The 72089-nt window shown below is 39.6% G+C and overlaps 1 protein-coding gene and 1 long non-coding RNA gene across 3 annotated transcripts; one reads left to right on the forward strand and one right to left on the reverse strand.

The window, feature by feature from the left end:
- Positions 1-10025: 10025 nt before the first annotated feature.
- Positions 10026-37095, reverse strand: HDAC2 (histone deacetylase 2). Its single transcript, XM_059401236.1, has 14 exons — positions 36771-37095; positions 26998-27110; positions 25765-25882; positions 23619-23693; positions 22870-23008; positions 20685-20826; positions 17456-17548; positions 17265-17373; positions 16048-16188; positions 15719-15827; positions 14976-15106; positions 13757-13912; positions 11042-11099; positions 10026-10399 (listed from the first exon to the last, which is right to left on the reverse strand). The coding sequence occupies exons 1-14, from the start codon at positions 36820-36822 to the stop codon at positions 10369-10371; spliced, it is 1467 nt and encodes a 488-aa protein (XP_059257219.1). The 5' UTR covers positions 36823-37095; the 3' UTR covers positions 10026-10368.
- A 57-nt stretch (positions 37096-37152) lies between these two features.
- On the forward strand, positions 37153-51748 carry LOC132018377 (uncharacterized). 2 transcript variants are annotated; one of them, XR_009404518.1, is made up of 4 exons: positions 37153-37561; positions 41219-41286; positions 50509-51227; positions 51338-51748. It is a non-coding gene; the product is annotated as an uncharacterized LOC132018377 (long non-coding RNA). The 2 variants fall into 2 exon arrangements; XR_009404517.1 differs by having other exon boundaries at positions 50509-51748.
- Positions 51749-72089: the final 20341 nt, after the last annotated feature.

A 72089-nucleotide genomic window follows, 5' to 3' on the forward strand; every position in this document is an offset into this window, starting at 1 on the left:
TGTAACCTGCTTCCCCCTCACTAATTAATATCTCTAAACATATTTCCATGTCAAGAATACAGGTTTAGATCATCATTTTGATGAGATAATAAGTATTCCAGTGAATTAATAAACTATATTTCCTTACAGAAATTTACAAGAATGACTATTTAGGTTGTATTATAAACCACTCCAATGAACATCTTGGAAGTAATTTTATCATGTTTGCCAACAGTTTTTTTAAATCAGGCTTAAAACCACATAAAAATTTACAGTTTCACACGTTCTTCATATTTACAAGCACCATCCTCTCTCGGAGAGCACAACGCAAGAAGATTCGTTAGTCTTCGTGCTTCTGATCAAAGAAGGAAAAGGGACGAGGCTTTTCCTTCTCCTCAGCTGTGTTTTCCCTGGATATTTAAGGCACCCGGGAGCCAGTATCTCTGGGGACCATGATACAGAACAGTCAAAATGTTGTCATCAAAACCTTGCAACTTGCTTTCAAAGTCCCTTCATATCTGGGGCACCTCGGTGGCTCAGGTCACCATCTCAGGGTCCTGGGATCGAGCCCCATATTGGGCTTTCCGCTCAGCAGGGAGTCTGCTTCCCCCCCTCTCTCTGCCTACTTGTGATCTCTCTCTCTGTCAAATAAATAAATAAAATCTTTAAAAAAAAAAAAAAGACCTTCATATCTTCATTCACTAACTCTTGTCTTCAAATCCCACGTATAGTTTTGTTATTTATTTTTGTACCTGGCAAGTGTTTGGAGACAAGGTTATTTTAGCCTATGACAAGATGTGCAAGTTTCCAAATCATGATATATTTAATTTTTAAAAGTATATTCTAGCAACAATGAATCTCTACATTGGTATACTATTGAAAAACTAAGTGAATCCAGAAATCACAGATTAACCTTAATTGCCAAATTTTGTTCTGATCTATAGGATAGAATTTAAGTATTAATAATAAGTAACGTGAAAATGGGGCACGTGGGCCCCTCAGTCAATTAAGCATCTACCTTCAGCTCAGGCCATGATCTAGGGTCCTGGGATTGAGCCTTGAGCTGGGGAGTTGGCTACTTCTTCTCCCTCTGCTCTTCCTACCCCCCACGCCCAGCCTGCTCCTGCTCTAGGTCTCTCTCTCTCCAATATATAAATAAAATCTTAAAAAAAAAGAAGAAGAATTGACCTGTTCTGAATATTTTATATAAATGCAGTCCTAAAACAGGTGACTTTTTGTCTCTGGCTTCTTTAACATAGTGTAATGTTTTCAAGGTTTGTCTGTGCTGTAGTATGTATCAGTATTTCATTCTTTTTATGTCTGAGTAAGGTGTCATATTTACATACGAGAAGCTGGTCTATAGCTTTTTCCTTGGGGCATCTTCATCTGGCTTTGGAATCAGGAAAAGATTGGCCTCATCAAATGAGTTAGGAAATGTTCTTTCCTCACCTACAATTTTGGAAGAGTTTGAGGATTGGCGTTAACCCTTTAAATAATGGATAGAATTCACCAGGGACGCCATCTGGTCCTGGACTTTTCTTTGTTGGAAGGTTTTATTAAAGAACTTCAATTGTTCTAGGTCTATTGAGACTTTTCTGTTTCTTTTTGAGTCATTTGGTAATTTGTGTATTTCTAAGAATTTCTCCATTTCATTTGCTTCTCTAATTGCTGGCCCACAATTCTTCATGTCGTCTCTTATATCGCTTTATTTCTGTAAGGTTGGTAGTAATATCTCCACTTCCACTGCTGATGTTAGTTATTTGCATGTCCTCTCTTTTTCTTAGCCTAGGTAAAAGTCTGTCCGTTTTATTAATCTCTCCAAATAATTCCCAAATTTGATGAATATATGAATCTACAAACCCGTGAAGCTCAGTGAACTCCAGAATTATGACTTCATGGGGCACCTGGCTGGCTCAGTCAGTGAAGTACGGGACACCTGATCTCAGGGTTGTGGGTTCAAGACCCACACTGAGTGTAGAGATTACTTAAAAATATAATTTTAAAAAAATAATTATGAGTCCTCAAAGAGATTTGTACTCAGTAGGGTCTCAGTTTGGTATGAAGGCTTTCATTTTCTCAATATGTCACCTCACCTCCTGTGTTTCTGAGCCCAGAACCAATTTGGTTCAATTTCTGTGGAGGGCAAACCTCTGCTAATTGGGGTGGGGGAGGGGTGCCTGCCAGGCTTCTCAGGGCAGAGAAAGGTAATCTAGGGATCTAATCACTTCTCTTAAAGACATCAACCAATCTTCCCATTTTCACCTCTAATCCGCACTGCGGCGTTCATGATGCCTCCCATTCTAAGCCTTTTGGAAGTTCTGGCAGGGAACTGACTGCTTCCTGGCTTTCACCCTTGCAAGAGAAGGTTTCAGTTACTACTCTTCTGTAAGTTTCCAAAAATGATCATTTCTCTTCTCGGCTATAGTATCCTCTTACATTCCCCTTCTGGATTTATTTTTGTTCCTTTTTGATATACTAGGAAAGCTTTGGGAAGGACCACAGATAGAGTCATATCTCGTTTAATCTTTATACCCATCTGAAATTGATATTATACCCATTTTATAGAGGAGGAAACTAAGGCTCAGAGAGTTTAGAAAACTTGTCCAAAGTCACAAAGATAGTAAACGATGGATCCCAGTTTCAGTGGGAACCTTTATACTACCTTATCTAGTTTCATCAAGCTTAAGTGGGAATCTTTATACTACCTTGTCTAGTTTCATCAAACTTAAGTAGACACAATCTGCTCCAATGTCATCTGATTCCAGCAAGTGTCTAAAACAAGTGTTATTCTAGAGTTCCCCATGTTCTCTAAGTAAAGTTCAACAAGTTTATCCTCCTAGTGCTCATAACCCCAAGACTAGACAGATTCATTATTTTAACCTTTACTCATACTCAATACTGCTAGACACAGGAATCCTATTAGGCAATTGCCAGCAACAGTTCAAAGGCAGTAAAGAGGAAACCAAGTGGGAGTGAGAGTGGCTGAAAGATGCTTGGTAGTCGTGCAGGGAAAGAATCAAAAAAAAAAAAAAAAAAAAAAAAAAAAACAAAAAAAGAAATGGATTTACTTCTAAGGAATGGAGGACAAGGCCAAAGTGACTCGTTGGGCAACCTGAGTCCACAGATAACGGTTGATGATTTCCTACTCCACGGCACACAACAGCTAACACCAAAGAGTCCTCTGGAAAGAGGAACAGGCAGTTATCAGTGTATTTGCCTCTCAGCTCCAAACATACGGACGCACCGCAGTGTGAGAATTCAATCTTTTTAGATATTTCTCTTCTGCCACTTGGCGCAATACTAAGCTCTGTCAGTAGAGGGCGCTAGAGGGTGCCGTGGCTTTTCTGGTTCTGATGCGCTCTTAGCGGGTCTTTGCAGGTGCAGGGCTTCTCCAGCACCTCACGGCCAGAGCCTGGGCAACTCTTCTAGCTCTTGGCTCCTGAATCACCAGTCAGCTCTCTAGCACTGGGCCCTTGTAGTGTATGATCAGCAGCACCCAGCAGCTAGTCGTTTCACCTGTACCTAGCCAGGCAGCTCAGCAGTTTTATGGCTGAGTGCCCTCCACAAGACAACTTTCTATGAGTAGTTCTCGCTCCCACCTACAGGGAGGATTTCTGGCAAGCGTCGGAGGGCGGATTTCCGGGAAGCCCCACTACACAGTACCCCAGTGACTTCTCTGCCATCCGGTGAGCCATCAATGCGCCCTCTTCAGTCTTGAGTAGGGGAGGTGGCTCTTCTATGGGTTCTCTCAGTGGTAGGGGTAGTGGCTGCTCCTTACATCTGCTAGTCCTGTATTTTTTTTTTAAACGTTCTCTTCTTTTTTTTACTAGGCCATCCCTCCTTACTTTAATCATGTTATAATTAATGAGAGAAGGATGGTAGAATGGGCATTCAGAAAGCCCAATGCCGGGGTGCCTGGGTGGCTCAGTAGGTTAAAGCCTCTGCCTTCGGCTCAGGTCATGATCTCAGGGTCCTGGGATCGAGTCCCGCATCGGGCTCTCTGCTCAGGAGGGAGCCTGCTTCCCTCTCTCTCTCTGCCTGCCTCTCTGTCTACTTGTGATTTCTGTCAAATAAATAAATAAAAATCTTAAAAAAAAAAAAAAAGAAAGCCCAATGCCTTACCATTTACTTAAAGATTTATGTTAATTTGATTTTCAAACAGATCTTAAAAGGGTATTCATCACTGAAGTGAATAGCACAAAAATCACACCTAAGTCTATTGCATGTCAATATTAAACTATACAAATAAATGTGCCTGGACATATTACCTTCTTTTACTTCACCAAAAAGAAGTTTTATTTGCATTTGATGGATAGGGAGGAGAAGAGCTAATAATGGTTTGGACTATGGATTGTAGAGAAAGTCTTTTCCAGGAAAAATACTGTATTTCCACTTGAGGCAAGTCCTATGGTGATCTGAGGAGTTAGCAGTTAGAGGTTAGAAGAGGCTGACTCCGGAAATACTCGGGAGAACGCTCCCATTCTTGCATCTAGAGGGCTGCTGGCCACCACTGGAGCACACAACAGTACCTGTGAGCGTCTCAATCTCTCTTGCAAACTAGTCAAAGGCAAGAAAGTTTGAACTTTCCTACTATCCTGCAGAATGGGATTTTTGAAGTCTTTCCTACCTAAAACACAGCATAAGTACAGTTTAAAAAGGCAAAGGGATAAATTCTTGTCTCTTTAAATCATTCAGTTTATTGTTTACCAGGCCATCGTGACATTTCGCTGGTATCTGTTAAGCCCAAGGAATTCTGACGTTTCCTCTTTTAACTTGAGAATGCCTATCTATACTTGCCTATACATCAGCCAATAATAAGTATAGACCACCTGATTGGAGGTCATCCTTGAAATGTTGATTTCCACCAGAATTTATTAATGATCCTAATCATAACTCTGTAAAGTACCCAAGATCAAAGAGGTTAGGTACACAGTTTAGAGCAGAAGTTGTAGAACAAGAATCCAAGGCCCCGTCCCCCGCGTATTTCCTTCACTATACTAAGCTACATTTCCTACAAATAAATTTCAATTCTCCTTTTCTATTGTGTATATTAAATGATTAAACCCCCATGAAAAATAGAAAATTATTCTTCTTCTAATATTCATTTCTGTCCTCGTTTTTACGAGAGAAGTCATGATTTACTACCAAATACATTCTTTTGTGTGTTATGGACAGAAAGCTCAGGAATTAGTGTTATAATTGTTTTACTTAAAGAAAAGTCCAAATGACTACACCAAATTGTAGCTTAATTCAAATAATATTGAATCCAATACTGCATACAAAAGAGTCTGTTAATATGTGTTACTCTGCTTGTTAAATGGACCAAGTGATTACAGGAGAAAACGCACGAAGAGAAGAGCGTTTAAACAATGGAAATGTGCCATCTTGTGGTGAGGTGAGGAAATGCAGCAATTGTCCCGCAGTTTTAAATACTGTGACTCTCCAGAGCATCATCTCTTCACATTAACATTGCTACTCATGTGAAGAGCCAATAACAACGTAAGTCCTATTTTTTTCTATAACCCATTCAAAGCAATTGTGCCTGACAGATTATCCTTAAGTAAATTGCAGGGGCATTAAGATCTTCCTAATTTTGCCAAATCTTACTGTCTTTCTTGCTAAAATCAGTTCTTAAAAGATTCTCTATTTACCATGACCTAAGAGGTTTAAAAAGCATCAGACTGCACCAAAAGGCTCAAAGGCAACCCATGTGATGTTTAAAGAATACCTGAAGGGCAGCTAGGTGGCTCAGTTGGTTGGATGTCTGCCTTTTGGCTCAGTCCTGGGATGGAGTCCTGCATCTGGCTCCCTGCTCAGCTGGGAAACTGCTTCTCCTTCTCTCTCTCTGCCCACCCCCCACCCCCCAATCTCTCTGAAATAAATAAAATCTTTTTAAAATAAATGAATAAATAAATAAATACCTGAAGATCTAAGACTCTCCTGAATCTTTTCAGCCCCGTCTATCACTCTTTACCTGACATGGTAACAATAGCAGCTAACCTTTATTGATTCCTGTATTTCTTTAATCTTTACATCCAACATGGGGCTCAAACTCATGACCTGAAACCAAATCACATGCTCTATGGACTGAGCTAGCCAGGCTTTCTTAACAGCAGCAGACAACACTTGTTGAACATTAAGTATGTATCAACTCAATCCTTGCAATAACCCTATGACATAAGAATGACTATCATCCTCCTCATTTAAATTAAATAGGAATGGAGGCACAGAGAGGTTAGTAAACTCAATATTATGGTGAAGAAAAAGAGATCGTACACTTTGAAATGCACTACTCGTGATAGCACACAAATCAAAGTTTTTATCTGAAACCTTGAAAACCTATGTCATTTATATCACCATATAAGTTAAGAAATGTTATGAATCCCAGAGAACAGAGAAGCTTCAGGAAGATTTTTACTGAAGGCACTGGAACCAGAAGTTGCGGATAAATTACTTCAATGCAAGAACTTCAAAAACTCTCCTCTATTGACAGAATGCTAGTGGCTTTAGTAGAAGGACAAAGATTAATTATATTATAGTACTTATTGGTACTTAAACAGTACCAATGCTGACTTGGAACAAGCTCTCACCTATGTCATGAGGAAATGTGAAAAATTAAGAACAAAGCAACATCTTCATTAAATTAAAGGACCGTTTTTGTTTTGTTTTTCCCTGAGTTGAAGTCTTGGTTTTCAAAGTGCATATTTTAAAAAAGAAATGCTAGTGATAGTTGATAGCTACTCCACCCTGATCAGGAACATGATTCTCCTAGATGGTTTATATAACCTCATCTTGGGCTCAATGCCTTAGGCTCGATGGCTTTTTTTTTTTTTTATTAATTTTTAATTTCTTGTGTCGAGGGCTGACTTCCAATAGATCGCAGCGAGGGAGCTGCTCTGCTACGTACGAAACCCTGACCGATGATGGCTTTTAGCCACATGGCACACCTTCCTTCTTCAAAGAAATTAAACTAAGATGGTCCTTACTGTCCCCGCAACTGAACTGTATGAATCTGCAAGTCATTACAAAAGATGATTTGAGGCAGGAAAAGGAAGCTGTAAGGTTGTGCAAAAATTTCTATCCTTTTGCCTAGAAATTACCTGCTTGTGTTTTTTAATCATTTTTTGTGTAATGTTCACTTGGTGCAACGTTCAAATCGTCATGGAAGCAGCCAATGCTCCGGGGCTCCATTTCATGATCATCTTTGCTAGATATTACCATCAATTTTATCTTTTTTACACTCAAAAAAGATAGTATGGCACGTATTCCACCTCCTCCTTCTTTCTTCTAATGGTCGATTTTGAGATCTTTCCATAGTAGTGTGTACTTCTCATACTTGCTATGGCTGTATTCTTTCGTAACTTATCCCTCAACTCCTCCTCTACATTTAAGTCCTTTAAATCTTTTTATTTCAAACAATGTTGCATAATGACTTCTGAAAGTCAGTTGCACAAGTGTATTTCTCGAAATGGAATTTTGAATCAGATTTTTAATTTTTAAAAAAGATGTATGCATGAGCAAGAGCAGGGGGAAAGGCAGAGCACAGGGCTCCGTCTCACAACCCTGAGATCATGACCTGAGCCAAAACCTAGAGTCAGTCACTTAACTGACTGTGCCACCCAGGGCACTCCAGATTTACTTGTAATTTTGATAAAGGATGTTAAATTACGTCATTCTAGCTTATAGTGACTCTCTCTCTACTACAGTGTATGAGAATTTCCTCATCCTCTCGCCAACATTTTTCAAATTTACAATAGGTTCAAAAAAAAAAAAGGTCAAAAAATTACCTTCATAGATCTTAATTTGCATTTCCTAAGTGGTTTAAGATCTTTCTGTATTTAAAGATTTTATTTATTTGACAGACAGAGATCACAAGTAGGCAGAGAGGCAGGCAGAGAGGAGGAAGCAGGCTCCCTGCTGGGCAGAGAGCCAGACATGTGGGTCAATCCCAGGATCCTGGGATCATGACCTGAGCTGAAAGCAGAGGCTTAACGCACTGCGCCACCCAGGTGCCCCGAGATCTTTCTGTATATAATAACTTTTTATTTTTTCTTTCCCAGTATTCACATCCTTCATGCACTTTTTCCGTCTTTCTCTACTAGTTTCAGATATTAGCCTTTTCAACTATGGCCAAGTTGTAATTCTGCACACTGCCACCTGCCATGTCATTTCGCTCAACGAGTTATTTTGTTAGCCTCAAATTTTTGTCAAATGTATCGCTTCTCCCGTAGTTTGGAGTCAGATTTTCTCTACTCCAATTCCTCTTTTAAGTCTCTTAAACAGTTTCTAGTACTTAGGGTCTCATTTTCTTTCCAATTTCTATTTTTCTAGTGGAAGGTAGGAAACTTTTCCCATTGGACTAACCACCATCCCAACACTCCTTTAGGAATAACCCCCTTTTCTTCTCTCCCCAATCTGAAGTATTTATCCATTAATTTCCAAATGTACAGATATTTACCTAGTTATTCTGATTTTTCTCATTAAACACCAGAACTTCTCCACTTTCATTTCTAGAAATTGTTACTGCTATTGTAAACAGAGCCTTTGGTCTTTCCACAGTTGTTTGGAGGTTGTACCAAGTCACTTGGGCTGAATGTGCATGTTTCACAATTCTCTTAAAGCTTCAGTTATATATAATGCTATTTGTAAATAGGAAAACAAAAAGGTAAACATGCCCAAGGAGGTTCATTACAGTACTGAAACAGATGTTTGATGTGTCTTTACAATAGAACAGTAATACACAGCAGCTAAAATGAACTACCATTTGCTCAGTGGTGTAGATCACAATATAAGAACCAAGTTACAGAAGTCTATGTATGTGATACTTTGTGTTTCAGGAACACTGAACACATTACCTTAGTCCCTTAATAAAGGACTGAGTTAATACCTAATGTCATCAAGGCTCAGATGCTGGATTTGCAGCAAGAGTAAAAGCATGGATAAAATATCCACGAACTTCAGAAAGTTACTTCTGCAAATTGGGAAAGGGGAGTTAAATGGCAAAGTGTATCAAGATGTTTCATACTGGTATATATTTAAAGGAAAAAAAAAAAAAAAACACTTGAAGGAAATATGGCAAAAGTGAAGAAAAGTGTTAAATCTGAATTGGTCCATGGCTGTCCATTACCTAAATCGGGTGCTTCTGTGAATGTCTAAAGTATTTCTCAACACAGGGGCTTACAGAGAAACATATTCCACATCATCTTCTAGAATTTTATGATTTTTATTTCAAAACAATCACTTTAGGTCTGGCAAAAAGGTAATTTCATTCATTTTGACAAGTTCCTAAAACGTTATTTTTTCTGTTGCATATCCTAGAGTAAGTATAAAGTACCCACTTGTCTGCTCCCTACCCCAAGGATGCAGGCTGTGGCTGCAGGCGTTCTTCCATTACCTTCAGTTGGATATCCAAGGCATTAAAATGAACAAATACTCAATGAACGGAAAAATAAACTGCTTATTTCCTTGGTTTGGAAACTTGTGTGCAATAGTGGAACCTGAATGCTATGCAAAATGCAGTAAAAGGACCAGGTTTTGTCTAAATAGGTTTTATTTTAGACAGAGTTAATATGAATACAGGAAAATTCTGGTCAAACACAACCATACAATTCCTTTTCTACTTCGTACATAGTGAGGATGGCAACGAAGTCACATATTGCTCAGTATGGAAGACAGTTTCCCTCTCCGATTAGGATTTCTTCTTTCAATTCAGAATTTTCATTTCCAGTTTTTGGGAATCTTTGGTTCAGCTCAAATATAATTCCTGATTTCAATCGCATTGCTAATATTATTAATTTAGAGATAAATTACTATAAAGAGGTGCCAATCTTCACTGGTGACTGGCCAAACTATAAAAACCAAGACAGCAGAACTGCTATTGCATTAAGAAATAAGTACTGTAAAATACTCTTTCCTGAACAGTAAATGGATAACCTTGAAGTTGTAATCAGTTATCTTTCACTCCTAATGTATTCTAATTGTACAGAAAGTCATGGTATTAGCCCCCCAAAAAGGATTTCATGTTGTAATAAACAGACAAAAGACAATCCAAGTACAATTTTTTAATAAAGATAATTACAAAAGATGGAAAAAATCAGCTCAGAAAGGCCAATTACTTCTTTAATAGATCAGTTTTTGACATAATAACTCACATCAATTTTAAATACTATCACATAAAGCATGGTGGAGAAAAGAAATTTTGCTTCATAATTAGAAAACTCACAATAAAACTTGCCAAGAAAAACAAAAACAAAAAAAAAGCCATTTTGAAAATAAATACAGTCCATGCCAAAGTAGTATAAAATGAAGCCAGAAGTCTTCAAAAAGAAAAAATTTTTCTTCCCAATACTTTCTCTTTTATGGTTTCTGAAATTGGTGAGACACTCAAATTCAAGGGTTGCTGAGCTGTTCTGATTTGGCTCTGTTAAAAGAGGCAACATAGAATATTAGAATTCTATAGGGTCATGCCCAGAAACACATGATAATGCCTTGTTTTGCGGGTACTGATTCCCTTAATCTTTCCAGTGATTTTTAGAATCGATTCCAAGTTATCCCATAAAGGCTGGCACAAAATTATACGTGGTCAAGTATTTCTATGCTTTATGATTATAAAAAACTGAATTATGATTTTGCTAAACATAACTGCATTATGAATTGTGTTATGCTAGCCCCATGTTTAAATTTATCTACCTCCCAACACTAAAAAAATTCATATATGGAAATTAAAAGAACCATGAAAAGATCACATGAAGTTACTAGCAAAAGGTCTCAAATACATTACGTACAGGAGTACAAACTAATTTATGTTGAGTTATACAGTATTATTATAGTCTTTATCATTTTTTAAGGCAAACTACGTAAGTAACAGATGAACAAATAAACTGGATGGTTAAGATGGCATATATTACCTTACCCACAAATATGGACGAAAATTTAGAGCGCCACATACAACTTACTGATGCTCTCAAGCAAGTTCAGTCCAGCACTTCCCAAAATATACACCCAAAGTAAATGTATTATTTTTATAGTATATAAAAATCACTAGATAAGGAATATAATTTACCCTTTGGTATCTGTTTTTTCACCACTACTGTCCTTAGATTTATCTTCTTCCTTAACATCTAAAAACAAAAATTGGGAAGAGTTTAAAGCCTATTTTAAAATACAAAATATATACATTTTAAAAATATACTTTCCTTACAATATAAAAAGCTGTCATATATAAACAGTATTCAGGAATTCAGTAACTACAGAAGCTTTGCTAGATTCAAAGGTCAATGTAACAACCGAGGTCCTGCCCTTTTGAAGTTCTGTTTCACTCAGGCTGCAGTATTACGGCTGGGCTTGTGTTGTGGGGAAGTTCAGCCTACAGACATAGGCACAGCACTGAGGGAGGCTGGGAAAGGCTATTACAGAGAGAGACCTCTGAGAGGTGTCCTAAAAATGAATAGCTTTTGGGTGGGAAAAGGGATTAAGCATCCTGAACAGAAAAGGAAAAACTTAAAAGGACTTTGAGGCAAGACTGAATTTTTTTTAAAGATTTTATTTACTTATTCATGAGAGAGAAAGAGAGAGGGAGAGAGGCAGGGGAGATCCTGGAATCATGACCTAAGCCAAAGGCAGACGCTCAACAGAGACTGGACCAGCCAGGCACCCTAAGACAGAACTAACAGATTAGGAGGAAGAACTGAAAGCCACTGGGAATGCCGTACCGTGAGGAGACAGGAGAAGTAGGGAAGATAAGCTCAGAGGCACAGTAGAGCCTAAATCCCACTGCTTCCACCATTCACCTCTAACCCTGAAGCTTTTAATTCTAATAAAAATCAATAAAATAGTCATATGAACACTACAAACTCAAGACTATTAAAACAAATTAGCCCACGTGTGCTGAATTTCTTAAAAGCAGCATATGAACCAAAGTTCTAAAGCAATGACCTGACAAGAAAGATCCTTGATTATAAAACACTGTTATTACACATGCTACACAGACATTTCAGGGGACTGCTCTGACAATACAAACGTGTGTGACAATAAGGATACTATGACTTTTTCTGGACTACTGCCTTAACTTGGGATATGTAAACTTAGTAATTCAAAGTACCAAAATGGAACTGAGAAATGGAGGAAGAAAAAAGAAACAGCCCCAATAGGTTTTGATTTACAGATTTTAAAAGTTTTCTGTAGTAATATTTCTTTATGTAAGACAAGGCAATTTAAAACAAATGGAAGACCTTATAGAAGCACCCCATCATAAAACAAATTTTTAAAAATTATCATTATCAGCAGTAAAAGTTACTAAGAGATCAATCCACTACAAGGTCATTAAGCCAAATCAAAAGAAGCGCTAGAAGCGCAATGAAGACAAGAAGCACCCTAGTGAAGGTGCTTTCCCATTTGAGGGGAAAAAAGCACAAAAAAGCTAAAAAAATTTTAAAATGAGAAGAAACTTCACAAATGACAATAGTATGTACTGATGGTGAAAGATTGAAAAATACTAGAAAAGCAATAGAGCTAAAGCTAAGCCCTCCTTACCTCAAACGTAAGTGGAATTTCTGGATGTCAGTCGGTACGTTAAGAGCAGACTGGAGCCATCATTGTGATACATTCAAAGTTAGAGTTTTAAAAGTTAGAGAATGGTAGGTAGCCTACAGAGGAGTGAATCATGAGTAAAAGAATCGAACTGCAAGTGTCAGTGTCAGATGTGCTGGGGAATCTAACCTCTCTAGTAAAAAAAAAAAAAAAAAAAAAAAAAAAAAAAAACAAAAACAACCTTACTAATAAAACTGGGGAATAAAAACCCCAAAAAAAAAAAAAAAAAAAAAAAAAAAAAAAGAACACGACAGCCAGCTTACTCATGAAACTTCAGTGTTGACAGATATAAGGAAAAGGATGCTGGCCTATCAGTTTTCCACATGCAATAGGGTCAAAATTAACAGTCAACCAAAACTCAAGTTTATCACCATTACTTGTATACAGGTATCAGGTATCAGGTATCCATTCCGTCAAGGAACGCACCAATATTAAGAACATACTTAAGTTACTGTGTTCCCTAACCACGAGCCGCTCAACCTAGCACGGAAGTACATAAAATCCTATTTTGAGGCATTGTAATATATGTTAAATAAAATGACCAAAGTATGTATAAGTACTCTGGGAACTGAGATAAGAGATTCTGGTAGTAAATTTACTGCCTAAGGCATCATTTCGTCAAAAGATAAGCTACCAACATTTTAAAGTTATGGCATCAAAGTATTATACCCCCCCCAACCCAGCTTCCACCCCCCTGTCTTTCCTCAGAGTTTTTATGTTTTCATCAAAACTTCTGAGCAAAGCCTACTCTCTCTCAGCTTTTTCACCATGTTGAAACTGGTCTAAGGATAACTCTTTTCTTGTGTCTTATTCCTATCAAATAAACGTTAGGTAGTTACAAACTACCTTAGAATTTGAGCTCTGGATGTGTGTTACAAACTATCTTAGAATTTGAGCTCTGGATGTGTAACCACTGTGTCTTTACCCAGTCTGTACCACAGTGTGACGTCTGCTGTTCTATGGCTGTGTCAGCAAGAGACAGTAAGGTTTTCTATACTGTAAGAGCAAATGTGACTAGTAACATTAACAGAGCAGGTAAGGTAAGCCCCTTTACCACATGGAAAAAAGTCATAATCACCCTTTAATACTTGCACAATTGACTTCAGGATTTCATTAAAAAATTGCAGTGAAGCTCATTTTTAAAACTTTTACAGAAATTAAAATACTTTTACAGAAAAATAAATCTGACCTGCTTTTTTGTCCTCTGTTTCTTTCTTGTCTTCTTCAATTCTAGCTTTCTTTGCTCCTTTCTTGTGATCAGCCACATTTCTACGTCCTCCTTCTCCTTCATCCTCAGAGTCTGAGAACTCTTCATCACAAGCTATTCGTTTGTCGGATGCTCTAACTGATTATATAAAAATGTTAATGAAAGTTGACAAGGCAGTCAGTCACAGGTTCTATAATTGCTGTAACACATTCATAAACAAATGTACCAACCAATTTCCACATCTAAAAGTAACAGATGCTTAATAATCCTAAGATTAGAACTGAATGCATGGTTTGTTCAATAAATGAAAATTTAGATTTGATCTAGGAAGAAGTAATTCAAAGAAACAGGAAAAGCACTTGGGGAGCTCACCAAAAAAAATTTGGAGGGACAAAAACTATGTTTTACTAATAGGAGGGGGGGATACTATCTTTATATAAAGAGTGACCATTTATTTCAGAGCTAAAAGGAGATGTAGACAGTAACATTAAAAATATCATTAATACCAAGTATGTTAGAAGGTCTACACCACAACATATACCATATTATGCTACAACTCTAGCAACCAATATTAAGTGGAATGAGAGACAAGAGAATCAATCAGAAGGTGCTTAATGTTACTGAACTCATTCTCACTGGATAAATGGCATAATTTTCCAATTCATTCCCAAATACCAGTGCAGGGTCTAATGCGGGGCTCGATCTCATGACCCTGTAATCATGACCTGAGCCATTATCAAGAGTCAGACGCTTAACCAACTGAGGAACCTAGGTGCTCCTTGATTGTATATATAGTCACATGAACTAAAAACACTGACACTCAAATGAGGCTTTCAGATACAAGAGGGGTGCCTGGGTGGCTCAGTGGGTTGTGGGTTAAGTGTCCGTCTCTGGATCAGGTCATGATACCAGGGTCCTGGGACTGAACCCTGCATTAGGCTCCCTGCTCTGTGAGGAGTCTGCTTCTCCCTCTCCCTCTGCCTACAGCTCCCCCTGCTTGTGCTCTCTCTCTTAACAAAAAAACAAAACAAAACAAAGTCAAATTATGTAAGATTAAAAATGGGGAAAAAGGACAACAATAATAGTGTCCTCATGGAACATGACCCATAGTGAAGTTCTTGGACCAACAAAACCTTAATTTGTAAGGCTATTTTTAACAAATCAGAAGAATGTAACAGTACACATCAAGGCATTATCTTACTAGAAATTCTCTTGTCTGGATCCTCTCCATCTTCATCTCCACTGTCTTCATGAACAGCATCTTCTGGAATAGCTTGCATCTGGACGCCAGGTGCATGAGGTAACATGCGTAAATTTTCAAATAAACGCTGTCTAAATTACATATGCAAATTTGTTAGACAAAATTCATTTTTCAAGTTTCTCTTAAACGTAAGAGGAAACATTAAGCAAAAATTTCATCGTTTATCTGACTTAACCGTGAGTTAAAATAATAACATAAAAGCAAGATACTTCACAGACTATCATTAACTCACCTAATACTCAAAATTTTCAACATAGGTACTATTTCATCCCTCATTTCAATGATAAGAAAATATAAGCCTAAAGGCAAATTAACCTGCAAATATCACACACCTAGTTGTGTCACAGAGAGAGGACACAAACTTGGTGTGTACAACAGCCCTCTAAACACTTTGCTCTTGGAGATAAAGTTTACCAAATGTTTTGAAAAGAAAAATTTCACTTTCACTTTACTCAAGTAAGGCAAGAAAGTATACAATTTACAGTGCCCTTTGAAATTTAAAAATCCATTTTAAAAGAAAATGGAAGTATTTTTGAGCTATGAAGCACATACATTTTCATTATCTCAGAAAAAAATAACCAGTGATCTTACGGTTTCAAATGCTTTTGAAAAAGACAAAGGAAATATCTGATATGTAAAAATAAAAATAAAAAGTTTATCAAATCAATTCAGTGATCTCTTACTTTATCTTTTCCATATATTCTGGAGTGTTCTGGTTTGTCATGTTTGAAGGACTAATATGCAGTTTGAAGTCCGGGCCAAAATACTCAAAGTAATCATTATATGGCAATTCTATTAAAAACAATGAAATAAAGCAACATATTAAAAGCTCAATTTCACACAAACCCATGCACAAAATCCAGATTCAAGCTGTGAAACAGTCCCTAAGAAAACTTTCAAGAGTGACCGCTCTCCTACTTACATAGTTTGGAATCTACTCTAATCATTCATCTGTCCATTTGTATACACTGACAGTTTCGTACCATACAGACAGCACAATAGGACTACTTACCATTCGGAATCTCACAATCAAGGGCAACTGCAGTCTCGTAAGTCCAACACCGAGCAACATTACGAATTGTGTATCCACCTCCCCCAAGCATCAGTAATGGTAAATTAAAAGTTTTCACAACTTCTACACATTTAGCATGACCTGAGTCAAAAAAAAAGGATTTGGGTAACAACAAATCTAAATATTCTGACAGTTTGACAAGTTTTAAAAAGATAATGGATGCAAACAACAAGTTTTACTCAACTTGTACTGGTGATTTAATAATGAGTAAAGAGAAAACTAGAAGTGAGACAAGAAAAACAACTTATACAATAAAAGATCTGATAAGCTGAAAAGTGCTTTAATGTTGATGACACTGTAAACACTGAATGCCACACCAAAATTCTAGTATAATTACCAGATTTAAGCTATAAAAATGAAGATACTTGAAGGGTGTATGCAAGTACTGGGGACAAAGTGGTGAAAAAGAGCTAAATCCCTCTTCTTCCATGATAGGAACTGAATATACAATGCGAAAACTGAAAGTAACAAAGTCTGGGACACCTGGTTGGCTCAGTTGAAGAAGCATGCAACTTTTTTTTTTTTTTTTGAAGATTTTATTTATTTATTTGAGAGAGAACATGAACTGGGGGAGGGGAGAGAATCTCAAGCAGACTCCGTGCTGAGTATAGAGCCCAGCGCAGGGCTCTACCTCAGGACTGAGCAGGGCTCTATCCCAGGGCTGAGATCATGATCTGAGCTGAAATCGAGAGTCGCATGCTCAGCCTCCTGAGCCAGACAGATGCCCTGAGAAACATGCAACTCTTGATCTTAGGGTTTTGAGTTTGAGCCCTATATGATGTTGGGAGCAGAGATTAAAAATAAAATAAAAACAAAAACAAAAATAAAGTTAGTTTGCAAGTTATTTGGAGAAAGATAAACACCAAAACGAGCAACAAAAAACAATGAAAATGGCTGCCTTGGCTGGGATTGCAAGAAGCTTTATAAAACTATTCACGTATGAATTCAACAACAAAATAAAAAACCTAATTAACTGAAACAGCATTCCAAATGCATATATATACATCCGACAAAAACCAATAAAAAATACAGAATGTGTGATTCTGTGTTAATATAGTAGAGGTAAAAAATTATAATTAACTGTAATGGGAAGTTCTCAGAGAGGAAAAAAAAAAAGAAAACATATTCCTGGGACTATCACCCATTAAACCACTTACCTTTCACTGTCAGATTGAAGCAACCAAGCCTATCACCAGAGAGTGAGTCTGCACCACACTGTAGCACCACAGCACTAGGCTGATACATCTCCATCACCTTTGAGATAATCTATGTACAAGACAACAAATGTTAATACCTGTAAAATTATTTCACAAAACTCCATTTTGATTTTAAAAATAAAAATACTTACAGGCTTAAATATCTGCCCATAGGACTCATCATCTATACCATCTCTCATTGGAAAATTGACAGCATAGTATTTGCCTTTTCCTGCACCAATATCCTAAAATATACAATTAAACAGCTCTTAGAGACTATTTCATAGTAAAAATGCCTGACATGCTTATTAAGGAATTTTTTACAAGATTAAAAAACTAGGTAACAATATCCAATTCTGAATTCTTCTTTTAATTTAAATATAGGAGCAAGTGTAAATTCCATTATTAATGGATTGTTTTATTAAGCTGAGCAGAACCAATTCCAATTAATCTGTAACAGCTATTTTGGGGAGAAAGAAATTTAACAATTAAAGGCAGTATTACACATGAGACCAAGAAATAAATCATGAACAGAATATGTAAGACAACGTTATGAGTAAAACTGCAGAAAATAAATACTCTGAGCAAAAGAATCATGCAGGGTAATTGTCTCTATAATGCAGAATCCTTCTTGTGGCTCATGCTCTGGTGTAAGTTTATTTATGATGAAAGAAAAGCTCCAACTTCCCTCAAGTTTTGACAACTGCAGTCTAAAGCACCAAAATCTGCTCTTTAATTGGGCTTGAAATAAATTTTGTTTCTACTTGTTGAATTAAAACCACTCTAGGCATTAACACTTCCCAAAGCAACAAAAGAAACTGAGAGCTGGGTTCAGCAAGATATACACTTAAAAAATATATATACACCCACACACTATATATACTATTTGTATTGTATGCATGTGCAGATGGATGTGTGTAAATGTACCTGAGTGTACACACACATAATTCCTAGAAGAAATGGTATAGCACAAAAATTGAGACAAAATAGTTCTTTAACTATAACACCAAAGAACTGGTGGTAACTGATTCTTAATGTGTTTTAAATTATGTCTCAGTAAACATGGAATCTTTAGGACTACTACTGCTTTTATGTCTCCCCTTAACTCTCATATAACGATCTGAGTTTGATTCATTTTAAAAAAGCAATTTATCCTTCAATATTAGAGTTTCCATGATCCAACTTCCAATGAAGAAAAAGTGGAGTTAGCTTATCTCCCCCAACAATTTTTCCTGAAGTAATCTAAATGCTTATATATACCTAAATAAAAAAACATTCAGATGTGGGTAAACTAAAGCATGGTGAATCCCTAAAATCCTGCTCTAAAAACTAAATGTGGAATATACTTTGACATTAAGATTTCAGAATACGGAAAGCTGATCAGCACCTCCAACTCCAGCCGAAAGCTGGCCCCTCAGCTGTTGCCCTTGTTGCACTCAGATTTATCCCCTCTAGTTCTTACTCTTAACTGCTACTTTTATCATACCCTTTTTTCCCTTAGGACTCTTGCTCTAATAAAGCCAAGCAGTTTTAACAATGACCTAAACTCGAAGTAGCTTTCTTTTCTAATTTCGAATGAACTGGCAGGCAGAAAAGGGAATGTTTAGGGGCACCTGGGTGGCTCAGTGGGTTAAGCCTCTGCCTTCAGCTCAGGTCATGATCCCAGAGTCCTGGGATCAAGCCCCGCATCAGGCTCTCTGCTCTGAGGGGAGCCTGCTTCCTCCCCTCTCTCTCTGCCTGCCTCACTGCCTACTTGTGATCTCTGTCAAATAAATAAGTAAAATCTTAAAAAAAAAAAAAAAAAAAAAAAAAGGATGTTTATTAAATTAACATCAAAGATACACAAAAGTTTTATGAAATTCCAAATATAACTCCATGCATAATGACTGACGTTGATTTCCTTACAAAATTTTGGGGACACCTTTATAATAACCAAAGGGAAATTACTATGATGACATTTCACACAAGAAGTGTAAAATCTTTAGTGAGTAAAAGAGAAATTCAACATCATTCTGAAATCTTTAAAAAACACCTATTCTCCAATACTTTCTAACAACTTCAATCAATCCTAAGAATATTGTCAGAAATGAAAACAGAGGCCACGTTTTACTAATTCTGACATTAATTAGGATTATACTGAAAAGAGACCTTCTATAAGCTTAAAACTAGGAAGAGCCTTCAATGAATTTCCACCGAGTACAATGGCTGTAGACCAAGGAATTCTACCGGTTTAGAGTAGTGGTTCTCAAACGTTAGTGTGCAGAATCAGTTTCAGAGGCCTGACAGGATATTCCCAGTGTAACTGCTAGTTTGAAAGTCATACACTAAGAATCACTGTATGTAAAGTTAAGACCAAGAGGCAAAGGCACTAAAGGAGCTAAAAGGCATGGAACCGAAAATATATATTTGCAATTTTAAAAGCCACATAATTTAAACTCAAATAAAACAACCAACCTTCCATCCATTTATAAGTAAAAAAAAGATTTCACCATCACAACTCTTACTGAAAGAGCACCATCTTGTGGTCAAATAAAAAAACTCACATATAATAAGGCCACTTTTCATTTGGTTGTCCTATAGCTCGAACTACATACCACAGATACGAAAAAGAACCTTAATAAAATAACTTAGAATACTGAATGTCATGATAGGAGAAATTCCAGGCTGAATTTAAGACGACTATTTAAATTTATGATTAAATTTCAACATGTAAGTAGTTTGGTTTAAGAAAAACCAGCAAAGCGAAAAGCTTCAGAACTTTGTACAAACAAGATTTGACCAGTGGTTTTCACATTCATAAGATTAAAAAAAGCACTAAACTGAAGAAGATAACAGAAGTATAAAAGAAATAAATGCACTTAATGTAACAGGCAGGCAGGATAAGTTACGGTATTCTTTCTCTCTCCAAATGATATAGACTACAAATTTCAGAAGCCTAAGGAAAAAGAGATTAAAATTACGCCTATTAAATGAAGACTCATCACAGAAGGAGGGCAAGAACCCAAATAAAGAGTTATTTTCTTCCCCCAATTTTTACCATCAACAGCAATGCTGGCTACTATCAAGTAGGTCTTAAAGATGCAAATAAACATCAAAAAAACTTCTTCGTGCTTCAGGGATGTTCAAAAATAATTACTCAACCAAAGAAATTATTTATGGCTGAGCAAGAGAAAGCTCTCTCAGTTCTCACTAAATTTTTGCTTATAGTCAGCAAACGTGAATTCTAACAAATGTTACATAGCATATAAAATGACTCAATTCTGCATACAAGTTTCAAATGAATGACTGAAGAACAGTATTAGTTTAGATATGATTATTAGCTTCCTCCATTCTCCTAATTTTTATATCACAATACTTATTCAGACAGAAATTCAGTCTTACCCTTAAGTCTCCTGTTCCGGGAAAGTATTCCCCATATTTATGGAATGATACCGTCATTACACGATCTGTTGTATAAAAAGCTTCTTCAACACCATCACCATGATGGATATCAATGTCAATATATAAGACTCTCTGATGATACCTGAAAACAATGCCATCAGTTAAGTTTCTAAAAGTTTTTAAAAGATGAAAGAACCACCATGGGTTCAGAAAACCCATTTTTGAGCTCTTGCATTTCAAAACGTTTATCCCCTTTCTTTATTTCCAGCCTAAGAGATCAGTCAAATACCTAAAGTTCGAAGTTTGGCCCTTAGCTCTTCAAGTCCTTCCTTCAGCCCCACTCTAGGTAAGAAAATGTATTTACTCTCCCTCTGAAATCTGTCCAATTCTCCAAGTTTTAAAAACATACTACATGTTTCTATATATTAACAACTAAAGATTATACTGTACTTAGAGAATTATTACTTTAAAACATGTCTCTAGTAAATTTTCAGTGTTATAAAACAATGGTTGGTGATCTATTTTACAGCCCAAATCTGACCAACAAAGTCTTTTTGTAAAGCCTTAAGCTAAGAATAGTTTTTACGCTTTTAAACCACTGAAAAGTAAAATTAAAACAAGAATATTTCATATGTGACAAGGGAATGCAAATTCCAGTGTCCATAAAGTGTTACTGAAACATGGCCATGTTTATTTGTTTACAAATTATCCATGGCTTCTTTTGTGCTCTCAACTGCAAAGTAGAGTAGTTGTGACAGAAACCACATCTGGTACTCTCATCATTTCCTAGTGCTGCCTGGAGCACTACAAATTGTTGTGATACCGTTATAGCTCAAATGTGTTTTAGGAATCCTGTATATCACTAGACTGTGACATTTTTTTTTACCAGTACATACCCATGTCCAAACAGAGAAAATGAAATGAACTCTGAATGTCATACTTTCATGGCATGGTGAACTGAGGATTATTTTGTTACTAAATTAAATGGCAGAGCTTTGTGTGTTTTTTATATAATGATACCACCACTACGTTAAAAGAAAATAATATAATCTGACATTATCAAACTAAGCACTCATTAGAATATTCTCAACTCACAGGAAAGCAACATTCAGCAAAGTTATGGGGAAAAAAGACTGTCTCATTATAGTAGATTTTCTTCTCAAAATAATTTAAAAAGCTCAAAAATAATTTAAAAAGCTGTTAGTCAACCAAGTGGTTTGTTTTTAAGTGGCTTATCAACAGTCAATTAAATTATGACTGTTCATACCAGTTAAAGAAATTTGTCTATACAAATTAAATTAAAACCTGTTTAAAGCTATAAGCATGTGAGCAAAACCACTGCCCATAGATGAAGACACAAGAACCAAAATCAACAGGGAATTAAAAACCATTTCAAGTGGTTTCCTTGGCTCTGAATGAGTTAACTGAAACATTTTAGTTCTTTATCTGAGGACTGAATTCCAAATTTTAAATGACTGAAAAAGCAGCCTCTATAAACAGTGTTCATGGAATTACTACAGGCAAGAACATTTTGATACTGAGAAAAAACTAATTCACTATAATCTGAAGTGGCATCTGCTAAGACATGTTACAACTGATCATGGTTAAAAAACAAACAAACAAAAACAAACAAAAAAACCCTGTAAATTTCCGAATTTTTAAGTCCCTCTATGGAGATCTCTCCAACTGCAGTCAAGGATAACTTTAGCTCTAATTCCTTTAGTTATTTAGAGACAATTACATCTGTTAGTAGAGAACAAAGCCTCATTCCATGTGGAAACTAGGCAATTAGCTAGACTCATTCCCTGAACAAATTTCCTTTAACACAAGGTTTCAAATTTTTGCCTTCAAAAGTTAACTTATAAAATGTTAGGACATAAACTTTCAGGGTCCTGTCATCTTTCATTAGTTGAAACTGTAACTCAAAATCTAAATCTCCAAACTATTTTTGGTCTTTTTTAAAAGGATATTAATGGGGGTTTTAAACATGTATATGCATTTCTCTTTATTAATCCAAGGAATGGGAAAATGTCCTGTATTTCTACAATGGTTTGTAATGAAGAAGGCTCATCTCAGAACTATTTTTAACCTACAATGTTGCCTTGATATTTTTTAGAAGTTACAGATTTCTATGGTTTTAATTAAAACTTTTTCATAAGAAAAATATCAACATAAATTAACTTACTTTAGTAATTCAAGGATGGCAAGTACAATATCATTAACGTAACAGAATCCGGATGCTTCTGACTTCTTCGCATGATGTAACCCTCCAGCCCAGTTAACAGCCATATCAGTTTGTTGTCGATTTAACTTCACAGCCCCAGCTAAAAGGCAAGACAGGGCAGACTCGGAAGTTTAAAATAAAAAGTCAATACAACTAGACAAAAGCCCTATAGGAAAGAGAATGCCATGTACGAGTAAAAGAGTTTAAAATTACAAAAAGATAAGGCTCATCATCTGGACACCGACAACAGTTTTTTCTTAAATGTATTCCTATAGCTGTGTTCTGATTTTAGTAAGAGAGTATATATAGAAACTGGTAGCTAGAAGAGATATAGAGAGAAATCTCTATGTGAAAATACAACAGAAATAAGAAACAAAAAGTTCAAGTCATTATGATCATAAAGCATGGGGTTTATTTATTTTTAAAGAAAGAAGGTAACTACTTTTATTTATTTATTTTTTTTAAAGTGTGCTCCACGCCCAGCGTGAGACTTGACCTCACAACTCCCAGATCAAGTCACGTTCTCTACCAGCTGAGCCTGTGACGTGCCCCAAACGTGGATTTTTAAAGACAACTGTACTACTATAAACACACAGGCTACTTTTTGTTTCCAAAATCCACTACCACTAGAAAGCTCTGCTTTAAACAAATAACCCAAAAGTTATATACCAAATTTAAATCAACTTTTAGAACTGAATCAGGACACTTACCAACTGAACCACCAGTTGAGAGCTGACAAAACTCAAAGAGTCCATCAAATACTGGACAATCCTCTCCAACATTAACTGTGAAAGACGGATTTCAGTTAGAATCCACTCTATGAATTACAGGTTTCCTTCCAAAAACTACTTCTTACAAACACTTTTTACATTTGATACAACCACTGAACACACATCATAGAAGAAATCTAAATTTTGATATTTAAAAATAATTTGTCATTTTACCCAAGGTAATTAAAGTGTTACGTATGAAACACCACCACCAAATCTTACCAGGATTATTTGTAAAACATCTTTGCTCTATTACTAAAAAAATTAATAGCCATCAAAATATAAAAGGCATTTATTTAATTAAAACATACACTTACATTTTAGGCATTTCTCCTTAAATATACAATAAATTAATCAGGATTCTAAAAAATTTAAGCAAGTTTAATCCCTTTATGATTTACTTTCTCAAAAATCTTTAAGTGCACAGAACATCCATTAACTTTGAAATGTATTTTAATGAGTACTAAAAAAAATAAAGCAGCTGATTGCCTACCCAATCTTAAAGGACGGTAAGAATTAACTAGGTTCGTTAACAGCCAAGACATAGAAGGAAGGGGTATATAAAGCACAATGAAACAATACATACAGATCCCTGACACATGGCAATATATTTAGTTCCTTAGTACTGACCGGATAAAATGGACTTATTATATACATGACCCATTCTCAGCCTCTTCCCACCCCCAATTATAACCTTTTAAAAAATAAGGGTAATTATATTACATAGCATTTTAAACTCATAATTTATTAGCATATAACAAATGCATTTGAGTTTCTTACTGCTCAGATATAATCATAATCTTAATATAGTTATGTAGTAAATCAATCCTGTTAATTCATTTGCCCAATCTACCTATAACTTTTAATTTAAGCCTGATTCTCCATCAAAAAACCAGGGACAAATAATATGCTCTATTTACATTATAGCATTTTACTGAGTAAATGAAATAATCTATAGTAGAAATGCATACAAAGTTCTATAAATGTTAACAATGTCTAGCAACTACACTTTAGTATTATTAAAATTGTTCTTTTTAAAAAAATCATCACTGAGGACTATAGAAGTTTACTATACAGAACAGAAACATGATGAGAATGAACTTTAGTATCCAGCTTTCAAAAACTCTGTTCCAAACATTTTAGGATGACACTTTGCATTCCACTTTCAAGCCAACCACTGCTAATAATAAAATACTTTTTATCTATATAAAAGAGAATACTATATAGAAGAAAATCAAAAGCTTCACTCACAAAGGGAAGGAACAGATTATATATTACAATCCACATTAACTAAAGCACACAAACAAATAGAAGATGAGAAATATATACACAGGCTAAGGCCAATCGAAGTATAATTACTTTTTTTTTTTTTTTTTTAAAGGCAGGGGAGTAAGGTCTCCCCACCAATATCCATTACCCCAAAGTTAAAAAGGGACAAAAACAAAAGAATAGAGGAACATCCAAATAGCGTTGTGGCAGTTTGGCAGACCAATAGGCTTCAGGTAGATTTTGTTTTTTAAAGATTTTATTTCTTTATTTATTTGAGGGAAAGAAAAAAAATCTCAAGTTGACTCTGTGCTGAGTGCAGAGCCTGATGCAGGGCTCTATCTGAAGACCCTGAGGATCATGACCTGAGGTGAAATCAAGAGTCAGACGCTTAACCAATTGAGCAGCACAAGCACCCCCCTTTTTCTGTTATTTAAAATAGCTCTGAGGGGCACACCTAGGTATAGGTAGCTCAGTTGGTTAAGTGTCTGCCTTCAGCTCAGGACATGATCTCAGGGTCCTGGGATCGAACCTGCATCAAGGCTTCCTGCTCAGCAGGAACTGCCTGCTGCTCCCTTTGCTTGTACTCTCTCTTATATGTCAAATAAATAAATAAAATCTTTAAAAAAAATTTTTTTAAAGATAAAGTAGCTTTAATATTTTTACACTGACTTTTCAAACCAACAACTAATTTAAAAAAGTATTTTAGATCAGGCAGAATACCTAGATACCTAGATTTGGATAACTCTAATTATATGCTTCTAAAAATACTCATTTATACTTATAAATACTAATATATACTTTTAACACAGAAACGTACATCTCTGCATCTGCTTACTATACTCAGACATGTTATCTGGTCTTATTGAACGTAGAAATTTGATGTACTCATCACTGTGGTATTTTGTCATTTCTTCAGCAGTGGCTTTATGGGGCCTCTGTGAAGAAAAACATATGTCAGAATTGTGGAACTATAACTGGTTATATCAGAGTTACCAACACAAAGTACACGATTTCCCCTAACAGTCCTCTCAAAAGAACTAGGTCTGCCAGAACAAAATAAATTCCAAAGCTAATCCAAATTTATACAAGTGTTTTAGAAAACAGTAATCAATTCCAAAGCTAATTCCTACTCCTTTAAACGCATTACACAGGTCTGACTCCAACTATCTATTACTCCTACTATTTTAGTAGAAATTGGTCAACACTTACAAAGTTGAATCTGTGTTCAGAAACTACTTTCACTTTTCCCATCATAAACCTGTTCTATGTCCAGTGAGAATGAAATTCATTCTCAATTATAAGTCTTTGTCCACAGTCACTCTTCCTTTCCTTTGTCTATCCTAATTATTCTTGCTCCCAAGAGTTCAATTTCATTTATGACATACTTCTCCCAGATTTGCAGGAAGATTTATCCAACTCCTCTTCTGTAAATGTTTATATTTGAAAGAAAGTAACGCATTGACACCCAGTATTGCTAACTGCTTCAAGTCCTTTCTCTTGTGTTTTAAAAAACAAACAAAAAAACAAAACAGGGAAGGTTAAGGTCTCTCCACCAATATCCATTATCCACCCCAAAGTTAATATATAATTCCATCAGTGCAAAAACATTTAAGGCGGTTGTATCCTAAATGTTAGCTGTACAGTGCATGATCACTAACACACTGTTCCATATGCCCATAAGTATTTGTAGAATTTTCTACATAGTTCTTTCTCGTAATCACTACCCAGGTCAACTCTTCAGCAGCACGGCCAGATCAACCACTACTTTAACAAAGATATTTTAGTATGCTAAACTGAGCTGGTTCTCTAGAATGTGAAAAGATGGGGTATGAGAAACTTTTCAAAAAATGGTTGAGGAAGAGGGACAGACAGATCATAGCTCCCACCCTCTGTTTCCTCTGAAGAGTAAAACAAAAAGAGGATTTTCTGTTTTCTTCTAGAAAACATCCTGTGCTACATGCCCTTCAAAAGGAATAACAAACAAGTTTCAAAGCAGATTAAGGGAAAAAAAAAAAAACACTGCTATGTATTTATCAAAAGGTATACTCACATATATTTCCATTTTTCTATATAAGCCATAATTTAGCAGCAAGTTATGGGTCATGCGGATTCTATGAGGTTTCATGGGATGACCCTGTCCATAATAATAATTTCCAATATCACCTAAAATAGAAAAAATACAAACTGAACAATACAGTTAAGAAATCTTAACAATCTAAATTTATGTATACCCATCATTAGAAGGCACTTACCATCTAAATAAGATTTAAAACCTTAAATGATTTTAGATTTTTCAACCTTCAAACTGTATTAGAAAACCAAAAATACTATGTACACATTTACATGTAATAACTCCATTAATGTATGTTTATTTATAAATTAAAGCAAGCAAGCTTTTCTGATTTTCAGTTTACCAAAATTTTATATTAACCCTAATAAAATACTCTATAGACACTTACAAAAGTAGTTTTAGATACTTTAAGTTGATAAATTTTTCCATATTTATGAGCAAATTCAGATGCCTAAAGTAAATTCTGAGTTTCACTGTTGCTATTTAAAAAGTTTAGAGCAAATATTGTTTCTTTCTTTTTTTTTTTTTTAAAGATTTTATTTATTTATTTGACAGAGGGAGATCACAAGTAGGCAGAGAGGCAGGCAGAGAGAGAGAGGAGGAAGCAGGCTCCCCACTGAGCAGAGAGCCCGATGCGGGACTCGATCCCAGGACCCTGAGATCATGACCTGAGCCGAAGGCAGCGGCTTAACCCACTGAGCCACCCAGGCACCCGCAAATATTGTTTCTTGAACATTTACTGGCATCCCAGAAATTCTTTATAGTTGGAATTATGGGGGTTAAAATGTTCTACACATCCATCACGGTCTATAAGAGGAAATTTTTGGCAAATGAAACTCAGATCCTAAATAAAGTTTTGCTCTGGTAAGACACACTCATGACATTTAAGATAGTAAGGATAATTTGTCTCATTCTTCATGATTAAAAGTTGTAACTGCCAGCCTATCTTTCTGTGACATCTTATATACTAGTGTTTTAAACCAAATTTTCATCTATCGAATTTCAAGAAATCAATACTTTTAGGTAATGACCCTGTGTTTTTATAAAATAATATTAAGGAAACCCTTAAAAATATACTGTTTTTTAAACGTAACAAGCACTTTTTGCAACAACCTGTATTAAATTAGAAATCACCATTGTTATTAGTTCTAGTCTTTAAGTAATTCCACGATTTTATTAGGTCAACCCGATTTTAATGGCTTGATATTAATCATTCCAACATAAGTTGATATAAAAGCGAGGTATAAAGAATGTCATCTCCCGGGGTCCAGGGCGCATGGGTGGTTCAGTGCGTTAAAGCCTCTGCCTTCGGCTCAGGTCATGATCTCAGGATCCTGGGATCAAGCCCCACATCAGGCACTTGCTGGGCAGGGAACCTGCCTCCCCGCCCCCAGCCTGCCTCTCTGCCTACTTGTGATCTCTCTCTCTGTCTCTGTCAAATAAGTAAATAAATTAAAAAAAAAAAAAAAAAAAAGAATGTCATCTCCCCACCATCAGGATAAGAAAAAAATCTTTCAAAATCCTGCCTAAATACACCCCTTTTTTTGTTTAATAGAAACTGAGAACTCAAAAACTGTTTCTCTCTCTTCCATATATTTGATAATAATCCAGGATAAACATTCCTATTGCATAACCTACCTATTTTTACCATCACTGCTTGAGTTTGTTGGTTTACCACTAATTTACTTAATTCTTCATTTCCAACACAAATTCTCCTCTGAAAACAATACATACAGCCATTTTAAGGGAAAGCCACCTTTCTCAAAACAAGAGACAATGACAAGACTAGGACAAGTAGCTAAGCAGGGCTAAGGGGAGGTGCAACATTCCTCCGCATTTAGGACAGTCCAGAGGCTATGGGTGAAACAAGCGAACTGTAAGAGCATCGGCTGCAAAGCTCCTCTCTACATGGCTGCACTACACATAGTTCCTTGAAAGAGGCTAGGTTTCAAATTCTTAAGGTATGGAAAGCCCACTAGAATTACAAGGCATCATGTACCCAACTTAATGCCAGGGAGATATTTCTAAGTTACCATCACTACCAGAAGAAATCCCAAGAGTTGGAATAAAGAAACTGTCTTCACAGAACTTCCAAATACCTCTGTGTAAGATAGGGAATGTCTCTATCTATTACATTTTAAGACCAAATTTCTAGTTATAGACATACTGAGAATCCAGTGGGAAGCCACAAATAATAAAATATGAAAGATGATAACCTACAGAAGGGAGACTACAGTTGGAATTTCTCTGCAAGACTGTTAAAAAAAAAAAAAAAGAACGACAACTGCAGTAGTTAAATTTACTGAGTGTTCACTAGAAGATTCTATTCCAAGCACTTTACATGTATTATCTATTTATCTTCTCAGTTAACCCTATGATGTAGGTATTATTACTATTGTTCCCGTAGTGAAGAAAGGTGAGGTATAGCTGAGTCAGGGAACACTGCCGAAGTAACCTAACTCGCAAGCCAGAAGAGCTAGATTCAAACACACGCAGCGCAATGAAGATAATCGCAAGCAGTAGATACTAGGAAAGCAATGGCATTTTCAGTCACTAAAAAGAAAGGAAAAGCCTGGCAAGAAAAGGATGCAATATGTAATACAAATATTTTAATCAAGGTTTAGGATCTTTGTTATTTTAGAGAAAATGAATATAAGAAAACTACCTATTCAATTCATGAAAGTAACTCACTTTTTTTTAAAACCAACTGAGTCTTCAAATTTTGTATGAAAATATATAGTTTTCAACAAGTTTCTCTGCTATAATTAAGGGTCCCAGGCCCATCAAAACTATGTGCATTTCCTAAATGACACGCGTCCAAGCCAAAGATAAGTGCTATTTCATTTATCAAGAATTCCCTCAAAATGTAAGGGGGTTATAAAAGAAACCTCTCCCAACATTTTCATATCTCAAAATTCTCTACAAGTTGCTTTGTAGCTATCCACTTCTTATTAAATATAAAATTTCTTTTCTTAGTTTAAGAACTTACACATTCCATTCATGATTTAAATGGTTAGTAACATAAGTTGGGCATTTTAAATGTTATCTTGATTTTTATCAAAATACACAAGAATGCATTACCAAGGAAGCAAATACATCCGGAAAAATTTGTGCAAAGTGGTTCCTTGAATATAACAAACTTTAACTCTCAATGTGAAGAAGTTACCATAGAGAATTAGGTACCTGCAAAATTTTAGAAATTGCTCACTCTTCAAAAGAAGCTATCAGAATGAAATGGCTACTAAGGTCTATACTCTCTTATCCAAAGTACTTGGGACTAGATGTAGTTTATTTAGGTTTTTTCCCCCAGGTTTTATAAATGTAGTATGTTACATCTGCTGTATATTATGTGGTATCCTGGGGTCTGCACAGGGTTCTATAATCAAACATTAATGTTTTTGCAGCAAAAGTGTGTGAATATTCACAGCAGAATAAAGACTATAAATATTAATTCAGATTAAGCTTTTGATTCCAAATGAGTTAGATTTTTCTTCCCATTTTCAGATAATTCTGAATTTTAAGATTGTAAAATGTGACTTTCCCCTGAAAAGATAAGCAGGCTACAAAAATTATCCAGGGGGAAAAAAAACAAAACAAACAACAACAACAACAAAAAAACAAAGGAAGCAAGAAAAAGCTATAGTATTATTTTTACCTTCCACAAACTACTTACTTAGTCCACTACTAGCTTAAACACTAGAAGTCCACTGGCTTCCTTAACGCCACTGTCCTGGACTGTATTCCTACTGCATAGCCACTCTGCACCAACCTTTAAATATCAGAAGTTTCTCACGTTCATTCATTCATTTAACAAATTAAGAGACTGTTGTGCGCCACACACTATTAGGTGCTGGATTAGTCAGTGAACAAGCGTGATGCCCTAAAAATCCTCTTCTCTGCAATAAGCCACCTAACTCTTCAATCCATAAACTTAGAAGAGTTGTTCACCCTTTATACTGTACCACCATCAACCACCTCCAGCTCCATTTCTAATCCATCAGCAAGTTCTATCTGTTGTACTCCCAAAACCTCGCCTCAGTGTGCCAATTTCTGTTAGCCACAACACCACTGTATTCTATGCGGACCAACATGCGTTCAGTTCTTGCTTTCGGCCTTCCATTCATCACTCTTCACCATCCTTTCTCCACCGGAGTCTATTTCAAAATCCTTCAGTTGTTTTCTACTCCCTGAACCAAGTTCAAATCTCTTACTACAAAGTCTTTGTGATCTGGCCCTTTCCTTAGCCTAGCATCCCACTGTTCCTCCATGTCTTCCTTTTTGTTTAATGTGCCAAATCCTAACTACGTGGCCTTTGTAGTTGCAGTATCTTACAGGACAACTCTTTTAAGGCTGGCCCATTCTCTTCCTTCAGGCCTTCCTTGTCTTGAACACACTACAAGGCCCCCCACTCTTCTATCTAGCATACAGTTGATTTCCTTCTTAGGACTTAAATAATCTTTTGTCTAGCTGGCACACAGTAAGGACTTTAAGCCCTACTTACTTTCCTCAAAGATAAACCCGAAGTTGATTTCATGACCAAGTATAAACTAACTTATTGAATTAGAGAGGAATAAGTCTTATTAGCCAGTACAAACATCCTTATACTTTTGACTTTTTAAAAAATATTTTCTTTATTTGAGAGAGAGCAAGAGAAAGCACAAGCAGGGGTGAGGGAGAGGGAAAAGCAGGCTCTCCGCTGAGCAGGGAGCCCAATGTGGGACTTGATCCCAGGACCCTGAGCCACAAGGCAGACACTTGAAGGCAGACAAAATCAACCGAGTCACCCAGGTGCCCCTTTATACTTTAACTTCTAAATCTGATCTCATCTGTCTTTCAATGCTATTATCATTCCCTAAGAGGTTACCAGTTCCATCTATTTCCTTAAGCAATTGTCAACTGAAGCATTTACAAGTTTTTGTTAGGAAAAAGAAAGAATTACTTAATACTTCTTTTTTGTATCAGTGGAAGGTGTTCCGCTTTTGTGTCACCAAAAGAAAGAAGAAAAATCTTAAATGCAAGATACTGACCTCTTCTTGGACATTAAAACTAGTCAGTATGGTAGAGGATAAGGAGTGGACTGAGGTCAAACAGGAATACTAATCTATTTTCATCTATAAAACAGACAAAATGCCACTGATCCTAACCTGTCTGTAACTCAGAGTGGTTGTAAGCAGAAGAGTGTTATATAAAAGTGCTCGATCCATAAAGATAAGGTATAAATCATTTATTTACCAATAATTCAAAAAATCTTTAATTTTTACTTAGATGGTAGAGATATAGATGTAAGCAAAACAGACTCTGTCCTCAAACTTATATGCTAGTGAAGAGGACAAAATTTTCGTGTTAGAAATAGGGTAAAAGTACAAGTGGTAAGGAGAAAAGCAATAATCAGCATTAAGGTAACAGGAAAAAAGTCTGATTAGGTGAAATCTGAAGGAAATGAGTAGTGAAGTATAGCTAGGAAAGAGGATCCAAATATAAGAAAAGCTGTTTTATTTGAGGATTACACCCTACTATGTTTAAACAATGATGTGTGATTAAGACTACTGGCACAAAGGACTCCGTGCTCAGTGCGGAGTCTGCTTGTCCCTCTCCCTCTGCTCCTTCCGCCTCGCTTGCTCGCACTCTCTCTCTCAAATAAATAAAATCTTAAAAATTCTGGTATTTATAAACTGCTGCTGTAAGTCATTCAGCACTCTGCTTTGCTGATTACCTATTTTGGAAGAAATGATTACCTATTTTATGGATGATATTTACACTACAGCTAAGAACACAAGCAATTTTATTAAAGGCTATCTACCAAAAGACTGGCACCGCTGTTACAAATAAAGGTCTAGGAAAATCTGTCAATTAGTTGGGCTGCCAAATAAATTCTTATAATCTCCTAAACTACGGGTATACTGGGAGGCATGATCTTGGTAACTTTTATATTCTTTGGATAGTATTCAGAGTTTTTCACTGCACCACTGGTTTCCAAACATTTTGATGCACCCTATCGAAAGAGGAAAAAACAAAAGCACAGAGCAGTATCTGTACAATTATATAAATTATGTTTATATACAGCCCTATTATGTTGTATACATTATAAAATAGGCACTAAATGTGATTGGCCTAAAGCTTAATTCAAAATAAAGTACACTTAACATTTCTAGATAAAATATTATAAATTATTTTTTAATAAAGATTTTATTTATGTGTGAGAGAGCACACGAGAGAAGGAGCAAGGCAAGGGCCAGAGGGAGAGGGATAATCTCCAGCAGACTCTTTGTGCTAATAAGCACAGAGCCAGACGCAGGGCTCCATCAAGGCCCTGAGGATCACGACCTGAGCTGAATTCAGGAGTCTGACACTTAAGGGACTACTCCACCCAGGCGCCCCCTAGATAAAATACAATTTTGAGTACTGTAATACGGGACTAACACAGTTGGTTTGCTACTTACATTTAAGTACAGAATTCACAACATATAGTCAGAAGGTATCTCAGCCACTAGGCATATCATTTTACAGAGTACCAATAATCATGCAATATATAAAAGATGACCAAGATTTAGAACTAAATTTTTGAAAACTTTGTGGGGGTATGGGTTAAATATCTACAGTAAGAAAAGTGAACTTCTCTTACTTTCCTCAAAGATTTAAGTATACTTCCTCATCCATCAATGCCTGAAGGTTCATCTGGAACCAGCATTCCAGTCATCTAAAAAGTTTAATACTGAACACTGTTAAAGCACGCAGAGAAGAATACATGTCTTTAGACGTTCCTTTCATTTGCTAAATAGTCTGTGTTGCCAAGAGTGTGCCTAATGGTCTCACTAAGCCTAAAGGTAGAACTCCTATGGTTATAGAACCCACTATTTCATTCCTGTATTTATCTTTCTTTTTCCTACTTTATCAAGCTAAAACAAAATAATTTAGTAAGCTAGCAGGTTTTTATTTTTACTTTTTAAAAAGATTTTATTTATTTATTTGACAGAAAGTACAGCAGAGGAAGAGGCAGGCAGAGGGAAAAGCAGGCTCCCTGCTGAGCAGGGAGCCAGATGTGGGTGGGACTCGATCCCAGGACCCTGGGATCCTGTACTGAGGGGAAGGCAGCCACTTAACCAACTGAGTCACCCAGGCGCCCTAGGCTAACAGATTTTTAGTTCTAACCCAATCCACAGTTTACCTTCAAATCTCCGATTTCTTTGGTGCAGAAACTGCTTTACTTACATCTACTCCTCCCCACCCCCGCCAAAAAGAAAAAAAAAATACCACTACCTTTTTAAGATGACAAAATAGGGTTTTTTAAGTAATGAAAATGTAAGCTTTTAGAATTGTTCAAAGTTTAGTATATATACTATCACATACTAATAACTGGCAATAATGATACCCAACCCATTTAATAATTTCTACAAAACGGTTTTTTTAGCCCCCCGAAACCCAAAGAATAGTCCAAATGAAAGCAACTAAAAATTCCATTCTGAAAATGAGGCATGAGCCTTAGACAAAAGGCATATAACCTAGTGAAAGATTTCCAATGGAAGATTTAGTGCTGGCCATCAATAAAGTATCTGAATGGTCTAGAATAAAGTATTAAGTGACAATCACTGGACCTGGATATTTCCACTCTACCTATCAAGTACATTTCCTGCCCTAGGCATTCCATTCCCTCAGCAAAGACTCATCATAAAGAGGCCCAGAAACAAACAGCTATTCATAAAACTGCTACATAAGTGTACCCCTGGGTTCTACAATTCAAGTCTGGTAACAAGAAGTTACAAGCAGCTTACTTCATCAGAGCCTATCACTATCAATAGCAACCAACAGCTGTAGGAAGAGCCCTGGCACCAACCTCCCCAACTTTTCAAACCTTTCTCTTTTACCCCAACCCGACAAGAACAAGTCTCTAAACATTAGGAACAGCATCTTTTTAAAAAATTAACTCAAACATACAGTTATTTACTTTTCAATTTGGTCAGGGAATGCAGGGATTGGATTTTACCATTGTCTCAAAATATGCATGAGAACTTAAAAGAATGACTTTACCAAATATAATTCATATTAAATTAAAATGTACTCTTTAGTCCTCCAGGACGGCATAATTGCGATTTGTATTACACATATATGTAGTGCTCTCATAAGATATTTTAAAAATATAGCTGTTAACTATTTAGTACCGCCATTAAATACCAAACAATTCAGATTTCTTCTGTATGAATTTAAGTTCTTCCACAAATGACACAGGTGCTCATTTTATAGTCAGGCATTAAAAGATTCATCTTTGTTAAGTGAAGTAATATGGTATGGCCATTTTCAAATTAAAATCAGACTTACTCTGACCTAGACCTCTACCCAAGGTTTTGTAATATAGAGATAATACACCATATGCAGGAAACATCTTTCAAGATGCGTATTGCTTCAAACAGACCAAATAGGACTTGCAGGTCACTGAGCCTAGGTTCTTAGAAAAATATTCGAAATCCTTCTCTCGAGAGTAACCCAGTAAAAACTATTTACCAAATTAATGTCTTTGAGAAATCTGCAAAAACAGGTTACTACTGCATTTCCACAGGAAACAGGATTCAAGAGATTTAATGTTACTGCTCAACTTTCAAATCAGAGAACCCCTAGAATTACATTCTCTCATAATTTCTGCACCGCAAGCTCCAGCTTACCTGATTATTCAGTACTGCTGCATTACTCCTTGAAGTTTTCCTACACCAAAACTCCCAACACCTAGGAACAGCTTTCACAAACAAGATGCCCATGCTCCCCTAAACCTCCAAAGTAGGGTCTATTTCCTGATCGAACAAAGAGCCACAAAGAAGTGGGTGGTAACCGCCTCTCACAGAGGCAAGCCAGAACCCATCCAGTCTGCTCTGCAACACAAGCACTCACGGCTCCGCGTTTCCCCAACACCGTCCCATTTCCCGCGAAGACGAACTACCTCAAACTCGAAAACCCCATTTTTTTTTTTTTTTAATCGAGGAAGTGAAGCCTTTTCATTTGAATCCTGAGAAAGTGGCGCTCAAAGAACCCGGCGAACAAAGGAGAGTGATGGAGCCCGGGCGAAACGGCAGAGTCCGTGTGTCCCAAGGCGGACGGAGGCCCCGACCCTCGGTAACTACTCGCCAGGACCGATCCGCTCGAGGGGTCCCGGCTGAAGCGGGAGGCGGAGAAAGGAGCCGAGGCCGCCGGCCAGCCCGAGACCGAGAGGAAGGGAGGGGCGGGGCGGGAGCGAGCGGTGACGGGGCGGGGGAGGGGGAAGAGGGGGCTGGGGGCGGGGCGCCCGCGGCCGCGGGGCTTTGTGTGAAGTCCGGGCCGGGGTAGATATTTTGATTCGGGGGGGGAGGGGGAGGGGTCGGAGCCGAAGCAGGGCACCCCGCACCTCCGCCCCCGCAAGTGGCAAGCAAAGAGAGCCGGCAGGCCATCCCCTTGGCCGCCTCCACGAAGACGGGGTAGGCCGGCACCGTCCCACAGGCGGCCGCCCGCGGGGCGGCGGACCGTACTGCAGGAGCAGAGCGGCAGGACAGAAAAGGGGGCGTCCACCTGGCTCCCGCCGCAGAACCCGCGGGGGCCGCTCGCCGCGGAGGGGCTCCCCCGGATGGCGTCGGGTCGGGAATGGGTTAAGAGGCGGCCAGACGCCGGTCCCTCCTCCTTCCCACCCCTCAGCACCGGCGCCCACTCGCGTCGGCGGCCGCGGAACCCGGCGCGGCTTCGGGCCTGGACCCCCAGCCCTGCCCACCCAGCCTCCTGCTGGCCGGGCCGCTCACCATCATAGTAGTAGCAGACTTTCTTCTTGCCGCCTCCCTGACTGTACGCCATGGGCTCCCCGGCCACCGCCGCCTCCCGGCTCCGGCTCCTCCTCCTGCTGCTGCTGCTGCGGCCGCCGCGGCTCGGCGGGGAGAGAAAAGGGCTGGAGCGAAGGTGGGGGTGGCAGTCCCGCAGGGAAGGGCTGGCCGGAGGGAGGAGAGGAGGGGACGCCGGGAGGACTCGGTACCGCCCGGCCGAGGGGCCGAGAGCTCGGAGCGGGGGGTGGCAGCGGCGCCAACTCGCGACACTGGGGAGGGGGAGGGGGCAGCCAAACCACCTCCGGAGGCCGAGGGGAGGTGGGACGTGTCCACTGTGGCCTTTACAGGGGACAAAGGGGTCCGACTAGAAAAAGAAGTCTCTTCAGTCTTGAGACGAGAGGCTTTCTGTCGATTATCCCTTGCATAGGGCGACGCCAATTGCAGTCGTGAAACGAAAAGAAACGGTTAGTCTGTTGCTCCGCAAGTAGATCGAAGGAGCGCAGAGCCGAGTGAACGCTCCCCCCCTCTCGATCTTCGCGCGGTGGTTGCGCCTATCCGGAGCCTGCGCAGTGGCGTCTTCCCAACCGTAGCCTTGGCCGCCTAGACCCCCTCCGCGTCGTCCCACGCCTCTCCCCTCCCCCACTGTCGCGAAGCTCCCGCCGGAGCGGACCACGTGCCGCAAACCCGGCGGGGAGAGACCACTACTGCACCCCTTCCGGCCTCTTCGAACGCGCGAGCGTGCAGCCCCCGGTCCCTGGGCCGGGTCGCTTCAGGTTTCTCGTTTGTTCTTTCTTTTTTTTTTTGCTTGCTGGTAATTGCTCCGAGATTCTGACCTGTTAAGGGGACGTATTACAGATAAGGAGTTGTAGAGTGTCCTGCCTGGGTTTGAATATTTATAGAACGCATTTGCATTGGGGCGTAAAGCGCCGTTCTGAGCATTTGCGCTTACAGTATTTTCATTGATATCTATATATGGTAGATATCTGTTAATTCATTTACGACTCCCCCAAACTCTGGGATGTGTTATTTCTATTACTTCTTTATAAATGGGGGCAGATTAAGGAACCTGGTCCTCTCAACTGTTGAGAATCTGGGGTTTCAATTCATTCAGTCTTTCCCCCAAATCCGCACACCCTTTCTCCATTACACTACTGCTGCTGGCTGGACACTGGAAGATTGGAGCAGAAAGCTAAAAGAAAGCACTTTCAAAACTCATGGAAGTTAAAAATACCTGTGTCTCATCAAGTCAACAAATATTTATCAAGCACCTATTCCAAGCCAACCACATTGCATGTGAAGGGTGGGGGTACTGACAGCTTGCAATATAGTACTCTTACCCACTCTTACCCCAACTATACCTTTTATGATTTTTCCTAAATAGCCAAATACACACTCTCTTCCATACCCATCCAAAAAAAAAGGGTGGGGGGAGTCGTCTTGAAGCAGGAAGCAGGAGCCTTTGGAGCCACTACCAAAAATATCGTATTTTGCTATTTGACTTCAAAATCCCCAAAGTATTTATAGTTAAAGCAGCAATTTTCTTGGCTCTCACCCCAAGAAGGTTAGGTCTGAAGTAACCTCTTCCCCCGCCTCCTGCCAGATCTTTTTAACAAGCACCCCATGTAACTGATAATGGTTGGTACCAGAGCAGTAGTGTGAAAAACACTGGCTTAAAGTTAATTAGGAGGTATTGACTTTCACAGTTTTACTCTATAAAGTCCCAAATCAACTTGATAGATTCTGAAAAGAAGCTAATATTCTCAGAACCAACACAGTGAAGTCTTGAAATGAGACTTTATTTACTTCAGGAAAATTTCCCATCCTTTGAGTACCACTCTGCCCCCAGGTCTATTTCTTTGTCCTTCACGTTGTCTGTCCTTGGGACTCTAGCTCAACACCATGTTAAGGTTGCTCACAACTCCTCTGAACTTCTCATTACAATAGTTTAACAAGAGGAGGGACTATGTCTGTCTTGGATATAATTGTATCTCTATGCCTATGACATGGGACAAGTCCCTTAAACTTTTTTTGGTCTAAATTGCCTTATATGTAAAATGAGGCAGTATTATTTGAAGAATATTTTCTCTTATAAATATTGAGTGGCTCAAAATATGGAATTGTTTTTAAACAATGAAAAACCATGTAAATATACGGAATTATTATGATTATTGTTACAGTATTAGTAATAATAATTATTGTTTGCATCCACAGTAGCTAACCTTGAACATGTGAGAAGGGCCTGGGCATATTTTGATTGTTGAAGAACTTGTCATTTATTATTTAATAATTTTACTTATTTTAAAAAATATTTTATTTATTTTTTTGCCAGAGACAGAAAGTACAAGCAGGGGGAGGGGCAGAGGGAGAGGGAAAAGTAGGCTCCCAGCTGAGCAGGGAACCCAAAGCAGGACTCCGTCCCAGGTCCCTGGGATCCTGACCTGAGCTGAAGGCAGCAGTTGCTTAATGACTGAGCCATCCAGGCGCCCTTATTTAATAATTTTAAACTATTAGAAGCAATTATTTTACCCTTAGAAACTGACATTGGGGAAGGATATCTTACTGGTGATAGGAGCAGGCCAAGAGAATTATGTGCCTAAACATCTATAATGAACTTGAGATTATCAGAGCTAACATACAGTTACTGAAACCGAATGACAAGTTCTAATTTCATTTACCGTATTCAAACTCGTCTCTATCAACCCTTTTTACCATTAGATAAAAGAGTTTTAGACAGTATACAGGGGAAGGGAACAAGTTAAGAACATGTTAATTCACAGAATGCATAATTGAGGATTGTCTTTATTCTCAAACGATTTTCCTTCTCCGTCTATATGAGTTTATAATCTCGAAGATGTTAAGTGCTTTGGGATTATTCAGTGAAAGGATCTGTTAAACATAAATGGGTTATTTAGACTGTATAGAACCGACGAAGTATTTAGAAACTATTTAGAAACCGATTGCCTCAGCTTATGCTGAAAATGAAACCCTGATACTAACTGTAGCAGATACTCTAATTTTTAGTTACTGTAAAGGAATTGTTCATAGTAGCTTATTTCTACTCTAAGGAAATTTAGGTTTCTTGGTGTTAAATTCTATGTAGCAATTCCATAAGGTAATACAGAAGGTGGAGAAGTATAATAACTAACACTAGGGTATTGTCACAAGCTAAACCAGCCTCAAGCTGAATTCTGATTTCCTCAGAAGTGTGATTCCTATTTTTACCCAGTACTATAAGCCATAAATCAGTCATCTGAACAGTAGCACCGAACAAAGATTACAGTGTTATTTGAACTGTGCATTTGTGTAATAAAATTTAAAACTTCCAAATTTTATTAAAAACACATTTTTGGGGGGCGCCTGGGTGGCTAGTGGGTTAAGCCCTCTTCGGCTCAGGTTGTGATCTCAGGTTTCGGGGATCAAGCCCCGCATTGGGCTCTCTAGCCAGCAGGGAGACTGCTTCCTCCCTCTCTCTGCCTGACTGTCGGCCTGCTTGTGATCTCTCTCTCTCTCTCTGTCAAATAAATAAATAAAATATTTCAAAAAGACCATATTTTTGGTTTTTTGTTTTTTAAGATTTATTTATTTGAGAGAGAATGTGTGTGCCCATGATGTGTGGGGGGAGGAGGTAGGAGGTAGGGAGTAGGGGCAGAGGGAGAGGGAATCTTAAGCAGACTCTTCTGACCTGAGCCGAAATCAACAGTGAGACCCTTAATTGACTGAGCCACCCAGGAGCCCTGAAAACATATTTTTTTGAATCATAGCTCATTTGCTGAATTACTCAGTTGCATTGAACTTTTCAAGTAACCTCTGTTAGCCTGTTAACCAATCAATGCTTTGTTCCTGTCCCTTAAAACAAAGTATTACTTTGATCCACTTAAACAAATTTTCTAGTAAAATTCTAGACCATTCTGTGTCTGGGAAAGATCTACGTGCTGGTATCTCCCAGTCACCCTGCATGTGTATCTTAATTCTTCATTTTTCCTATGTCAAATTTTTTAACTTTCCTTCAAATGTGATAATTACTTCTTTCAACTGAGCACCTGCATTCTATAAATGGAGGGGGAGTATGCTTGTTGGGACCAGCAGGTGGAAAGCCAAATGATGAAGATAGTGAAGCAGGAGGATAGGGACCTATGTCCTGCAGACCTCATTTATACCTGTACTAGACCTGTACTGTCCACCTCCGGACTTCTGGTTACCTGCAGGGGGAAAAAGAACCCAATTCAAAACAAACATTTGGTTAAACCTTTGTAGTCAAGATTTTGTTAAATGCAGTTGAGTACAATCCTACCTCATGTGAAATAGGAATTAGAGGTTAGTGGCTTCTGGTAATTTCCACCAAGAAATTACAGATCTCTGTTGAGAGCTAGCTTTCTGTGGGTTTTTGAATGTTTTGAGTGGAGGTACTAAATATCCTTCTTTCCAAACAGTCTATTCAGAGTGTTTGTATAGAGGACAGCTTTGGAAGATAGAGAAAATGGCTTCTTCTGGAGCAAAGGTAGGGATTGCTTACTACCCATTATAAAAGATTCAATTTCTCTGAATTCAGGATTCATCTCTTATAATGCAATGCACGACAAGTGTAGGAACTGAGGCTTGGCAGCCCCCCAAAAATAATACTTATACTCTGGTCACTGCTATGGTTGTGAAGAATAAATTATCTTTGTCTTTAGCACAGGAGTCTTGTGCCTTATACTAGCATCTATGAAACTGTGGTTGGGTAGCTTGTTAGCTTGCAAATAGGGTAAAATCTCAGACCCTTCTCATTTCTTTAGTTTTTGGTGATGAGGTTAGGATGCTGAGAAAGACATAACTTTCTAAAAATGGAAAGATAAGAGCTTTGTCAACCAATGGAAGTTGAGGGAAGTCCATGGAAACCGGTGGCAAACATCTGACCATGTTGCATAATCAACTGGGAATTAAATGGCCCTACAGTGTATTGCCTTTCAATGAGGAGGAAACAAGGGATTTCAGGCTGAATACCAGGAAATAGGGTTGTTGCTGCTGCTGCTGTTGTTTTTAAAGATTTGTTTATTTTAAGTGGGGAGAGAGGCAGTGGGAGAGGGAGAGAGAATCTCAAGCAGACTCCGGAGATGTGGGGCTCAATCTTACAACCCTGAAATCATGACCTGAGATAAAACCAGGAGTCAGATGCTTAACCAGGAAGTAGGTTTATAGACAGATGGCTGGACAGTATCCTTCTTGTGTAACTTTCCTCCTGGTGGGGGGTACTTCTTCACCATGTCAGAGACACTGTCAACCTGACCTGTCCTTTGAGACGTAGGGTGATCTCGCTAGGGATCCCCAACAACTGTAATCAACACTTTCTTTCTGGGGATACCCTATTCACTCCCAGGACTGTACTTATGGTATGGAAGCCAGGCATTAATTTTACTGCTTCCAAGATCACAGTAACTTGCACCCTCGCTGTAGTCATAAGAGATTTTCAAGTATTTAGGGACGCACCAATAGATTGCATAGGCTCCAGAAGACAGTGGAGATCTCTCTAAAACAGAGCCACCCTTAGTTACCAGAGGAGTAATGGACTCATTTCTGTGCACTCTGTTATCCTGATGATGTGAGTCAGTCGGTTAGAAAAGATGGTAAGAAATCTGTCCCTGAGTTTAGCTAGAGTGATCAGTGATGCTATCTGAGCCTTAGAAGGCAGGTCTGTCTCAACTCACTGGCCAGAGTTGTTCTAGATACTAGAATTGCTCTAGAAGACAGATTTTGGACCATCCTCAATGCATCACCTGAACTTGGATTAATGCCTCAGAGCAGACAGGAAGGTCAAATCAGAGCCATAAGGAGAAAGCCAGTGGCCTTCTAAGGTAGATGCTAATGGCATATGAGATTCCAGGAACCTAGGGACATGATTGAGATCAATATGACAGATTAGTCTCATCCTGCCACTTGGCTATTGGTGACAGGGCCTTAATTCAATGCTGTATGAAACAGATTGAATGAGGCCTCTGCCAGTCAGATTAATCAGAGTGGTCAACAGGGTTGTAAATTCATGTGAAAATGTCAGTTCTGTGAAGAACTCGTGGGGCGGATTGTTAGAAGAGGCTGGCCCCTGCACGTTCTTGGCAAGTGTCCCACACATTCTTGCTGAATATGCTAGATGGCCAGGCTTCTCTGTCTCCTGAGACTGGGCAGTTTCGAAAGCTAGTTGCAATGGATGCCTAACTAGGATGGTGACTATATCCTGTCTAATGTGTCAGTACTAACGACTCACTCTCAGGGTAGGAGAGACTGGCTTCTGGTTGCCTGCTAAGAAATCTGGGCCCTTAGTTGTGGGTTTCACTTCTGCTGTACAACCCACTGTGTGTGCACGTTGTCCTCTGGGTCTATTATGTGTTCTTTCTGGGACTTAGAGGGGCAAAAGCAACAGACCCCAGTTGATGTTGCAGCTCACGCAACTTGATGCTCAGGCAGCTTACTGTGCTGTGGGAAGTGAAGTACTTTGGGTCCGATCCAGGAATCTCCTGAGGTAGCCAGAGTCCGTGAAACTAACGAGTTAACTTAATTAGCTTGCAAGACGGGATAAAATCTCCATGGCTCCAGAGTTTGTGACCAATATGAAGTGTTGTTAGCACTGAGAAATGTTTCCTTACACTGTGAACCCACAGATATATCCAGCTTAGGGTGAGTTCTAGATTCTTCTTTGCCATCTTGAGGGAGAAATGTGAAAATTCCTAGAAAACTGCATATTAGCTCCAGATGGGTTTAATTGGGAAACTGCATCCGATTGGTAGTTAGCAGAGAAAAACTGATACACTTTTATCCCATTTGTGCTAATGTGAATACAAGGAAGTTGAGGTATTAAACAAAAGCACTTAATTAGAACCACAAATTATTGAAACTTCAGTATCTTTTTTCCTATGAACCTGGACAGGGAATGCTAACAACCTAGAACAGACATTTTGTAGGAGCAGTGAAGGTTAGATAATGCCAACTGACTTTCTCTCCACCTTCTCTTGCTCTTTTCTAACTGACCTTTTTTTTTTTTCTTTTTTTCTAGTTCCATTGAGCTAGAGTGGACCCATGACCTTTTTCATCCAAATTTTACATTGCCATGCCCCAAGAGATTACCACACTTCCCTTAACATCGCAGTGACCTCCACCTGAGTGGGCATAATGGCAGAGACGGCATTGTTTAGTGCTTTCCTTTCCTCTACAGTGAAGTCTCGTTTTCTGAAGCATTAAACTATCCCTATAGATTCTGGTCTTAGTTGACCTAGTGGGAGATTTGCTTCATAGGATGTTCACAGCTGATGGCCTGGTACCAAATTTTGCCACCTTGCTTTACAAGAATAAGTTGATACTAGATTTATAGTTTTTCTGTTGGTATAATATATATTTACATTTGTTGGTATATTAATATGTTAAAAAAAATTCATCAGACAAAGCTTTAAAAACAGGATGTTAAGGCTTGGATTTTGGTGTTTGGGTTTTTTTTTTTTTTTTCTTCTTTTCCCTCCATCAGTTGCTTTATAATTTGCTCTTATTGCATTTCATTTGTGATGGTATGTTAATTAGCCAAACACATTTTCATTTTTCTTAAGCTTAAGCAACTAGTATTTATATGAGGTTTGGCTCAAGAAAAGATTTTGCTTAAAAATAAGACAAATAATATCTAAATTCACATAGCATTTTCCTAACCCTTCTTCCCTAACTCTCTTTTATCCTCCACCATGCCACGTGCAATTTATATCTTAGCATCTGTATTTTTTTCTTATTCATGCTTATCTCTCTTTACAAAATTATAAGGTACTTCAGGGCACGTATATTAGTTTACTAGAGCCGCCATAACAAGATACCATGGACTGGATGACTTAAACAGTAGAAATTTATTTTCTCACAGTTTTGGAGACTAGAAGTCCAAGATTAAGATGTTGGTAGGTTTGGTTTCTTTGAAGCCTCTCTCTCTGGCTTGCAGATGGCTCTCTTCTTGCTGTGTCCTCACATGATCATCCTTTTGTTTTGTCCATGTCCTAACGTCCTATTCTTTTATAAGGACACCAGTCATATTGGATTAGGACCAACCCTAACAGCCCCATTTTAACTCAGTCACCTCTCTAAAGAAAAGCCCTAGCTCCAAATACAGTTGCATTTAGAATTTCTGGGAGTTAGGGCTTCAGAATTTTGAGGGAACACAAGTCAGTGCACAACAGGAGGGAATCTTGTCTTATATGAAGGCAGATTTTGGATAACTGATGTAAATGCACACACCATTATGTTCTAAAATTAATCCAGGCTTTGTAGTGCATCAGAATACCCCCACTTATGCTGTAACTACTCTATAAAATATATCAAAACAATTTACTTTGAAATTTCCTAGAAAGGGGATTACAAGGGTCAGGGCTCTTGGTTGCTACTTCTGATTACAATAAACAAAAAGAAATGTACAATAAACAAAAAGAAATACAATAAATGGGTATAGGTGGTTCACAAAGTTGGTGGGAAAGCCAGAGGACAGGCCTGAAAAATTGACAGGAATCAACCAGTGAGACAGACGATGAAACATAGCTAAATATCTTCATGAGAGGGGTCTGGTTACGTTGTTGCTTCCTCAGTGGGCATTGGACACTGTCGTTGCTACCATCACCAATACCAGCTCAAGACCTTGGAGTCAGCTGCCACTGTCATGCCAGGGTCATGCATTTTCTCTGCCTTCTCTGTGTGTTTACTTCAATACAAAAGTCGTGAGGAGGAGCATCCAGTAAATGGTTCTTAGGTTATATGCTCTAGCCATCAGGAATCAATGGGAGCCAAGTGTGTCATTTCAGTAGAAGATGAGAATTTGGCTTCCATAATGCATGAGTGGCAGACTGCCCAAACATAAGAAGGTCAAAATGCTGGTCACCCCAAAAGTGTCCATCTCAGATGTTGTTAGCCTTTTTATATAAGTAACTCTGATGGTTTTCTCTTATCCTGAAGGTCTTCCTTTTTTTTTTTTTTTTTTTTTTTTTTTCATAAAATAACTTGGAAAACTTAATTTTTCTTATATTCAATGAGAAACTAAGCCATTTGTTTAGGAACTAAAGAAAAATTACTGTTTATCTCAGGCATCAGATCTAACTTTTGTCATTGTGATGGTTAATTTTGTGTGTCACTTTGGCTGGACTTAGTGCTTAGAGATGTGGCCAGACAATATTCTGGATGTTTCTGAATGCTGGTTAGTTTTACATGTCAACTTAATTGGGCCACAGGGTGCCCAGATATTTGGTTAAACATTATTCTGGGCCTTTCTGTGAGGGTGTTTCTAGATGGGATTAGCATTTGGATCAGTCAGTTGAGGAAAGCAGATTGCCCTCCATAATGTGGGTGGGCCTCATCCAATCAGTTGAGGTTTCTAAATGGTAGTAAAGACTGACTTCCTCCTGAGCAAGGGAAATTCTGCCAGCAGATGGCCTTCAGTCTTGCGCTGCAATATTGACTCCTCCTGGGTCTCTAGCTTGATGGCCTTTGGACTTGAAATACAGCATCAACTCTTCCCTAGGTCTCCAGCCTGCTAACCCACCCTGCAGATTTGGGGCATGCCAGCCTCCATGACTGCAGGAGATAATTTCTCAAAATAAGTCTCTGTTTATAGATACACACATCTTATTCATTCTGTTTCTCTGAAGAACCCTGACTAATAAAATCATAAAGATAGAATGAATCCTATGTCACTGAAGAATAAGCTGTGTTACATGACTGAAATCTGGCCGACCACAACTCTCTTATGTTGATGCTTTCTTTAAGCTATTAGGACACTAATAGAAACCAAAGAAGAAAATAACTGAATAGATAATTCAGTTTTTGTATTTTGCTGAATTTCCCTCTACACTGTATTTCCAAGAACTTATAACAGGCAATAAAGATTTTTGCTACTGCCAATGGAAAAATTATTCAGCATCTTTATAATAAAGATTTATCAGAATTTAGCTTAGCTTATTTTGTTCTATTAAACACATTTTCCCCACTAAATTATTTCCTTAATTACTTACTGCTTTCTGTTACATTACTTGCAAACACTCATTGGCTAGGTAGAATGGAAGCTGGGTTAATTATTTACCTTGCTTTTATTTCCTCATTTAATTATTCTACTAAAATTTTAAGATAATAAGAAATAACTTAAAATTGTAGATTCCCCAAAAGTTAATTTGCTAATTTAACTTTGGCATATTAAAATTGTATATTAAATAATTAAAAAGTAATCATGATGGCATTTTCTGATTATAATAGTGCTTGCCCTAGGAGCTTAGTTGGCACGTAGCAAAATTCTAGTAAATTTTTCCTTCCCTCTTTGTTCCTTCCTCCTTTCTTTCTTTTTCTTTCTGAATTATCTATTCTTTCAAGGCTGTTTTGCTAATATCATGGTTATAATCCTAGAATGATTTCTATAATGTGAATTTTTGTGCACTTTATGAATTTTGATCCCGAAAAATTTGGAAGTATTCTACTGGAAAAAAAAAGTTGAAGCCATTTATGTAATATGATTATTCTATTTTTCAAGTCAAAGATGTTTAATGACAACTTCATAATTTTCTGATCAGTGTTCATGTTAGAAAAAAGATCTATGCTATTGATAATAAGCATAATATAAAGTCCCTGGGATGTATGACAATCCTTTCTTGTCAGCACAATTATAATTTATTCCTTTCTTCCTTCCTTCCATTCTCTTTCTTTCTTTCTTTCTTTCTCTCTCTCCCTCTCTCTTTCTCTTTTTCTTCCTTCCTTCCTTCCTTCTTTTCTTCCTAAGATTTTATTTATTTGAGAGAGAGAGACAGAGAGAGCACAAGCAGGGGAAGAGGCAGAGGGAGAAGCAGGGTCCCCGCTGAGTTGGGAGCCCAAAGTGGACTCAATCCCAGGACCTGCAGATCATGACCTAAGCCAAAGGCAGGTGCTTAACCGACTGTGCCACCCAGGTGCTCCAGCACAGTTAAAATTTCTTATTGACCAAATCACTTTGTCCAAATTAACCAGGTGAAGGAGTGAGGCCTGACACCGACCTGTTGTGAAACTGACTGCCTCCAGGCCCCATGCTCGTTTGAAAGCGATTAGCACTTGCAACTAAAGTTGATGCATAAAACTTTGGAATTATATAGAATTTAAGCTTTGTTTTACATGTAGTTCTATAGAAAAATAAGAAAATATAAAGAGGCAAAAAAAAAAAAATCATCTATCATTCATCTCTTTCTGGCCTGAAATAGCCTTTTGTAACATTTTGTTGTATATACTGTCCTACTTTGTAAATGCACATAAAGCTATGTAAGCAGGAAGAAAATACATTATAAAACGAAAATAGTTTTATCAAATAAAACTGTTGATATACTGTTTTATACATGTATACTGTTTTAAACTTACCTTTTCCTCTCAGTAATGCATTTGCATATAAATAAATGGCAAAGCTATTTCATGAATAAAGTAAGATTTGTTTAACCAAATCTCCATTAGATTTTTAAAAATCTCTGGCTCTTATAAAACTGTGCCTTCTTTAAATCTATTATAATGGATCTTTATACATTTGCTCAGTATTTACCTTAAAGAGCTTTTGATACATGGTTACCTATGTTTAGGTCCATTAGAATTACATTATAAAACTCTGCCTTTATCAAACATGGGGGTTTTTAGCTATCGTTTTTGTATGTACTACATTTTCCCCTTTTTCTCCTGGTTCTTTAAGTGAACTACGCCTAGTAACCTACTACTCCGTCCCCCATCTAGAGCCGGGATCCTGGAAGGGCTGTAAGTCACATGGCCTCCCTCCTCCCCCTCCCAGAGATGCGCTTGTGATCCAAATTGGACCAGACTATTACCCCAGGCATTGCTGATAGAGCACATCGAGAGACTTATTCTATCTGCTCTTGGCTGTCTTCCCTGGCATTAAGGAGAAGGCTGTTTGTACAAAGAGTGAGAGAAATAAAGAGGAAAATAGAACAGTGATAGATGATAGGAAGGAAGGACAGAGGGAAACAAGGGAGGGGGGAGCGAAGGGGGAACAAGGAAGGAAATATTGAGCTTCTGTATCTAGCCATGCCCGAGAGTTTGAACCACCTCTTGGACTCCCCAGCTGTATAAGCCAATAAATTCCTTTTTTGTTTTGTGTCTTGCTTAAACTAGGTGATTTGGATCTTTTTCACTTTATAACCAAAACAGTCTTGACAATACATGAAGCATTATAAAAAAATAAAAGTTGTAAAGACTTACCAGTCTTATCAATAAATTATCGTAATAGCTATACACACATTTATTTTCTATCATGTGCTCCACTATTTTAAAACACAGAATTTCTGCTGTCAAGCTTACATGGCTTATCACTAGTCTCTATTTTAAACATCCGACTTTGCAGGAATACTGCCCTTTACAGAAACATGATGTTTTCAGAGACTGAAAATTTGGCTTACAAAACTAGAAAGTTTGAATGTCTTTACATTTTAAAAATGTTATTCTATAATATTTTTTAAATGCTTCTCAGTGCAAAGAAAATATGATTTCAATTATACAAATTCAGTTTACTCATAACTTTTCAAGAACACAACATTATGCCAAGGGACTATTACATAATTTGTTTTGCGGTTGCATTTTTCCCATTCATGAGAACTTATCCAATTGTATTTTCGTCATCTTCTCTTGGCACATGCTCTGGTTGCGACACAGTTGTGGGACAGGAACCGACAAAGCTAAGGACTGGCATCACGTTATGAACTCAGGATATAGACGCTGTGACATCTCTTTTCTCCCCACTTTGTCGTTTGAAAACTCACCTACTATATTTAATAGGAAATATAATGTCTCCTTAAGGTCTTTTCTCCCAAATTGTTCCCCAACTGTGGGAGGTAACTGAGTTCAGAGGTTAATCCTGGCGAACAGAGATGGCGCTCAAGTCTGCAGTAGCTCTTCACTGCCACACGGTGTCACAAAAGGAAGAGCTTGCACACACTCATCACTTTGCTCTGGGAGTCCCGTGCTGGTCCAGATTCCTGTCCAGCATCCATGACATCCTCTGTAGTTTATCCCCATTCCCTGCGATCACCCATTGTTTCCTAAAGCACAACCAGCTTGTAAGTGTTGTTGGGATTCAGAGAACCTTCTAGAAGCAAGTATTGCCTGTGCCCAAATGAGCCCCATCCCCTGAACATTTATGTCCTTTTCGTCTTTTTTTTTTTTTTTTTTTTTTTTTGCAGGGGGGGAGGGTCCAGGAAGAGCTTTGTATTTTGACATCATTTTAAACTTCCAGTATAGTTGCAAGGATCTAATGAGAAACTTCTATATACCGTTCTTCCAAATTTGCCAATTATTCCCACATACATTTTCCTTTTTCTGAACCATTTAAGAGTAGGTTGGAAACATTCGCATCTATATTTCCTAAGGACTACGAATTCCCTTACACAACTAAAGTAGAAATATCAAAATTAGGAGGTAACAATAGTTATGTAATGCTATTATCTAATCCAACATCTATGTTAAATTTTCTATATCCCCATAATATTCTTATAGTTATTCCCTCATCCCTCGCTGCCCCAGTTTAAGATGCAATCCAGGATCATATCCTGTTAGTTAAAATGCCTGTTTCATTTCCTTTAATTCAAAACAGTTTTTGGTCTTCTTTTATCTTTCTTCATCTTGCCACTTTTGAGTACAGAACAGTTATTTTATAGAACATCTTTCTCTTTGTTTATCTGATGTCTCTTGTTATTAAATTTATTTTTCTTTTTTTTTTTTTTTGCAGAAATACCATTGAAGTGATGTTGTGTCTTTGTCAAGTACATTATGTCTGGAGGCACATAATATCTATTTTCCTCATTAGAGGTCATGTTAACTGGTTTGTTAACTTGGTTAAGGTAATGTCCACTGGGTTCCTTCACTATATAGTTTTTATTTTTCCCCTTGTAAGTAAGTTATTTGTGAAGAGATAGTTTGAGATTCTCCTTGTGGCTGCTCGGTGTTTCTTATAGCATAGTGGCTGAGTTCTATGTAGGAACATATCAAGAGAACAAAGTAAAAAAAAAAAAAAAAAAATGATCTTGCCTCCGAAGTCCCTTCTCTTCACTTCTACAGCAACTTGCATGGGACAACCACAAAAGTGCACCCCTATTCAAGGCCAGGGGATATAGAGCCCACTACACAATGGGTAGAATGTCAAGGTCACCTTTAAGACAAAAATGGATTGCAAGTCTTGGCAGCAATTTTTGGAAGATGCTGTGTGGCGCACGAGACAGCACCATGCCTACTGACTCGTAGCCCTTTCTCCAAGCAGTACCAGCCCTCCCACTGTGTGGTCAGTCCATTTAGGCCTCTGAGAACCCTGGCCTTAACCTCCAGTGGATTTGTTGGGGATCCAGTCATCTTGTGGGCCCTTCGCTGCCACCCAGTGCGGTCATCCAGATGGAGGAGGTGGCACACTCCTCTGAGCCATGTTGGCAAAGAAGAGAACACAGACAGAGAATGGTTGGTATTTCATCTCCTTGCCTTTCAGTTCCCATTATACGCACTTTTATGCTCTGGTGCTGGGGTCTGTGTGTATCTAACAATTGACTTCTTGTACCTTCCTCCCCAAGCCCTTCTAAGTTCCATGCTGTGAAATTCCTAAAGCAGTGGAAGCTTTTGGAGGAAATTGGAAAAGTCTCCTCCTATTCAAGGCATAGAACATAGATTAAAACTTATCAAATTGTATACTTTGGGAGTGCCTGGGTGGCTCAGTTGGTCAAAGCCTCTGCTTCGGCTCACATCATGATCCCAGAGTCCTGGGATCTAGCCCCAATCAAGCTCTCTGCTCAGCGGGGAGCCTGCTTCCCTTCCTCTCTCTCTGCCTGCCTCTCTGCCTACTTGTCAAATAAATAAACAAAATCTTTAAAAAGAAAAAACAAAAAAACAAATTGTATACTTTGAATATATACAGTTTTGTGTTCATTGATTAATATCTCTAAGTGGAAAATAAAGAGTACTATGTACTCTAATGTATATACCCATTACACTTGTTTGTAATATGAATAGGTTTTAATTCACTGGTTAGAGGATAAAAATGGCCAAGAAAAGCATTTCTATTAATTGATAATATAATTTGATGTTAATTGATAATATAATTTCATATTAAATAACCATAAAAGAGGGCCACCACCTAAATTTCCTTTTACTGAAAACCTTTTCTTCTTCTTTTTTTTTTGAGGGAAGATTGTGACTAACTCTACACTCAATCGATGCTCATTGTTCTTTATAATCCTTAAAATCCTAGGCTGTAACATCTGTCACAGATTTAAGGTGACCTCAAACTAATCTCTGAGGACAGTGGATGGTTACTAGCTAGCTTTATTTTTGTGTAAATAATCCCCTGAAGTTTTCCAAAATGAATGGCAGCAAACCCAAAGGTAATGGTGTCTTCATCTCTAGGAACTGAAATTGCCATTAACTGCACAAAAGCCATTCCCTGGTTGAAAAGTAAATATTTTAATAAGTTTTCCTTGAAGAAGCATCACACACTACGGGGTCAAAAATTTGGAACTGGCCTTGGGATTGGCAGAGGATCATGCTGTCTGTACCTTCAAGTGTTGCAATTCAGAGGTCCTCGTGAGGTTTCCCAGAACCTGACCCATCCCGGTCACCCTTCCCCAGGGCAGGTGCTGTGTGGATGCTAAATTCCAGGGGTTGAGCCAGCTAAGGGGAGCCCAGTGGTCTGCAGAGCTCTGAAGATCTTAAATGTTTCTAATACTAAGAATAAAAACAAAGGCAGTAGGGAGAGTGTAGGAATGAACTAGCCGCTGCCAGGAGTCCTCATGCCTTAGTGGGCTGCTTCTGGATAAATTCAGTTGGTGGAGAAGAGGAAGGAGTCTCTTAAGCGACTGCAGGGCTGGAAACGTGTGTGCTGCCATCTGTCACCTGGAGTAGCCTCCACATAAAGGGACAGTGTGAACTCTGCTTCAAAACTGCGTTGTCACGGTTCCAGCCGCCCTTCCGTGTAGGGTGTCAACTTGGTGCCGTGCTCTTTTCTGGCACACATTCACCTGCTGGGCCCTTGCTGGGGCCAGAACCCGTCACCTGTCCTCTGTCACTTAGGAGAGGCTCCCAAACGGTGGGGTTAAAGAGGGTTTTCAGGGTTCCATTCCTGCCCAAACATTTGACGCCAGGCAGCAGGCTGAGGAAGAGGCAGGAGAGTCGTGGGCAGCTTACAGAGATGCCCCCTGTGCCTGCCCTGCTGGCTTCTTCCCGTCTACCACCGTCATGCACCTGTGACCCCTTCAAGAAGGTCACGTCATCAGAGGAAGCACAGTCAGTCACGGGCCATCTAGATAGCAGGGACTCCATGTCATCCAGGTTACTGAGTTTCACGAACTTCAGTCTTTCTACAGTAGGTATGGCATTTCCAGGAGCGAGCTCCCCCAGGGCTAGCCAAGGAACCAGTTGACACAGACAGTGACTCTGTAGGTCCCAGTGGTTCATGCCCTGAACTGATCCAGACCTGTGGGAGGACACTTGAGTCCACCAAAAAGAAAACCAGAATCTAAATGAGGTAAAGACGGAGCAGTGTTTAGTTGGAAATCTCTGCCGTGGAAGGGATCCTCCTCTGAAAACCCAAATATAAACCCTGCAATGATCTGAGTTCTGTGGCCCATAACACTGATCACTCAAGTCACATGTGACACTTTGCATTTCTCAGTCAGATTTCGTGAATTAACAGTGTTTGAAAACCTGTAAAATAGAGCAAGACACTGAATCCGTTAGGATGTTTTGTGTTGGGTGTAACTGAAGTCCTAACTCAAAAAAATGGTTTAAATAATAAATGCACTTACTATCCCTCCCTAAATAGGGAATCCAGAAAAGGGCACCCTTTGGGGTTGGTTGATTTCAGCAATTCAGCCATTCGGTGAGAGACCAGATTCCTTTGTTCACTTTCTCTGCCTTCCCTGAAGCCATCCCCATCCTAAGGCTGGCATCAGCGTGGGCAGTGGGCTTCCTTTCTCTTATCTGGTGGGAGAGAAAAAGACACAATGGGCTGTAAATCTTTCTCATCAGCTTTCTAGGCCAAACTAGATCACAGGTCCACCCAGAACTGGTAACATGGCCATGGAGAAGACATACACCTCTTGGCTTAGAGTCCAGAGCTGCTCACTTTGTGCTGAGAATGGGTCACGGGTAGAGCTCTTGATCGCTTCAGGCCCTGAGGCTGGCATTGACTCCTGCCCGGAAGCCACCGTCACGCCTGGCCACTCATCGCCAGCCAGAGTGGACTATTCCCTTTATCCCACGGTGGCGAACGCTATCCTTTTCCATATTTGTCATGTCGTGAAAGACATGAAATAATCTGATGAGTTTGTCCATTTCCACGTGACATGAAATATGCCTCTATGTGGTTAGCTCTCACGTACTTCTATGTTTTTAATATCTTTGATAAATTATTTAGATTTTCATTGTTTAAGAGTAGTTAATACTAAAAAAGCACTTACCCATGTCAGGCAATAACTATATTCATTTCATCTTCACAATGGGCCCATGAGGAGTTATTATTACTATTATTATTTTAGATTTTAGTTTATTAGAAAGAGAGCATGAGCGAGAGAGCACAAGCAGGGAGGAGGGGTAGAGGGAGAAGCAGATTCCCCAACTGAGCAGGGAGCTCCAGGCCATGGGGCTCGATCCCAGGACCCTGGGATCATGACCTGAGCTAAAAGCAGATGCTTAACCAACTGAGACGCCCAGGAGTTAGTATTTCTATAACCATTTTACAGATTAAAAAAATTGAGAAGTAGAATGGTAAAGTAATTTGTCCAAGAAAACACACTAGTGCCCTATGACCCAGCAATTGCACTATTGGATATTTACCCTAAAGATACAAACGTAGTGATCCAAAGGGGCACGTGCACTCAAATGTTTATAGCAGCAATGTCCACAATAGCCAAACTATGGAAAGAACCTAGATGTCCATCAACAGATGAATGGATAAAGAAGATGTGGTATATGTACACAATGGAATACTATGCAGCCATCAAAAGAAATGAAATCTTGCCATTTGCGACAACATGGATGGAACTAGAGCGTATCATGCTTAGCGAAATAAGTCAAGCAGAGAAAGACAACTATCATATGATCTCCCTGATACGAGGAAGTGGTGATGCAACATGGGGGCTTAAGTGGGTAGAAGAAGAATCAATGAAACAAGATGGAATTGGGAGGGAGACAAACCATAAGTGACTCTTAATCTCACAAAACAAGCTGAGGGTTGCTGGGGGGAGGGGGTTGGGAGAAGGGGGTGGGATTATGGACATTGGGGAGGGTATGTGCTTTGGTGAGTGCTGTGAAGTATGTAAACCTGGTGATTCACAGACCTGTACCCCTGGGGATAAAAATATATGTTTATAAAAAATTAAAAATTAAAAAGAAAACACACTAGTCAGCACAGGAGCTTGTGGTTGAACCCAGATAATTCCTAAATCTTTCCTTCTAAAGTTTGATTTGGGATTCTCTGAAGAAGATGGCGACCTAATCCAGTCAGTACTCAACTTTTGTCTATATGTATCAGCTCATAATAAAAAAATTAAAATGTTAATTGTGACCAATGCCCATACACTAAACAAAAAATCTTAATACTTGCTCTTACTAGGGAGGCAAGCTTTCTGCAATTTCTACTCCATGCTATGCGCCGCCATTCTTTTTGTTTGTTTTTTTGAGGGGGAGAGGGAAGGGCAGAGAGAGGGAGAGAGAATATCAAGCAGGCTCCACACCCAGCATGGAGCCCAACACAGGGCTCTGTCTCACAACTGTGAGATCACAACCTGAGCTAAAATCAAGAGTTGGATGCTTAACCAACTGAGCTGCTCAGGCACCCCTATGTTCTTCTATGCTTGAAGGAGTAGGTTGTGACTCTCAAAGTTAATTCTAGTCCTACTATCGCTTCTCGGCCTTTTGGCTAAGATCAAGTGTAATTCTAGTCCTACTAATAGGTCATGATTCACAATCTTTAATACTCTGATAATATAATGGGATTGATTACAGCGATGACTTCAGATGCTCAGTAATCATTTCTGAGCCAGGGCTCCAGTTCTTCAGGAAAAGTAGGGGGACACAGGCACAAGGGTAGAGGGATAACTGTAGTTCAGTGTAAATTAATCTCAAGGTTCTATTGGAACCTTGAAGGTTTTGCACTGTGACAATAGCAGGAAATGCAGGTCTGGGAGTCAGCAGCAAAGCGTTGAAAACCAGTCAATTCTACAAGAATGAAGTCGTGGGGAGAGAACATGCAAAGTGAGAAGATAGAGACCCAGGACAGAAGGGCAAGGAGCACCAATATTTATAAAAGGAGCAAATAGGTGCCCGCGGGACTAGTTGGACAAGCAGGAAGCCACGGGACAGTGTGGTCTTAGAGAAGATGAGGAAGCCAAGAGGGGCTGGAGAGGTTGGTGTTGGGGGACGTAGCAATCACATGGGAGAGACCCAGTTGAGTGTCCAGTGAATCGGTAGTCATGAGTCAGAAGCTGGTGGGAACTACCATGCTTCTTCTGACCCAAGTTTTCTATTGAGTTTCTAATCCCCGCTATTTTAGACCACATACCTGGCTAGCAGCCTTGATTCTTTTCTTGATTTCTGATCTTTCTGCAAGGTAGGTTCTGCCAGGAATCCAGCCTAGATCGACACCTGCGTGCCACCAAGCCCTATGCTGGAGATGAAGATACCCTCAGTAAGGCACACATTCATTCACCCCTTCAGGGAATCTCAACCCCAGTTCTGTGAAAGCAAGAATAGTTTCCTGTCCTTTTATAGATAAGAAAACTGGGGCACCTGGGTGGCTCAGTGGGTTGAGGCCTCTGCCTTCGGCTCAGGTCATGATTCCAGGGTCCTGGGATTGAGCCCCGCATTGGGCTCTCTGCTCAGCAGGGAGCCTGCTTCCTCCTCTCTCTCTCCCTGCCTTTCTGCCTACTCGTGATCTCCGTCTGTCAAATAAATAAATAAAAATCTTAAGAAAAAAAAAAAAAAAAACCTGAGGCTCCCAGAGGCACAAGTACTTGTGCCAAGTCTCACCAGAGGTGAATAGTGGGGCCAAGACAGGAACCCCAGTGTTTCTGGCTCCAAAGCTAGTGCTTCTACTTCACTCGTCTGCTTGCTGAGCCCCCAGAGCCCATCATGCCTTTAACAGCCACTCTCAGCTGGTCAGGCCTGGATCTCCTTCCCCAAATCCTGTTGGCTGCTGGCTAGGTTTTTCTTCGAGTTTAATGGGCCGCTGGACTATGGAGTGGTTAGCTAAGTGACTCCAGCTGTTGGAGCCATCCAGAATTATCTGCTGCAGTTTTCCATTCCATAGATCCAGTCAATGTTCAGACCCTTACCGTGACTCCAAGTTTCCTGTGCTGCCTACTGTTTGGTTCCCCCTTTCTACTTTCTCACCAGCCTGCCAAGGACGTCCAGCATATTCTAGGCTAAAATCCTCAAGGAGTATGACATTTAAGGTCTAAATTGATTACAAAACTCAGTGTGAGATGAAGATACGAAGTAGCTACCAGAGAAGTGAATGCAATTATAGACTGCTTTAATAAAAAAATTTGTCTGATGAAAGTTTTGGAGTATTGAACTTCTGAGCCATTCATAAATAATTCTAAAACAGTGTAGACTGTGTGTTCAAGGAGTCACAAAGTAAAAATGGGAGACTGCTGACTCCAAAAGGCCGGGAAGATTTGATCTTTGAAATGGGCTCTAAAATAGTGGTAGAACTGATAGGTGGAGATGGAGGTCAGACCTTCCAGGCTAAGTTAATGGTAGAAGCAAAGAAATAGAGGAAAAACTCATGGCCTCTGTGTGCAGCAGAAAGTGGGATATATGGGAGGAAATCAAGGCTTTAAAAAAATGAGGTTAGAGGCGCCTGGGTGGCTCAGTGGGTTAAGCCGCTGCCTTCAGCTCAAGTCATGATCTCAGGGTCCTGGGATCGAGTCCCGCATCGGGCTCTCTGCTCAGCGGGGAGCCTGCTTCCCTCTCTCTCTCTCTCTCTCTCTGCCTGCCTCTCCATCTACTTGTGATTTCTCTCTGTCAAATAAATAAATAAATAAATAAATAAATAAATAAATAAATGAGGTTAGGTCATTAAAGACTTTTAACACCACCATTATTTCCTAGGTAGGCCATTAAGAAGTTAGCATTCTGGCTTTTCTTGCTTAGCAATCAGTCATTGGCGAGTCTGGAAGATTGTCTCAGTCCTCAGAGCCTGTTCAAGTCTGCCTGAGCTGAAAGGATCAACAGTCCCATGTGTGAGGCAGAGAGAGGCAGATCAGGATTTGCGGCGACCTCAGGGGTGTGCTGGGAGCCTGCCTCGGGTGTCCTCCCTGGGGAGGGTCTGCTGTGAGTCCAGTAGCTGTGTAGCTAGGCGGCCAAACCCCTCCTTTCTATCTAGTGCTTTCCCCCAAGCAAGGAGTGCTTTCCCCAAATGCTTCTCAGCAGTTAGGGCTTCTTTACTATAAGTAACAGGGGCTTCTACTAAAGAAGAGTTTATTAAAAGAATTCAGGGGTGTGTCACAAACAAAAGGGCCAGTGGCAGTCCTGTTTTAGGTATACTTCCAGATCAAGGGTGGTGAGGACAGGAGCAAGGATTAGGGCTTCCTCATCTCATTGTTTTCTTCAAGTCTGCCTCAGTCATCTCTCTCTCTGAAGACTGGCTTCTTCTGCCTCTCCCATCCCCCCGCAGGAACCATGGCCAACCTCAGCTCCTGAACCCCCCCATGGAGAGCCTGATTCTCTGTCATTTGCCCAGCATCTAGGAGAGGACAGTGACTGACTCATGTTGGTACAGTGCTTACCCCAGACTTAATCAACCATGGCCGACAAAGAGGAAAAATTATTTGAACCTGGCTGTGCAGAGCCACCTGAGTAAACTTGTGGTGGAGAAAGGCGAGGCCAGTGAAGACAACATGTGAGCTGCGCCCACCCCCGCCAACCACCAACAGAGCCAGGTTGTGCAGGACATGGATACTGGCCACATGTGGTTCGTTATAAATGTACATTTCTCAGAATTAAAATTAAAAATTCAGGACCACAGTCATATTGGTCTCATTCAAGTGCCCGATAGCCTCCTGGGGCTGGTGGCTACTGTATTTGGCAGCACACGTGGAACAGTTCTAGTATCGCAGACATTTCTGTTGGACACCTCTCATCTAGCCTATGGCCATTTCCGGTTCTAGCCCCAAAAGCCTCAAGCACCCCAGCTACTGCAAACAGCCAATTTTTTTTTTTCAGGAAATGGACAAGTCAAGAGTTAATTCTCTTTTATAATCAGGAAAGAAGTTCTTTGGAGACCCTGGGCCTAGTTCTTGATTACATTCCACCTGAACACCCAGCAGTGTCTCCTCAACCTCATCAGACCTGATTTCGTAGTCAGTCTTGCTCCCAAAGGTCAATGCTAATTAATTTAATCATGCATTGCATCTTTGTTTTAAAAAGCCACCAGGGAAATGGCATTCCCTTCAGTTAACTGTCTTGCCTAGTTCCCACAATGTTCTCTGCTTCTTTGGTTACTAGTTTCCAGCTCAGTCCTATCTATTGTCCCCTCTCAGACCTTTGTGTGGGAGAGACAGTCAATGCTCCAGCACTCAGCTCTCTTTCATTGGGTAGAGATGTCACTGGGAGGTGGCTGTCCAGCCAGGAGCTGTATCCCCCAGCCCTTCCCACATCCAGATGTGGCCATGTGACTAGTTCTCACCAGTGGAATAAGAGACTTATGTCACCCTCCAGGTGATTTTTAAAAAGCAATATGCACCTTCCCTGCTCTCGTACTCCCACCTGAATGGGAGGGTTCTGTCGTTTTAGGGATTGGCAGAGCCACAAGATACAGGGAGCTTGGATCTGGGGACCACTGCACAAGGTGAAGTTGCAGCCCATGATGATAATCTGCAATGGACTGAATATGAGAAAACTAGGCACTGACGTTTTCGAGGTGATTTATTACAGCATTTGTCTAGCATCCCTCTAATGGATACCTAAGTAACTTCCTTACATCCTCGACCTCCTTGCCTTAAATGTACTCTCCTACTCCTCCCTTAAGGGTTCAGTTCTGTAGCCTCCAGAAGAGGCTGCTCATTGGCCCGCCATCCAGAGACCAGGGGGCTGAGAGATGGCGTTTGCATTTTCTTAACTCCTCATTGTATCTTTCAAACCACTGCACCTTTGAAACTAATGCCATCCAGCTTTTCCTAGTCAACAATTAGGACGCAGCATCGACCTTGGGATATAGTCTGTGTGTGCTCAGGGAGAGAGAACGTGAGGATGAAAGGGAATATCAGCCCTGGGCCAGTGTCTATGGCAACCGTAAGAAACGTAGGAAGTGGGGTGCACATTCAATTCCCTGATTACCAAGAGGAGAAACACTAATTCCCTCCCAGGCTAATCTCTCTTGTTACTCTCACCACTGCTCTCTCCACTCGCTCATCACCTCAGCTATACCACTGCTCCAGAGGGTAGCCAAGGGAGATGCAGCATAAGACATCGGATTGAAAAGCCTTCCCCCAAAAGACCAAAGACCCAATGTAGCAGAAATCTCTAATGTTTACATATCTCCAGGGTTTCATGTTTGTGTTTAAATCTCCCAGTGATGGGATAATATACTGATGATCCACTTTGAAAAAAGGATACTTTCATATATCTGTGTCTGTGTTTCTGAAAAGTCCTAAAATTCAATACTTTTCTTGCATATCTCGACTATTACCCTGTAATTGCTGATCTTAGGTCAGCACTTTTTTTGCAGGCTGTCTTTAAAAAACCTTACTTTTCTATAAAACCATCTAAGTTTCTTTGCCACTTATTAGATTTAGAGCTGATTCTTTCAGAGCTGACTTTCACCTTGACCTGCAGACAATAGCAGCATATGAAATTTGTGGAAGGCAGTAGCACTATCCTTTCTGCCTCGTCCACCAGCAACAACCTAAGAAATGTTGCCAACCTGGTGCATATGGTTAAAGGAACTCCCATATAACCTTTTTTCCTCCTTTCTTTTGGTTTGTTTCTCTTGTCTCTAGCAGTTACTAAATCTTGTGCCACTCATATCCTTCTCCATCTGATCACAAAAAAATGTGCATCGCAAGATGGTGTTCTCGTGCTATGGTAAAACCCATCTTTAAACAATGGGTAGAATGGACACCAATAAAGACGAGCATTCCTGAGTGGCAGAAACCAGGTAGGATGGCAGTCATTAGATGTAGCGAATCCTTGGGAGAACAATTTCTCCTTCAAGGTCCTGTGCAGGCATTTCAATCAGTGGCCATCAGACAGGCTCATCATAGTTCAGGCTCAATTATAGCTCAGATTATTTTTTTTTTTATTTCTAAGTAACTGAGAGAAAGAGGAATTGGGTATCTCTCTTTTTTAAAGATGTTATTTATTTCACAAAGAGAGAGCATGAGTAGGGTGGGGGGTGGCAGAGGGAGAAGTAGGCTCCCCACTGAGCAGGGGGCCTGATGTCGTGCTGGATCCCAGGATCCTGGGGTCATGACCTGAGCAGAGGGGAGACACTTAACCTACTGAGCCACCCCGGTGTCGTGGTATCTCCTTTCATGTGAGTTTTGCTTTTTCAGAATGAAACAGCAACAAAAAAATAAGTAACTTGTGTAACAGCAGAAGCACGGTTTCTTCTAAAATGAGGATCGTAGGGGTGCCTGGTGGCTCAGTCAGTTAAGCATCTGCCTTTGGCTCAGGGTCCTAGGATCGAGCCCCACATCGGGCACATTGCTCAGCAGCGAGCGAGTCTGCTTCTCTCTCTGCCCCATCCCCTTTCATACGCTCTCTCTCAAATAAATAAATAAAATCTTTAAAAAAAATAAAAATGAAGATCATATTTAGAGCATCTCAAATCATGATAGTCTGACAAGAGGTCAGAATACCAGAAAATGGAAGTGTCTTAATTAAATAACCCGCAAATAATTCCATGGGTAAGCAGTGTGTTTTAAAAGGTTCAAAGGAAGCAGGATCCCTATGTAGAAATACGTAGTCCTGTCGCTTGCACTGTTGCACAGTTGTCACCATCTTTGTGTCCTATAGTCATAGATGCTGCGCGCCAGCCAGGGATCTTTACATTGTGGCTCCTGGCATAGATGCATCAGAATCACTTGTGTTGATGATATAAAATAAAGATTCCCAGGCCCCAAGTGTCTGCAGGTGTGCAGAGGGGGGATCTGAATTTTTAAGAAGTTGGTCTGATTCTTCGGCTCACTCCTGTCTGAGAACACCCGCCCTCTGCTCCTTCTGGAAAGGCAACAGTCTTTGAAGAGCACTACAGCACAGCTCTCCAAAGAGCACTACAGCATAGCTCTCCTCCACCCGAGAGACTTCTCGTTTCTCCCAGCCGAGGTCACCCTCCACCTGCTGTGTTTAACTGCTGGCTCCCAGCCTGCGGTCTGCTCACCGCTCTGCTCTCCGCTCACACAGTGGAGACCGGCCGGGGGGCACCTGTGGGCTCCAGCTCCTCCACTGGGAGGCCGGGCTTTGGTTCTGCATTTACATTTTTGCAAGCATACCCTCTTTTTCTTGGAGAGAGTAACCATTTCAAATCTCACACTAAAACAAAAAAAATCACCTCTACTGAACTCTACCAAAGCAGCTTATAACTAGCTTTTTTAGCCACTGATTCAGACAACAGAAAGGTCAGCAGCAGCTGGATGCTTGCCAGTGGGGCTGTCTTGTGCTTTCATGCTTAAAGAGAAACACCACTGAGCTAACATGAAGATGCTCCTTTTTTTTATTTAAAAAAAAAAATGAGAGCTCTATCTTACTAACAAAACTAAACCACTTTCGTTCTTGGGGTTTCATTCTTATGGCACTTACAGAAATCTATTGAGAACTTCTTACTGAACTATAAGTTTTATCAATTGGTTATCATTGTGGAATAATTTATTTTCTAATAAATGTATAATTGAAAAACCTGATATGATTTCAACTCTGGAAGAATAATTAATAAGAGCACTTGGATTTTGGATCTCCACCCATATCTAATGCGAGTCACTAAAAATAGACCACTATCTAGGAGTTAGAATTTCTGGGCCAGTTTCCCCTGATGACCTTTGTCTTGATGTTTATGGAACTAGTCATTTCCCAAATATTTCAGCTCTGCTCTCCCGGTCTTTAGAAGAATAAAGAAAATCACAATAACAGGGATAGAATCTCATCCCCTCCAGAGAATTAGTGGGGAAATGAGAGACGGAAGAAAGCAAATGGAAATGTTCGAATTGGGGAAAATGAAATGAAAAGCCAAATGGGAATGGCAAGAGCAGTTGGCAAGAGGAGAAAGGTGGTGTGGAGGACAAGTGTGTCGCTGGGGAACGTGGAAGCTGAGTAGCACGCAGCCTCCTGAATGTTTTTAAGTCGGTTTCGATAGTGGCTAAGACAAGAATATTGACACATCACAGAAGGGGACATGCCAAAACTCTGAATAAATTTGAATGTCAATAATGTCAATAACAACGGACTACCTTCTATGATCACATCAGGGGCCACAGAGCTCCAGGAAGCAGAGCCTTCACTGGAAGGAAATTCTTCACAGCCTCTTTCAAGATGGCGCACACATACTTCATTTATATTAAATTTCAAACACGGGGCGCCTGGGTGGCTCAGTGGATTAAAGCCTCTGACTTCGGCTCAGGTCATGATCTCAGGGTCCTGGGATCAAGCCCTGAGTCGGGTTCTCTGCTCAGTAGGGAGCCTGCTTCCCCACCCCCCACCCCCCAGGCTCTCTCTCTGCCTGCCTCTCTGCCTACTTGTGATCTCTGTCTGTCAAATTTAAAAAAAAAAAAAAAAAAAAAAAATCTTTAAAAAAAATTTCAAACACAAAAATAAATTAGAATGAAATTCATTTCTGTCCTCACAACCTGACACCCTTAGAAATCTGACTCAGGCCAACCTAGAGCAAAAAAGCAAAATTGGAGAATTGTAGAGTAAGAAAAGACCATGAGGAAAAAAGAGGAAAGAGAGTCCACAGAAGGCAAGACTCCTGGAGCAGGTATGGCAGCACAGTTTAATCCATAGACTATGTGAACCACCATCTGCAAGGAGAGACCCCATCCAGTTGGTGTGGTGATAGTTCTTTCCCTGGCAGCAGCTTTCTTTTCTTCTCTTTGCTAGAAATTTCCTTTCTTTCCTTTCTACTCACAGAGGGAAATGGAAGCCCGCTAGCAGAACACATCTTTCCACAGGACTCTGACACAGGAGTCTGCGTTTCCTGGTTTACACGACCGTCCTTGAGGAGAGGAATTTTTCATCGCACTCCGGAGACAAAGGAGCCTCGGGGATAATCAGTCAAGATCCTAAACATGGCGGCAGGCAGTCTTCTTTGGAACTCACACTTCCATTTCCCACAACTGCCCACAGGGTAGTTCAAATAAAACACTTGGCCAGCATTGGGGAGAGACCCTGAGGGGCATATCTTTCTCTTTTCCTCCGCATTTCATTGCCTGTAGTCACTCGTGGGAGGAGTGTGGCCGGATGAAGACACCGCCGTCTGGTGTTGCTGCCTGCAGGGAAGATGTTGGGTCTCGAGCCCAGCTCCCCAGTTTATCGCACTGTATACCCCTCTCCTGTTCTCTCAGTTTTGCTGCCTGGGGGGGAAAGCAGTGTTTGCTATGCCGGAAGTGGCTGTGGCAACCATTTGGATGTAACCTGGGGCTATCAGGGATACATCCATCTGTCAGGCCTGTGGGAGGAAGGAGGAGGAGTCAGCCGAGGTAGCAGCTCTGACGGGGTGCGCCTTAGAACAGATGTTCGAACTGCCAGGCCTTCTCGGTGGTGTGACATACACCTGGGCAGTGTTGGTATGGAGTGAGAAAGTGACAGAGAGCGGGGCTTCGTCTTTGCAGCCATTTTGTTGTGGCTCATTGCGGTGGTCTGATGAGCATGGATTTTATTTTAGTTTTAGTTTTTTGAAAAGATTTTAGTTTCATTCTTAATCTTTTTTTTCTTTATCTTTTCTTTCTTTCTTTTTTGGGGGTGGATTTTAATTTTATTTTTAATTTTTATTTTTTTTTAATTCCCTTTTTAAAGGGAATTTAGCAATCTGTCGAATTTCTCCGGTGTCGAGCACCTTGGTAATAGCTCATCTGCAAAGGGAAAGTTCCATTGTGGGTTGTCTCATTTTGTAAGAAAGCAGAGCAGCATCGATTTATTATTTTGCTCTATTTTAGGGATCCTCCCTCTCTAGAGATTCATTTTTAGGTGTCACGCTTTCTCTCTCTCTCTCTGTCTCTGTCGGGTGTGAGGGAAGCTTTGCAATATGTTTCTGTGAGACTTCTCAAAAGTGATAAATGAGATTTTCAATCTTCTCATTCAAACGGTAACTGCCTGAAAAGCCAAGAAGTGGAGTGAGGGGGCGGAGCTGGAGGTGACAGATTGATGAAGATAAGGAGAAATGCGTTTGGAAAGGGAGGGAGGAGCAAATGGAGCAAGAGTTGTAAAAACTAGAAAAGCAGTTCTAAATTGGATTTAGAAATGGCAGAATGACAAAGTGAAGTTTTCTATAGGGAGAAAGTTGCTAGGCTGCCACATTTGAGACAGCCTGGAAATTCTGAAAAGTGAGAATTCAAAAAAGCCAGAGAAGGGTGATTATTTCATAAGAGGCAGGCATTGATCAGAGGATCTGAAGAGACAAGGCTGGCCTGGCTCCTCTGGAGACGTTTCCTGGATTCCTTGTTGTGATTTGATCAAAATAGCTTGTGTGTCTGGAGAAGGTTAATTGCACATCCATTATGTGGGTAATACTTAGTCGCAGAGAGCTGACCGCACGAACCCTGGCATGAATATGGGATTTCTAAAGACCCCTCATTCTTGTCTTCCTCAGGGTGCCTTCCTTCCAGCACTGCGGCTTATATTATCTCAATCTCCACTGGTTTCTGAAAACTGCTTGGAAAGGAAAGATCCAAATGATCCACCCCCTTCAAATCTCACTGCCTCACAAATACATCCTTCTCCTCACCCCAGCCCGTGTGGGGTTAAAGGAAAATCGATTGGAAATCTCCATCGGGACCGACAGGAGAACACTACTGCCCAGGTTCGCTGGCTGTCTGGGCTTCCGTGACATCTCTCCTTTTGTCTCCAGTAGGAAACTATCCATGCACCTTCTTCCTGCCCCGCAGTCCTGTTGTCCTCTGGATATCGTCTGAGTGTCTTTGGGTCTCGCAGGGCTCAGAGCAAGGGAGCTGGACACACCTCATCTCTCTACCTAGCTCCAAGGTTTCCACTGAGAACCAAATGAACTATTGTATCCAAAATGCTTGGTAAAGCAAGGCAAGCCCATATATGTGTGATTAAAGTACTAGTCTTTTTTTTTTTTTTTTTTTTTAAAGAAGTACTAGTCTTAAAAAAGTCTCACTACAGAGCTCCTTTTCTTGCCTCTGCATGTCTCTATCTCATGTGTGTATATTTAACCTCATCAGCCCAAGAGTGCATCTGGCCAAGCATAGTTGCAAAGTTTCGGATGCTTTATTTTTTAAACAGTTCTTTCTGTGTCACCATGGAAGTGTTATAGGGTTCAGATTCCAATTAGTACGACTGATGGTCAACTCTTCATTATCAATGGACTTTAGGAGCAACCTGCATTGAGAAGAACAGGAGCTGGAGAAAGTGCTTTTATAATGAGCAGTGTTTTTCATCTACCTTAGCATCCTCAGAGCAAATTGAATTCGGTAATCCCCAAAAGGCCTAAAGATGAACTATCTTATTTTTTAAGACAAAGATGAACTCAGTGTCAGGGCTGTGCAAGAATATTATTGCTGTTTCTTTTATTATCATATATAGTACCTTTCTGTTGAAAAGCCAAAAGGCATTTTACAAAATCTGACAGTGATCCTCATGATGTCCCTCTGGGCTCAATAGGCTTCATTACAAACAATAAATAATAACTGCCCTCTATTTTGAAATGTCTCCTACAGAATTTATTAACAATGGAATGGATAGTCATGATTCATGGGTTCTAAAGGGAGTTTATTTCCTGGGAGTTAGAGAAGATTGTAGATTTCCATGGGTCTCTAACTGTTCGAGTTGTTTTGGTTCAAAGAGCTGGTTGCATCAGAAGGACTCCAGTGCACTTGAAAAGTATCTCTCGTAATTACTGGCATTTACTTTCAGATTGGAAAAAGTATAGACTATGATTATATTACATAAAGTAAATATGGGATGGTTATGCAATTTACTGACTCACTGAGGATCTGCCAACGAGATAAGAGCTACCTACGGGCGTGTCTTCCAACTGACTTTTCCTGATTTAGTGTTTTGTTTTTTTAAAAATATTTATTTATTTTTTATATTAGAGATACCATTCACACTTCTTGGCTACCTTTCAGATATTCATGAGGGAAGCACCTCATCCTCAGTACCTAGGGAGGAAAGAGCCCTGGGCAGTCATACTCGATACTATACATCCTTCTCTGTCCTGGATGTAAATGGTTACATAGTAGGATGGGCACTTGGCCCAAAGGCAGTCAGTGTATGCATTAGTCACCTGGGCACAAAAAAGGTAATCTGAGACAATTAGATAGTCTTTCTTGGGCATTTCATTTGGGATGTGCCAAGAGAATAAGTGTGTTAGCAATAGGGCAAGAAAGTGAAAGGGGTTGAGGTGGGTAATTGGACGGGGAGACAAACCATGAGAGACTGTGGACTCTGAGAAACAAACAGGATTTTGAGTGGGGGGGGGGTTGGGTGAGCCTGGTGGTGGGTATTAAGGAGGGCACGTATTGCATGGAGCACTGGGTGTGGTGCATAAACAATGAATTTTGGAACACTGAAAAGAAATAAAATGGAAAGGGGTTGAGATAGAGCTAGGTCACGAGTGACATAAAACTATACACGAGTTACAGTTATGCATGAGCAGACACCTCAAGACGGAGAAAAAAATCAGAGATTAGAGAGTGAAAAAGCGAATTCATGCAAAGAGAAAACAGAAGGCAAGTGGAAGACTTGGTGCTCTGTGGACTGTGGAGCACTGCGGCAAAGACCTATTGTTGCTGAGGACTCCAGAGAAATCTTGGATTAAGACCTACCCTTCAGTTTATTCTCCAAGACTTGAACTTGAACCCTACTCTGACTCCTGTTTCTGTATACCTATGGCTTCTTTTTCTTTTATCCCGTTTGTGTGTCCCCAATACCTGGGCCGGAAATTTCCTTAGGACAGTGACCTTTCCAGTCTGAGATGGAGAATCAGCTATGTTCATTGTTGTGTCCACTTCACCAGTGTGTGGGTACAAGCCATAGCCATTCACTTAAAAAAATAGAAAACAAATAAATAAATAAATAAGAGAAAGGAAAACCCAAACCCGTATTTCCAGGATATCATTCAACAATCTTTGAGATTGATGCCTGCTCTGTAAATAACTCCTAAAGAGACCTCTTGCAAACTGCCACCAAGCTGAGGTGCCAGCTTAAAGGTATGAGGACAGGCATGTGTGCACAATCTCTGTGCATTCTCTTCCTAACCAATTTTTTGTCCTACCCAATGACGTTAACATCGGAGCTCATACTCAAAACACCTGACAAGTGTTGTTATACTTAGGTCTTCTCCCCAAACACCACTTCCAGATTTAGCTATTTTCTTTGGCCATATAATCTTCAAGAGCCATGCGACTAACTCTTCATTATCATTCTCGGGCTTTGATTAATGTTCTTTTGTAAATTGCTGAGTATAATTGTTGCTTTTGAGAAACAAAACTAGAAGGACTCATAAAGTGTTCACCATTTCACTAATGTTTACTCTCCTTGGTGTTATTTATTAAACAATTAAACTACTATTAGCAAATGGTAATTGCAGGGTATATAATGCGACTGTGTATGATATCAAGTGAGTATATTTTGCTGATAGAGTTTAATTTAAATGCTTATTGTTGATTGGTCCTTTTCTCTTAGAAAAAAGATAATAAGGGTGCCTATTCCATTCCACTTAGATTAATTAATGCATTTATTCAGGAAATTCTGGTGGTGTCATGAGTTAATGATGTGGAAATATAGTGATTTTTGAGCATATGGTCAGTGTGCAAGATAATTGTGCAGGCACAGAACAGGCTAGGATCGAATGGCTTAATCTCTGTGAGCCATTACTTCTTGTCTGTCTAGAGAGGATAGCACTCTTGAGTCATGACTAGCTGAAATCCTTTACAATTCCTTGAGGAAAGGAAATGTTTGGACATCAATGACCTCTCATGTTTTTCTCAACAATAACCTTTTAAAGTTATTTTTCCTTCATGGATTCCTTGTTTTAAAGGTGTCTATTTTTCGAATATATTTTAGTCATTAATTGACAGAAAACTATTGAGGGGAAGTCTGCCGATTTAAACTCATAATGGTAGGTATGTGACAGGAGTCTGCCTAGGAAGAAACCTAATGGGGGAAACTTTATGGAATTATTTCTTCATTCTTAAAATAAAATGGAAGGGGTAGGCCTGGGTAGCTCAGTTAAGTATCTGTCTTTGCATGAATAGACACTTCTCCAAAGAAGACATACAAATGGCTAACAGACACATGAAAAAATGTTCATCATCATTAGCTATCAGGGAGACTCAAATCAAAACCACATTGAGATACCACCTTGCAGCAGTTAGAATGGCCAAAAGCAACAAGACAGTAAATAACGTGTGTTGGAGGGGATGTGGAGAAAGGGGAACCCTCTTACACTGTTGGTGGGAATGCAAGTTGGTGCAGCCACTTTGGAAAACAGTGTGGAGATTCCTTAAGAAATTAAAAATAGAGGGGAACCTGGGTGGCTCAGTGAGTTAAAGCCTCTGCCTTCAGCTCAGGTCATGATCCCAGGGTCCTGGGATCGAACCCCACATCAGGCTCTCTGCTCAGCAGGGAGCCTGCTTCCCTTCCTCTCTCTCTTCCTGCCTCTCTGCCTACTTGTGATCTCTGTGATAAATAAATAAAAATCTTAAAAAAAAAAAGAAATTAAAAATTTAATTTAATTTAATCTAATTTTAATTTAGAGCTACCCTATGGCCCTGAAATTGCACTGCTGGGGATTTTTACCCCAAAGATACAGATGTAGTGAAAAGAAGGGCCATCTGTACCCCAATGTTCATAGCAGCAATGACCACAGTCACCAAACTGTGGAAAGAGCCAAGATGCCCGTTCACGGAGGAATGGATAAAGAAGATATGATCCATATATACAATGGAGTATTATGCCTCCATCAGAAAAGATGAATACCTAACTTTTATATCAACATGAATGGGACTGGAGGAGATTATGCTGAGTGAAATAAGTCAAGCAGAGAGAGTTAATTATCATATGGTTTCACTTACCTATGGAGCATAAGGAATAACACGGAGGACATTGGGAGAAGGAGAGAAGTGAGCTGGGGGAAATCGGAGCGGGAGACAAACCATGAGAGACTGTGGACTCTGGATTTCTTTTTATGTGACGTGGCTTAAGTTTCTCTAGCTGCATTTTTCTAGATATCTCTGTTCCTCGAAGCTGAGAGTACTTCAGCTGATATATAGCTTATAAAATATTAATAATAAATCTTTTCATGGAATCTCAGAATTGGGAGGAACTTGAAAAGTAATTTATCCAATTATACAAATTAAAAGTTTGACATGCAACTTATAATTGCCATTAGCTGTTGTGACAGTAGGCTTGCATTGACACCCTAAAATTGTCACAGTGAGCCAAGAGGTGGTATATTATCTGTAAGAGGAGACCTGTCATGAACTGAATGGTGTCCCATTCCCCACCCTCAGCCCTCATTTATGTGTTGAAGCTCTGACCCAAATGTGATTACATTTGGAGACAAAACTTCTAAAAAGGCAATTACAGTTAAATATAGCCATGAAGATGGGACCTTAATCCAAAATGACTGATGTCCTTATAAGAAATGGAAGAGACATCAGGCACGCGCACACAGAGAAATGCCCATGTGAGGACACAGAAGAAGGTGGCCATCTACAAGCTAAGGAGAGAGGCTTCTATAAACCTGCCAACACCTCAGTGTTGGACTTCTAGACTTCAGAACTGTGAAAAAAAATTTTTTTCGGTTGATTAAGCCACCCAGTCTGCAGTATATTATTATGAGAGCCCTAGCAAACAAATATGAGATCCAAACCAGATTGCTTTAAATGTAAGAAAATGTATCATCCCATATAACAGAGAGAGTTCTAGAGTTAGGACATTTCCAAGGCTGACTAATTAACAGCTCCATAATGTGAACAAGGAGCCAAGCTCTTTCCATTTTCCAGTCTGTTATGCTCAGCATATTGACTTCTAACCCCTAGGCTTGTCCACGCATGGAGAGCTGTTATCAGTCCAAGTGTTCTTCCGCTCACAGCTATTACGAAGCAGAAAAGCCAGCTTCTCCTCCTGCAAAGTGTTTGAATGAAAAAGCTCCTCCAGAAGCCCATCCACCAACTCACTCCCCCTCCCACAGTCCTAGGGTCACGTCCTGTTAGTTAGAATTGTGTCATATGCTTTTGCATTAAGTAATCCCTTCAAGGAGAAGGGGGATTACTGTGATTGCTTTAGATCAACTGTGATTCACTCCAGGGACAGGGGCCTCGAGTAACTGCTAACTGGGAATCATGGGATGGGGAGAGGGGATGAGTCTTGAAGAGGCAACCAACAAGATCCCTGTTGTGAGCTTATTTCATTTCCTGCTTTGATCAAAGAACTCTGACACGTCTTCTGGTATGTAAAATCGCCAGGGCAGGGAAGACAGTAACATCCCCTAAGATTCCCTAGCTTTCTCTGACCTTATTTCATGCTGATTAAACAGTTTTCTCTTGATTCATGTGGCTACCTAACCACCTTGATACCCGGTAGGAAGAGTCCTGGATAGCCGACTGACATCATCAGTGCATTGGAGTGGGGGATCCCATGTTATCCATTAATAGCTTCATGTTCTGACCCCACGTCACAGTGCCAGGAGTGTCCCTACAGTAAATAATTTGTCCATCATTCCTTCGGCACTTTTTGTGAGCTGGAGACTACAGGAGGCACAAGCCATTCCGAAGAGACTGGGATGAGCATCTATCTCTCTGCTGGGAGCTCACCGTCCAGAGATGGCCTTGTGGCTCCCGCTGTTACCTTCTGTTCCTGCTTCTTAGGATTCTTTCCCTTACTCGTTCTGCTCCTGTCACTGGTCCACGAACTCCGGAAGCCACATGTTTGGAAATAATTCCTAGCCTGGAATGCCTTTCCTGCAGGGATCCTTGTGGCGAATTCTCTCATCACTGTCCAAGATTGGTTCCCATATTATATTCACAAAGAGGCTTTTTTCTGTCATTCTGCTGAAGCTTCTAACTTCCCAATGCTTCCCATTGCCCTTCTCTGCGTAGACTTTTGCCATGGCACTTCGGACCACAGAGCATGCTCCGTATTTCACAC

Source organism: Mustela nigripes, chromosome 5 (genome assembly GCF_022355385.1).
Source record: "Mustela nigripes isolate SB6536 chromosome 5, MUSNIG.SB6536, whole genome shotgun sequence".
Lineage (NCBI taxonomy): Eukaryota > Metazoa > Chordata > Mammalia > Carnivora > Mustelidae > Mustela > Mustela nigripes.

Bases quoted from the DNA above. Each gene is read 5' to 3' on its own strand.
- HDAC2 (XM_059401236.1), bottom strand. From the start codon at position 36,822: ATGGCGTACAGTCAGGGAGGCGGCAAGAAGAAAGTCTGCTACTACTAT. The intron at 17,549-20,684 runs GTAAGACTGAAT...TGTATATTTTAG, and splicing joins CCGGAACAGGAGACTTAAGG to GATATTGGTGCAGGAAAAGG. The intron at 15,107-15,718 runs GTAAGAGATCAC...TATGTAATTTAG, and splicing joins GAATATATGGAAAAGATAAA to ACAGCGTTTATTTGAAAATT.